This window comes from Magnolia sinica, chromosome 16, assembly GCF_029962835.1.
Source record: "Magnolia sinica isolate HGM2019 chromosome 16, MsV1, whole genome shotgun sequence".
Lineage (NCBI taxonomy): Eukaryota > Viridiplantae > Streptophyta > Magnoliopsida > Magnoliales > Magnoliaceae > Magnolia > Magnolia sinica.
The window spans coordinates 14,579,634-14,651,722 of record NC_080588.1 but is presented as its reverse complement, the minus strand read 5'-3'; the positions used below and the strand labels follow the sequence as shown (position 1 = coordinate 14,651,722).

Here is a 72,089-nt window from a genome sequence, read left to right as displayed (position 1 = left end):
AGGGTTTTTTTTTTCTCTATTTCTGCTTGGAATTTAGCTTCAGATCTTCTTTGATGGAATATTTTTCATTTTTCGATCTTGTTTTAGGTGGGATATATAAATCTTTACTGTTTTATTTGTTTTGACGGAAAAAAAAAAGATCATAGAATTAGCAAACTTTATAATGTGATTTCCAAGTTTAAGAAAATGTAGCGAGGATTTGAGTAATGTTTTAAATTTTCACTGCATTTGAATGATTTACTACTATTGTATTGTAGGTTTAGCTCCAACATTTTTATGCATTTACTGCCAAGAATCATCCAATCTTATAAGAGTTAGTGAGAGTTAACAACTACAATGCCTTCTGTTTATGGTTATTTAATGGTGAGCTGATCTGAGTAATCATTTGAGAAATGCAGGTTCGGGGTTGGACGTTCACAATATTTGCTAGATCATGAAATTTTGACGAGGTATGTTTGATTCCTTTGGCTATTGTTTGAATCTTTTGCTGAATTGGAAGATGTAGGTTTGGATTTGTGGAAAACATTTTTTTTTGTTTATTTTCTTTTTCTTTTTAAAATTTTCTTGGAACCCCTGGTTTGATGGAAAATAAAAACACAATTTTCAGAAGAAAAGAACTGATGAAAGAAAAGAAGTGTGATGTTTCTTTTGGATGACCTGCTCTTGTTAAAGGGTACAGAAAGACGTGTGGATTTTGGCATTGGTGTAGATTGGTGTGGGTTTTCACGAGCTTGGAGTGGGTTTCAATTCGTCTTCTAGAGCATGATGCCTGATAAATTTCTATTGCATTGCCAGGAAATGTCAAGTAAGTCTTATGGGATTATCATTTTGTTACCATTCAGTTGAATTGAGGATGTAAAGGACAGGCTGGCTCTTATATCTTTATCATATAGATTTTGCACTAGCTAAGTGAAACACCATAAACGGTTATGGGGATGATAGAAATGTCACTGGAATGGTATTCCATTTGTTTATGGTTTGTTTGTTTAAACTAATCCTTCGTTTAAAAAAAATGCTAACTATCCTGACCTAGACTAGTCATCACTAGCCATGTAGTATTTTTTTGATTGAAGTTATCCAATGGAACTTTTCTTTTGTTTGTTTGTTTGTTTGTTCTTTTTTTAAAAAAAATTAATTTTTTTATTTTTTATTTTTGTGATTTGCTGATGCGTCAAAATTGGGTTGACATGGGCGAATGTATTTCAAGCTTTGATTGTCCAATTCATAGGTCACCTCTTGATGGATCGTAGCCTAAATGTGGCAGTTGCCGGATTATCATATTTATCATTCACCCAACTCCTGGCTGTTCAATAAGGATCCACAAAACACCACTGATCGGATAGTTAAGAGGCATCTAAATTGCATGAATCGCAAGCCTTATCCAAGAAGCAAACTGATATTGGATGGTCCAGATGAATGAGCATGTTGTCTCATGAACATTAATGTAGTTCACCTGCATGGTGGATGTTAGAAAACCCCTTTCTTATACATACATCTTCTTGATTTGGATTTTCTAGTTCATACATACATGGGGTGAAGTAATTAAAATGAGAGTCCTTACATATTGATTATGTGAATTCTTCTCATGTTCTTTTACTTTTGCAGGTTGCCTGACATTTATGTGTGTTAATGTAGATTGTCAATTTGATGGGCTACCACACGGATTGTGGATGGCCAGAGCTCAGAAAGCAAGTTGATTGCCTGTCATGGTCATCCTTTTAGTGGCCTGAAAAATGAGAGCACTTGTGTATGGCAACCGAGACTATCAGCTTGGTGGCTACCACATGGATCATGGATGGCTGGACCTTAGAATGTAACTCAATCAGACTCATAGTCATCTGATTAGTTGCCTAAAAGGGAGATGGTTAGCTCAAATAATGAGCAGCAGTCTCCATTCAGCTGCAAAACTCGCGACAATTGGATGGTCAGAGATGTTTAGTCGCGGTAAAAATTCAGAGGAGAGTATGTTGAGTTTTCTCAGCCGTTGCTTTCGTCGATCCTAGGAGAGTCGTCGGTTGATTCAGAAACATCCGGCTGTAATTCCACTCTGTCAGTCTGTTTTTTGCTATTTTTACAATACACGAAGTGGTTGTTGAGGTCGAGCTCGCGTCTGGAATTTGGAGCGTATGATGGAATCGAAGACGAATACTCTGACGAATTTACGGTTAGATCTTCGATTTCCATAAAATTTCTTTATTTTTTTTAGTTGTTTTGTATTTATATTGTCTAAAATGATATTGTAATTTTTAGCTTTTGAGGTTCAAAAATGAAGAGCATGAAGAGAGCTACAAAAAGCTCAGGAACGGGGAGAGGAGACACGAGTATCGGCACGACTATGCCAAGGAATACGGCCTAACAATAGAGTATAGAGATGTCATGCTCTAGCAGTGGCTGCTGACGGTGAACTAGATAATCGAGGTGAGGGACTCTCGAATCACGTTTTCTTAACAATATTCTATGAGAATCTAAAAAATTGGCTGATATGCAACTGATATGCAACTCAGTGACTATCAATTGACAAATGGCAGATTGAATGTTTCATTGGATTTTCTTGACATAATGGCAGTTGCCGAAATGTAATTCGAATGCTTGCCTAATGGATATTTTCTTACCTAAATTGGTAGGTTCGATGTCATACGACACAATTTAATTGCAGTTGGATGTTTAGTTGGCATTCACGTAAATGTTACTTTCTATGATATTTCTATGTTTGTGCAAAAGGCTTTAGCCTCAGTTTTTAACCTTTTCAGCCACAGTTTTGAACTGAGGTTAAAGCCCCCTTTTCTTGTAGTGAATGATGATCAACACTGATTAGGCCTATTTTTGTGTAAATGATGTCGATTGTCCATATTAAAGGCCATTAATCAAATGGTTGGGTATTGGTCGAATTATGCGATCTTTTCCCACAAAAAATGAGTCAGACCTAATGAACAGACTAAATCAATGAATCGACCTATGTTAGTGTCCCCATAAGAATACTTTATAACTTGTTGTGCTAAGAAAGCATAAGAGCATCTCTTCATATTCTAAATGTAGTTTTCCTGATAGAAGTTACTTTCTAACATAGGCAATCGATAGGCTGGACTGATGGTTATTCAAGCATACCATATGGTAGGTGATCCAGACTCATTTGCAATTGAATTGTGCACTGAATCTGAGAATTAGATGTGGATTCTGCATTCTATCTGCTCTCATGGTACAAACTCTCCATTCTAAGAATTGGATGTGGATTCTGCACTGAATCTGAGACTAGAAACCCCTTAAACTCTGTGTGTGTGTGTGTGTATTAACATTGGTGTGATGAGTATTTACTAGTGATTGGGAACCAACCTGAGCCTTACTTTTTAGTTCACAGGCTGGTTGGCTAGTCCTGGACTCAGGTCTTCATTAATACCACCACATTTATGGGCACCTCAACATGCACCATACATATGGCCATTGTTTTTTTTTTCTCCTTCCCAGACTACTATTTCTTGGAGATCTAGGAAGTTTTTAGTAAAGGCGTGCATACTAGTGCTGCTATTACCAACTTACCCTCGAAATTTCAGTTTTGCCACACTGCACTTGTGGTACCAGGTACCCATATCCATATCTGTATTTTAGTACCACCATTGAGTAAATAATCACTCAAATTGAAAGGAGGATAGCTATAAGACTAGCATGATTTATGGGACACAGTTGGATCTTTTAACCATGTTCCGGGCATTCCCCGTCAGAGCTTTTCTAAGCTGACATGCATGTGCAAGTCAGCTAATGCATGCACCTCCATATATGCCAGCTCGGCACATAGGTAAAATATCCAAGCCCCACTCATCATGTGGATGCATAGATGCTACTAGTGAAAGATAAAGGTGGCCTGCTCAGTAGTTGTGCCATGATATTAGAAATAAGTGGATGTGTGAGAAAACTTCAGACAGGTCTTTCACAGCTATACATTCATTCAGTTGATTGTGGCTCGACTAGAGGATTGACCTAATTCTTGGGATACGGAATCTATAGTTTACCCTTCTGATGGATGGGTTGGATATTACACTTGTCTGCCATGCCAGCATGTGGTAGTATGTGCATTAGCTCACTTATACATGCATGTGAGCTTAGCAAACCTCTTTCCCTTCCTCAGCTGGGCTCTACCAAGAAGGTGCAAATTTCTAGCAGGCGGTGAATCTGCTTCTGAACATCATTAGATCATTTTCTGATGGTGATCTTTTCTCTATATAACGTGATGCACTGTATACCCTAGAAACTATCTAGAACTCGAGGCATTGCCACTAATCACTGGCATGTCCTACTTGTAGTTGACAAGCAAATGGAGATTTTCTTTTCATGATGGTCAACTCTACTTGTACATTTTTCAGGTCATAGATACTCGTGGTCAGTATCTATTCCACTTGGGAAGTGGGTACTTGTGCTACCGATGGTCCTCGTTGCGGAAATTGTCCAGATGTTTATTTTGGCCCTACAAACCATATGGTGAGACCATTCCTTTTGTGTCAATTTCATTCCTCTTTGATTTTTTATTAATTCATTAAGAATAAAAAAGAAAATGTTTATACATGATGCACTTCTTTCACATTGTCTTTCTTTCCCCCAATGGTCACTCCGATTTATGAATGCCATGACTATTTGTAGAATGATGGAATATACGAAGCTGTTGCAGGAAGTGACTTTGTCATTATTAGAGTTGCATTTCGAGACAACTCTTCAAAGTACTACATAAATGACCGTGGAAGTAATTTTACAGAGGTCACTAAGAAATTGAAAGGAAAAGGAGTGGACTTGGATAACAATCGGTTTTTGATTCTTCAGGTGAGTGATGGGCTGATGGCTGAAAAAGGCCTATTTACTTGGGAAAAAAATATCATACCATCAAAATATATCTTTTCTTTCAATTCTTTATCATTGAAATTTCAGGGTGAAGTCGAGAAAATTTCTCTAATGAAGTCAAAGATTTATATTTTTAGCATTATTGTAATTGTAATTGTATTTAATTGAATGAAGGATTGTAATTAAATGAATGAATGATTGTAATTGAATGAATGAATGATTGTAATTGATTGTAATGGAATGAATGAATGATTATGCAGGTGGTAATTGAATGAACAAATGATTATATATATATATATATATATTTTTTTTTTTTAATATACGAAATAGCTACGGATATTGACCGTAGCCAGTAATCTGACAGCTGTAGCCATTTTAAAATTTGGTATATTGCTACGGACTTTTAGCTATAAATAATATCCGTAGCTGTTTATGGTTATCGCTACAAGTATAATTGCTACGGATTATATCTGTAGCTGTTGTAAACTATAGCGACGGATTAAATCCGTAGCTATAGGTTCCAGACCTATTGTTACGGCACCTACGACTACGGTCGTGCCATGGACATGCTACGAACTAGAACTGTAGCCATAGGTCTATGGCTACGGATTTTATCCATAACCTTTGCCCATTTTTCTGGTAGTGATGATGTCCAATTATGTGGACCCCACCAGCAATTCAGTTGTTGTGTCAACGTCAACAAGTTCTGTGGGCCTGATCATGGGTATGTGTTATGTCACAACCGTCCAGTCCATTGGACATGGACCCCACCTTAATGAGATGTATCTATGGCCCATTTGGTGCGGCCCATTGATGTGGCCGACTGGATGTACATGAGACCCATTGATGCGGCCGACTTGATGTGTATGAGGCCCATTAGTGCGGCCTGTTGATGCGGCCTACTTTTTGTATTTGAAGCCCATTGTGATATGTGAGGCCCATGTGCAAGGCCCATTGTAATGTATTCCCGGCCCATTTGGTAAGGCCCAATGAGATGTATTTTTGGCCCACATGGCGTGGCCATTGTGATGTTTCTTTAGCCCACTTAATGAGGCCTATTATGATGTGCATTAGGCCCACGGGTTGTAGCCTGTGTGATGCATCTATGGCCCATGTGCAGGGCCCATCTGTTGTGTATATGCAGCCCACAAGTGAGACCCGATGTGATGTATTTATGGCCCATGTGCCGAGGCCCATTGTCATGTATATGTAGCCCATGAGTGAGGCCCGATGTGATGTATTTATGGCCCATGTGCCATGGCCCATTGTCAGGTATATGCAGCCCATGAGTGAGACCCGTAGTGATGTGTATTAGGTCCTTGTGTGATGTCATGGGCCCACTATATGTTTGGCATTATGTGGACCATTCCTTGGGAGCAATGTTGGTTAAATGGCCACATTGATGGTCGATGATGGTTAAACGTCTACATTGTGACCTTCCCTTAGGCCTTGTTCGGCCGATCATCAAGGCCGATTCCGATTGTCGAGGCCGAGTATTAAGGTCGATTCCGATTTGTTGAGGCCAATTAGATAGGTTGATTCTGATTGTCGAGGCCGATCGTGATTTGTAGAGGCTAATTGTTGATGAGGGTCGAATATTGCATATTAGACCCTAATCGAGGCTGATTCCGATTGCCAAGGCCGATTCTGATTGTCAAGGCCAAGTATTGAGGCCGATTCCGATTGCCAAGGCTGATTGTATAGGCCGATTCCAATTGTTGAGGCCGAGTATCGAGGTCGATTCTAATTTGTCGAGGTCAATTGTATAGGCTGATTTCGATTGTCGAGGCCAAGTATCGAGGCCGATTCTGATTGCCAAGGCCGATTCTGATTGTCGAGGCCAAGTATTGAGGCCGATTCCGATTGCCGAGGCTGATTATATAAGCCGATTCCAATTGTTGAGGCCGAGTATCGAGGTCGATTCTAATTTGTCGAGGTCAATTGTATAGGCTGATTTCGATTGTCGAGGCCAAGTATCGAGGCCGATTTCGATTTGTCGAGGCCAATTTCGATTATCGAGGCCAATGCCGATTTGTTAAGGCCAATTGTATAGGCCGATTCCGATTGTTGAGGCCGAGTATTGAGGCCGATTCCGATTGTCGAGGCTGATTGTATAGGCCGATTCCAATTTATCGAGGCCGATTGTATAGGCCGATTCCAATTGTCGAGGCCAAGTATCGAGGTTGATTCCAATTGTTGAGGCCTATTATATAGGCTGATTCTAATTGTCGAGGCCGAGTATCGAGACCAATTTCGATTTGTCGAGGCCAATTGTATAGGCTGATTCCGATTGTCGAGGCTTAGTCCAATTGACGAGGCCGATTCTTTTAGTCGAGGCTGATTCCGATTGACGATTTCGACTGTTGAGGCTGTGTCTGATTGACAAAGGCGATTTCATATGTCGAGGCTGATTTCGATTGTCGATTCCGATTGTCGAGGCCGAGTCCAATTAACGAGGCCGATTCCATTAGTCGAGGACGAGTCCGATTGACGAGGCCGATTCTGTTAGTTCAGGCTGATTCTATTAGTTGATTTCGATCATCGATTCCATATGTCAAGGCCGATTCTGATTGTCGAGGTTGATTCTGATTGTCAAGGCTGATTCCGAGTATCGAGGCCGATCCTGAGTATGTGACAGCATAGTATCATGAGACATGCCCATACGCATCATCTACATGTTTGATTATGAGATATGGTTGGGCATTGCATATGACAGGTTGTTTATGGGACTCCCTGATAGGCAGAGTTGCCCCACATGAGCGCACGGTATGCGTAGGATTGATGCATGATTGGACTATGTGACTCATGCATCTTACATTGCGTGTTGTGATTACTCTATGCCCTAGTAACATCAGGGTCGTAGCCTTCACAGGCATATTATAGATGGCCAGATGGGACACCAAAAATCTATTCTACATGCGGTGATATAGATATCTTTGGGTGAATATCCCTAAACCCTCTTGGTTCTAGAGGTTGCTCCAACGACTAGACCGAGTGGATGCATGAACGCATGGGGGCCGTATACCATTAGGCTGCGTCTTCCATTGTGTCGTGGTCGGTTGGAAGGGGGTGTGGCCTTACTTTCCCAAGAGGAGGGGGCAAAGCTAGGCTGCGTTTGACTAGCTCGAGGAATGAGTCCGCTATCGACGAGCCGGGCCCAATATTGGCAGGCGAATAATGAGGTCTCTTCCACTCACCTTGTTGGGCGCGATGGGGCGGCAATCTTGTTTGGAGTGTAATAGATCCCGGCGATGATTCCAAAGATGAACTGTACTAATATGTGGACTTATTGAGTAGGAGTTATATACTTATTCATTCATTCATTCACTATCCACTCGGGTTGGTGGTGCGCAACTATTTGTTATGTGTACCTTTGCAATTGTCAGGATTTCAGTTGGGGCGCGTGACTAACCTGAGATTAGGAGTTTACACATTGAGTCTGACTATCCAAATTTAGGTATGGGACTGGTTTGGATAGAAGTCCCTTGTGATGGACCCCATAGCCTGCGATACTACGTACTATCATCCCGACTTCACACTTTAGCATGGTCATTCCATTCGCACCGCATATTGTATTACATCTGTGGCATATGACATTTTGGGTTACTGTGTTTCTGCATTTATATAGTCTAGATATGGCTGACGGTATTTGTGAGCTTATCAAGAATTGTATATTGCATTGCATCCTCGGCATCTGATATTTGACTCTTTATGACTCCTCATTTGCATAGCTGATCTGTAATGCGTACTCTGATATTGTTTGACTCATGGACTTGTCAGTATTTCCACTGTACTTTGATATCATATAATTCATGATCTTAGCAGTATTTCCTATATTGTATGATTACGGAGTTGTGTTAAATACTTGGCACTTACCTTGTGCACACACTTTCACCACCCACTAATCTTTTTATAAGCTTATGCACGATAAATGCATGCAGGTAGTGTTCGGTTGCAGTAGGGTTGAGCATGGAGCGTGCAGCGGTCTTCTGGAACTTTGATTTTCGACATATGTATTTTCCTTTCAGCATTGTATTCAAATGTTTATATTAGTGGATATGTGATGATGATGTTGCCTTTATGATTTGGGTATACTTGTGGTTATGCTTATTATGAGTTAAATGTACATTGAAAAATCCTCCTTGCAGGATCTCAGGATCGAAATCTGGCATATGGGCGCTAGGACCCGAGAATGGAGTACTACGGAGGCTATAAGAACCAGATTCGGTGATCGGGATTCCTGTGAATCCGATTTTCAGATTTGGGGTGTGACATAGAGGGTGGTGAAAGTATGTGCAAATGGTAGAAATGCAAGTTTGCAATATCAAAGTAATGAGGAAATGCCGGTAAGTCCATGAATGTCATCAGCCGTACTAAGGCTATGCGATGCAAGACATGAGTGCTATCAGCCATATCAAGACCATGCGATGCAAGGAGTGAATGATGTCGGCCATACCAAGGCCATGCAATGCAAGATGTAACTCAAGCATACCACTCATCATTCGAATCCATATGTAAATGCAGTTCATAGCTAGAGCATCAAATATCAGTATAGTTCTCACTCTAAGTAAGCACCGGTGTCTAGTACACTCTACACCAGCTTGCTGCCCCTATCCGAGCGCATAACTGGGTGAGTGGAAGAGACCTCACTATTCGCCTGCCAATATTGGGCCCGGCTCATCGATAGCGGACCTATTCTTCAAGCTAGTCAAACTCAACCTAGAAATTGCCCCCTCACTCAGGCGGGTAAGTTCACACCCATTTTCAATCGACCACGACACAGTGGGAGATGCGGCTATTGGTATACAGCCCTCGCACGCTCATGCATCGACTCGGTCTAGACATTAGAGTCATCCACTAGTACATCGGGTTTAGGAATTTTCACCCAGGGACATGTATGGCGCCCCGATGCTAGAAACAGTGTTTTTGATATCCAATCCGGCCACCCACGATGTGTTTGTGAAGGCTACAGCCCTAATGTCGCTAGGGCACACCATAATCACAATCACACAAATGCAAATGTGCATGAGTCATGCAGTCCAATCATGCATCAATCCTGCGCATATTGTGCGCTCATGTGGGGTAACTCCGCCTATCAGGGAGTCCCAAAAACCACCTGCACTATGACATATGTAATGACCAATCACATCTCATAACAAATATACAGATGATGCGTATGGGTATGTATCATGATGCTATGCTATCACAAACTCATGATCGACAACGGTAGTCGGTATCGGCAATCTGCACTGATAATCATCATCGATAATCAACCTCAACGCAAGGCGGTGTTCATAGATGGACGGCTGATGATGTATCAGTTAAAATCAATGGGGCCCAAGCGTTTGGGTTAACCCACTAGAGAATGATGAGAATGGGCCTAACAAGGCCTAAGGGAAGGTCACAATGTGGACGTCCAACCATCATTGCCCATCAATGTAGACCTTTAACCAACATTGCTCCTAAGGAATGACGCTCATAGGGTCAGTCATATAATGGGCCCACGGCCTCATACAAGGGTCTAATATACATCATCATGGGCCTCGATTATGGGGCATATATGCATCACATTGAGCCTCACTCATGGGCCAATATATATAACATTGGGTCGTATCAAATGTGCCGAATTAAATGGGCCGAGTTGAATGGGCCGAGTCAAATGGGCTGAATCAAATAGGCTAAGTCGAATAGGCCGAGTTGAATGGGCCAATCAAATGGGCCAAGTCAAATGGGCCGATTCAAATGGGCTAAATCAAATGGGCCAAATTAAATGGGCTAAGTTGAATGGGCCGAGTTGAATGGGCCGATCGAATAGGCTGAGTTGATGGGCCGATCAAATGGGCCGAGTCAAATGAGCCAAATCAAATGGGCCGAATCAAATGGGCAGAGTTGAATGGGCCAAATCAAATAGGTTGTTTATCCATAGTTAGAGATCATTATAGAGCATAAAAAATGAATCATATCCAAAGGATCATCTGGACCATACCACTAATGGCAGTGGTGATAATGATTCCCACAGTTAAAAATTTAGAGGGCCCACCATAGCATTTATTTCCCATCCAGTCTGATCATAAGGTCACAAAGACCTGAACAGTGAGGAAAAACAAATATCACATTGGTCCAAAACTTCTGTAACCCAAAGGGGTGCAATGGTAGACGTTCAATTCCACTGTTTTCTACAGTGGGGTCTGCATGATACTAGATCTACCTTATTTTCAATCCCAAGCCTTGAGACAAGATCGCCAGATGAATGGACGGTTGGTTGGATCACATACATCAGGGGTGGGGTCCATGTGCATGTCCAATGAATAGACGGTCTAGACATTGCATAGGCATTAGATGGCCCCACATCCTTGCTGCTACACGTGCAACAGTCCCACGTGTGGGGTCCCACCATCCTTTGGTGTGGATGGTGTGGATAAAACACATACATCGGGCCTCATGGCACCATCCAGACCCACCTGGACGGTGCAGATCTTCTTATAATTTAAAGGTGGGTCCCACGTGGGAGTGGCCCACCAAAGCAATATTTTATAGTATATAATATTATATATTATATAGTTAAATATAATATAATTATATATATATACACATACACACACACACACACACCTTATATACACAAAGAGGAAGTGGCTGCTCACCGTCCAGATCCATCTGGACGGTGCAGATCACCTATGTTAAAGGTGGGTCCCACGTGGGAGGGTGGCCCATAATAATCATGCATATATATTAATATAATATTAAAGTATTATATATAATATATTAGATATTAACATCCAACCCAGCGTCCAACAGCAGGGGTGTTAGACGGTCTAGATTCATAATCCCATACTATCAAGGTGGGACCACGTGGTGGCCCACCGGATATTTATTATAATATATATCTTATATTATATATATATATATATATTATATATCATATATATTATATAAAATAAAAAAAAGGGGGGTTAGGTCTAGTGTGTGGGACTTCCCACTGTCCCAACAGTGGACGGTGTGGATCTTCACCTATAATATGGGGGGCCACACCGTCTGATGAACGAAGTAAATATAACACATATATTAGTGGGGTCCACTCCATCATAAGGGGGGGGAGGAGAGAGAGAGAGAGAGAGAGAGAGAGAGAGAGAGAGAGAGAGAGAAACGTGAAGGGGAGGGACCCGCCACTATTGGACCCTCCCTTATATAATGCATTCATCATGCGGGTCCCACAACAAGTGGGCCCTTAAATCAAGAATCAACGGTGGATCACCCACCTATTGGCCTCCTTCTTTAGCTCCTTGGACTCCTATGCTCCTTGCTTTCAACTTTGATGGAGGTTGATGGAGATTGGAAGGTTGAGATGGGAGATGAGAGAGTGGGAAAATGGGCCACACTTGGCTTTGGGAGAGCTTGGGGAGTTTGGACGTTGGAAGCTCTCTTGGGAGTTTAGAGATTAGTTAGAGAAAAAGAGAGAGAGAGAGAGGTGATGGATTGATAAGAGATGGAGTGATGGGTGATGGGTGATGGGTGGAGTGATGGAGTTGTAAGAAAGGAATGGGTGGAGAGAGAGAGAGAGAGAGAGAGTTGACTTTGGGAATGGGAAAGGGATGGATTGCTTGTACTTGTGGTATGATGTCTACTTGACTTTATTGATTAATTGATTAATTGATTGATTGATTGGATAGGTCGTAAAGATTCTCTCGCAATTCGCACGTGCGGCGTTTTCCTTGAAATGAATATGGGCCCACATCTTCTGGCTCGGGTATTGGATCGGCACGCGAGTCACGACATTGGAACCGCAGCGATGGTGCGGTCACTAAGGTTTAAGTTTCGGGTCAAGCCGACTTCGGTATGCATGACTCGGCTTAGGATCGTGCTCAAATGTCGAATACAGGTCAAGGGTTGTCGAAATTCGACCGGGAGGACCGTGGAAGCCTATGGAACGGTATGAACTAAGATACAGGTCTTACATCTCATCCCCAAATGTGACTGACCCACAATCAAAGTTTGAATAATCGTAAAAATGAGTTTGATCTCCAGTCATGTGTCTGAAGAATCCACTATCGAGATACCATTTAGAACTATTGCTAGCCTTAAGAGAGTATAAATCACTAGGCAATTGTTCTAACTATTTTTATGTTTGATAGTACTCAATAGTTTAGGAGTGTCAGTAATCAATTGGTTTTGGGAATTCGCAGTGTTATCTTTTGCACCCTCTAGTCTTACTTTAATGGCCATAACTTCACAACTTCAGTCAAGATCACTCTCTAGGTGGTTAAGCCCTTAAGAGAGACCCGCTCTGATACTAATTAAAATTTCGGTAACACCGCTATAGTAGAAGTCGGAATATGTCAAAGTGTCCTAGAGGGGGGTGAATAGGACTTTATATACTTTTCTTCAATAACTAAAAATCCTATTAATCCTAATCTTGATCTATCATGCACTTATCAAGATATACTCATTTAACTCTAATGACTTCCAAGCCAAATACAGGATCTAATCACAAGATTACTCAATATTCAAATAAGATGTAGTAATTTATTTATGATGGATGAACTATGTGATAGTGTGCGTGGGATGTGCTTCTTAGCAATTCTAAACATTCATGTTATCATGTTTTATATAATTATTCAAAGTAAGCATAAGAATTGAATACTCAAAGATCAATCCCAAAAATAGTCATTTATAGTGTTTCGGCTATGTGCTTACTCCACTCCCGGCGGATGCACTCAACCCTTGAGTGTACCAAATTTCATTAATGGAGGTTTTAAATCAGGTTTACCTCTAACTTTTATAACCTACACAAGGTCGACTCTAGGACCGACACAAGGAACCTAGACATGCCTACACAGGGCACAAGTTTATACCCTACACAAGAGCAAAGGTCAATACGAAGCACCTAGGTTTTATGCCCTACACAAGAGCAAAAGATCCACACAAGGAACCTCTGTTTTATGCCTTACACAAGACCTAAGGATCCATACAAGGAACCTGGGTTTAGACCAAACAGGTCAAGGATCCACACAAGGACCCTAGTTTAGGCCACAGAGGCTAAGGATCCACACAAGGACCCTAGTTTAGGCCACACAGGCCAAGGATCTATGTAAAGGACCTAAGTTTATGCCATACATAAGAGCAAGGGTCAACACACAGCACCCAAACGTACTCTCCCGTCGAAGGCCTCCTATGAGGGCTTGAAAGGGTGAGATGTACCTATGACCTAATCCTACAAACAAATGATCAACAGGGTCTCTGGACTCTAATGACCTACAGATAAGTAGATGAACCCCATTTTGTTTGTTGATGAAGATATACTCCCTTGATGACGGAGATTCTTCGGCTTCCTTGATCCGCAACACTGATGATGCTCCAATGCAAGGCAACGGGGATGGGTCAAGGTTTATTGGAATCCACTCTAATAAATGTTAATCATTAAGAAACGGAGTGATACCAAGGTTTTAAGCATTCAAGAGATCTCAGCTCAATTATTTGCCATTAAGATGGTAGCTGGATGATCCTTGAATAAGGAAGTTTATTCACCAATCCACTTTACAGAATATCAATGATGAGGGTGGATTGAAGAATGAACTCCCATGAGAAAAAGGGCCTAGGGTAGGTGATATGCAACTATTCTATCAAGGCTCTCTCTCTTTTTCTCTCTATCAGCAACCAAGAATAAACTCTTCTTATAAACGCAAAAAGTCTTAATGGAAATAAAATTGTCAGAGTTTGACTGAGTTCGATATCATCGAACCTGATTCGATGTCATCAAACATAGAATTTCGATGCCATTGGCTATCCGTTCGATGATATAAACTCAACTGAAAACTATTCTAAGAACTTTTGATCGAAGATCGATGTTATCGAACCTCCTTCGATGTCATCGATATTTGAACTTCGATGTCATTGAATCACTGTTCGATTCCTCGACATGACATTACTTAGAGGTTGCTAGACTTTTTAAAGAAGGCATCGATGACATCGAACCTGGTTCAAAGATATCAAAATTCAAATTCCGATGTCATCGAATCCCAGTTCGATTCCTCGATCTTTTTAGATGATATATTGTGAAAGCTCACTGGACACTTTTTGTCCTCTTTTCGATTTCATCCAGACATTCTCGATGTCATCAAAATTCAAATATCGATGTCACTAAGCCTATCTCGATTCCTCGAACATTTTCACAGATTTTCCTGTTAAGCTTGTTGGACACATTTAGTTTAGATTCGATCTCATCGAACCCATTTCGATATCATCAAATTTTGAATTTCGATGACATCCAAATTAGTTCGATTACTCGGGCAATATCAAAATATTTCCAAAAAGATTTTGCTGGATAATCCTCTAAGTCCTTCGATGATATTGACTAGCCTTCGATGTCATCAATTACTTACTTCGATGTCATCGAAGGTATATTCGATCTATCGAAAATTCTATCCAAATACTTTGTAGTTATTGGACATAAAATGCCTCAATTTAATGTCATCAAAGCCTGTTCGATGTCATCAACATTGAGAACTCGATGTCATCGACAGAAGCTTGATGTCATCGATCTGAGCCGAAAAACTTAGAGAATTTTATTGTTTAAGAATAAGTTTTCAGACTTTTTAACACCTATGTTGTTCTAAGGTTTTTAAGGGTTTATTTACCTAGGTGTTTTAGGACATGGGATGTGAGGCTTAATTTACCTTTGACGGCTCGGAAGACACATCTAGTTAAGGCAATGTTTGAACGATCTTCTTATGGGGCTCACTTGACTCATCAACTCAACCTACACGCTAATTGACAAACTAGGGCACTTTCAAACATTTTGTTTACAAGCCTCTGATACGTAGTACTAGCGTTCTTTAGCCCGAAGGGCATGGCCTTGTAGCAGTAGAGACCTTTATTAGTGACAAAGCTCGTCTTCTACTTGCCGTGAGGGTGCATTGCAATTTGATTGTAACCTGAATACGCGTCCATAAAGCTTAGGAGCTCGTGTCCAGCATACTATTGATGAGCTAGTCGATTCGAGGGAAGGAGAAACTGTCCTTAGGGCATGCTTTGTTCAGGTCGGTGTAATCCACACAGACCTGTTACTTCCCATTGGACTTCTTCACTAGGACAATGTTGGCTAGCTAGTCTGGATAGCATATCTCTTTCATAAAACCTACCTCGAGGAGTTTTCCGACCTCCTCTCCAATTATTATGTATTGCTCTGCTTCGAATGCTCTCCTCTTTTGCTTAACCGGCCTGTGGTTGGGATTGATGTTAAGTTTCTGTACCATCACTTATGGGTCGATGTCGGGTATTTTTTGTGTGACCAGGTGAATATATCAAAATGTCACCGAAGCAGAGTCATGATTTCATTTCACAGTGCCGGGGCTAGAGATGATCTGACCTGAACCATAAAAATGGGGTCGGACTCATCGAGGGGGACGAACATGAGGTCTTCCATCGGGCGTCCTCTTTCATCGGACTCTTCTCAGGGATCGAGGGAAGTAAGGTTCATCGCTTAATGCTTCCTTAATGCTAAGGAGTAGCATTGTTGAGCTTCCTATTGATCGCCTTTGACTAACCTAGTGTTGTGCTCAGTAAAGAACTTCATTGCCAGATGATACATTGATATGACTACCTTTAGGGTGTTGAGTGAGGATCGTCCAAGGATCACATTGTAGATAGAGGGGCAGTCGACTACTAAGAAATCTATCATTATTGTCGCTTGGTTCTTTCCTTCCCCAACAGTGACTAGGAGCGGGATTGATCCTTCTAAGAATACCTTGTCTCCTGCAAACCTGTGCAGAGGCATCTTGACAGGTCAGAGTCGATCTCTCCCGACCGACATCTTATCAAACGCTTCTGCGAAGAGGATATCTGTCGAGCTACTGGTGTCCACCAAAATTTGAAACACTTTGTGGTTGGTTATGGTCATAATCTCATCATGGGGGTGGCAGACATCTCTGACATCCTCCTCGGTAAAGGTTAGGTCATAAGGAGTCATTCTCTGCTCTTTTAAAGGCCTACTGGTGACATGTACTTAATGTTTTGAAACACTCTGGTTGATACTCCAAGCATGGGCCCTCGAAGCTCTGTTGGAATCACCTCCCCCTGCACATCTGCCAAAGATCGTGCGAATTTCTCCATTGGGCTCGTTGTTGATTGGTTGTTCATCCTTAGAGTTTATGCATTCTTCCCTCTTAGTGATGTTTTCACGCAAGTGTCGGCTTCGATTTCATCCTTTAGATTGAAGTAGTCGCTTATCGAATGATCGTGGTCATGATAGAAAGTACAATATTTTCTCTTATTTTGCTGGTCAACATCGACTTTCATCTTGTTCGGCCACTTCAAGATCCGCTTGTCCTGAACTTCCATGAAGACTTGTTTGGGCGTCGTATTAAGAGGGGTATACGAGTTGAACCTACTATTAGGTTGTTTTCTTGAGCGCTACCCTCTTGGGGGCTCATCATCTTTCTTCCGTTCATTGCTGTCGATTGGGGCGGGCTCTTTTTTAGGCCATTTTTCCTTAGACGAGCTCCCATTCCACTGAGCAGCCCTTTGCAAACTAGCTAGTTCCTCGGTGTTAGAGTATTCCTGGGCTCTGTTGAGGAGGTCGGCCATAATCGTAGGACGATTTTTATTGAGTAAGAAAATAAATCTTCCATCCTGCAGATCTCCCATTAATGCGGTTAGGGTGATCTCCTCTGAGTGTGCTTGCACTTGTAATGCCTTGAGCATAAAACATTTGATGTAATCTTTCAGTAGTTCTCCATCATCCTAGATAACATGGAGAAGGTGGGATGCTAGTTTGAGGCTCTGTTTCCCTTCGATGAAGTTGGCGATGAAAGCTTTGCCGAGTTACTCGAATGAACTGATCGATTGTGGCTTCAATTGTCGAAACCACATCCGAGCCAGCCCGGTCAGAGTTTTTGGGAATGCTCAGCATATAACTGCGGCTGGTGCGTAGTGCAGTTTTATCCATGCTTTGAACGACTATAGGTGTTCGGCGGGATCGGTAGTCCCTGAGTATGGGTTGATCTATGACATTCGAAACATTGGAGGGATATGCGCGATCATTATGTCAGCAGTAAAGGGAGGCTGGGTTTCTTCCAGCATTGCCTCTACTGGGGTAGGGTCATTCGGCTAATAGGTTTACCGCATGTCGCCTATTTGACCTCACAAATCTTTGATCTTGGCTTCCCATGGCCTCTCTCTGTCGACTACTACTTCGTTTGCCGCCCTAGAGGCCTTACCGCGCTTCTTTTTCTCCAACTCATGGTATAAGTCAATCTTCGCTAGAGCGGCGGTGCCAGAGGAAGGCATGGGCTTAGAGGCATTGTCCTGTCTACTTTGGGAGTGAGCAGGCGCCTCAGATGCGCTGTGAATCTCTAGGACCGTCCGTACTGAAGCCTGCTCAGCCCCCTGGGTCAGGCAAGGCTATAATTACTCCAGTAACCACTTCATAGAGCTCATGTTGTTGTTTAATGCCTCGATTTGGCGTTCAAAGGACATAAGTTGACCTCCACGACCGCAGGATCGTTGCTCTAGACCCGCGGGTACGGAATCAGCTTGCATCTGCGAAGAGGAACCTCCGTGGCTAGTTGACTGCTCCGGCCGTACTAAGTCGAGTGCGCCTGAGGAGGCCGAGGCTTTCTTCTTTCCTCTCACCATTACTGGATTGTGATGAAGTAAGAATGACTTTCAAATGTCGTTCCTATAGACAGTACCAAACTGTTGATGCAAAAATCTAGGTAGCCCTCCCTGGCTAGTGAACCTGTACAAAGAACGAACAAAGAAGACCCTGACTGGTGCCGAGGACCCTCCAATGCTAAAGTCAGGGATTTGGGTCTAGTTAGGTGTAAAAGGATTAGGGCTAGAGCTTGCACATACCTCTCCCCTCTAGGGATCTTCTTATTGATAAGTGGGAAGAGGCGGTGGCATAGAGGGAGATCGCCCCTATTTTAGCAGGATAGAATCCTAGTAGGATTCTGAGTTTATACGCAATGGAGATCCTTCTGGATCTTCGGTGAGGAGAACCGTGTTGGATATGTTTCCCGTGATCTTCGGTGTGAATCATCAGCTGACGCACAAAGGGCCATGGTGGGGCTTAGCCTAGTGTTGTGGTCGAGCTCGACTTGATGTTGAGGAGTTGAGCTCTTTAGTCAAGCTCTAGTCTGTTAAGGTCGGGCTCGGCCTATCGTTGGGGTCGGGCGTGGCCTATCCGCCGAGGTTGGGCACGACTTATCCAATGAGGCCGAGCTCAGCCTGAATCTGAGATGGTACTTTCTTCTTGGTCGGTCAAGAGGTAAGTGTTGGACTGTTGGGTCACACCTATTGCTGTTAGAGTGCTTGACCTGGCCTGTTGACGTAGGTCAGTGTATTTTACCCATAACAAATAACTTGATTTGTCTATTTGAAGATTCTACGAAGTTTTGTTAGAATCAAGCTTTAAGAATTTGGGCTTTATGTACACATTTTCAAGGTTTTTGAGTGTAAGTGGAGTGTGTTTAGATGTGTTCATATAATAGATCAAAAGTTTTCTATTGTAACACCCAAGAACTGCCAATAACCGAGTATTGAAAAGTTCGGGGGTGCTACACATGGTTATCATGATCTATGGCTTAGATCATCACTGTCCCATCCACATGGCTAGTGAATTAGGGTTCATATTAGTTTTTTAGGGCACATAGTATAACAACGTATTAATAGTCGAGCCATTAATAAAACAACCATAGAAAGTATCGCTTTCTAATTCTCTAATTTGATGATAAGTTGGACATATTACATGGGACAGAGTTTTTTTTAGAAAAGAAAAAAAAAAAAAAAAAAAAAAAAAAAAAAAAAACTTGCCTTATAAGTGGATACCACCAAATTCATATCCAATTGTGGTGAATGGAAAACCACTTTTAAAACCTATGATAACCTTAATGATTGGCTTGTCATGCCATTTAGATTGTCAAATGCACCAAGTACCTTCATGAGATTCATGAATAAAGTTTTGGGGCCCTTTATTAAAAAAAAATTGTGATTATGCATTCTGATGATATTTTTATATTTAGTTCTTCTAATCATGTGCATTAAGTATTATAAGCTTTGCGAAAGGAAGATCTTTATGTTAGTATTAAGAAGTGTGTAATTATGATCCACATTATAGTCTTTTTTATGCTATGTTGTCTCATCTCAAGGCATCCAGGTTGACAAAAATAAGATCAAAACAATCATGGAGTGGTTAGCTTCGAAATCGGTCACAGAAGTAAGTTGCTTCCATGGCTTAGCAACATTTTACCAACACTGTATTTAAAACTTTAGTTGCATTATTGCTCCCATGACCAATTAAATAAAAATTAAAGACTCCACTTGTACTTAAAAAGCTCAAGAGACTTTTAAGTTAATCAAAGCACATGTGATTACCTTGCCAAATTTTAATAGCATATGAGGTAGAATATGGTGCAATTATATAACTATTAGGATTGACTTAAGCTAAGTAGGATACCCAATAGCCTTCTTTAGTGAGAAACTTAAGGATGCTAAGAGATGTTACTTCACATATGGTGTTGAATTTTATACCATAATTCAAATCCTTCAATTTTTGCGTCACTACTTAATACATGAGGATTTATAATTTGGATTCCAATGTATTCCAAATACAAGCTCCTAAACAATCCCTTAGGATTAAAAATCCACAAAAGAAGCCCTTTTTTTCCTCTCTAAGAGATCAGTTGCAAAGTTCAAAAATTTTGAATCCTCTCCATGTCATCTCTCCTCTCCATAAAGTTACCTTTAAAAAAAAATGCAAGTTGTAAATTTAACATGCTAACCCAATTTCTAAATTCTAGATAAGTGAAAAGAGAGACTGCCAAATCAAATAATTAATTGATAGAACAAGAATCTAAGGATTGAAATACTTCAATTTGAATTTTTAAATTAAAATCCAAGTCAAGTGGCCAAAGCCGAAGGTTGGTCTATATCCAACATGTACACATGGCACACATAATGACTGGACCTACACCATTTTAGTTAGAGCTGGGCGCGGGATGACTCGACACACCTAACTCGACTCGTCCAACTCTTTCAGACCTGACTTGTCCCGAACTGAATGGGTGAGTTGGTTCGAACCGAGTAGGCTTCACGCACCTAATCTAAATTCAAACGGAGTCGAGTTCGAGTTACCTAGTAACTCGACCCAAAACTTGATCCACTCAGACTCGACTCGATCCGAAACAGAATTGACTCAGATTTGGGTATATATATAATTTTTTAAAAATCCTATTTTTTAAGTATATCTAACCTTATACGCTACACCTGACCCTGATCCGATCCCAAACCCTCTCTTCCCCTCCCTTATCCACCTCCTCTTCCAAGCCCAACAACCACCTACCACCATCACCACCCTCCCCTCTCTCTCTCTCTCTCTCTCTCTCTCTCTTCACCCCCTCCCTCCCTCCTCTTCCAAACCCGACAGCCACCCACCACCATCACTACCTTCCTCCTCTCTCTCTCTCTCTCTCTCTCTCTCTCTCTCTCCCTCCTCTTCCAAACCTGACAGCCACCCACCACCATCACTACCTTCCTCCTCTCTCTCTCTCTCTCTCTCTCTCTCTCTCTCTCTCTCTCTCTCTCTCTCTCTCCTCTGCACTCCCTCACTCCATCTCTCAGTTTGAATCAGTGCCAACTCAAACCGACTTGGTACTTTTGATCGAGTCAAACTCGGTTCGGATTAGCCTAGGCTAGACCCAGATTTGGATCGGTTCAGGCATGCTAGACTTGAAACTAAATCAAGTTTGGGTTAGGCCTTTTCAAAACTAGATCGATTCGGGTCAGCCCTAACTCTGTCTGACTCGACTCGATGTCTAGCTCTAATTTTAGTCTACAACAGAACATATGGACATGGGTTGGGTACTACACCCCATCTCTCAAAGCTTGGAACAGGTTGGGGCTCAAGGGGCCCACCGTGATTTATGGGTTTCTCCGTACCATCCATTCATATTTCCCTATCATTTCAGGATATAAGAAAAAAATGAGGTAGATCTAATGCTCAAGTGGACCACGCCACAAAAAGTAGCGGTGATAATGATGTCCACCATTGAAACCTTCCTAGGCCCACCGTGGTATTTATTTTCCATCCAACCTATTCATAAGGTAACATAGACTTGGTTGAAGGTAAAACACAAATATCAGCTTGATCCAAAACTTTCACAGCTCCCAAGAAGTTTTTAATGGTGAGCATTTAACCCCCACTGTGTGGTCCACTTGAGCCTTGGATCTGCTCATTTTTTGGCTCATATCCTAAAATGATATGGAAAATAGATGGATAGTGTAGCTAAATCCATACATCATAGCGGGCCTCTTGGAGCCCTAGTGTATTCCTAGCTCGGGACAAGCACCAAAATATACAGTGGACATGCAATATGAAGTCTTGGTAAGCTTTATCCAACTCAGTAAACTCAATTTGGCCCACCATTAAATGTATGTGGTTTATCCATGTTGTCCAGCTGTTTTTCTAGCTTATTCTAGGGGTTGAGCCCAAAATTAAAGTATATCTAAAGCTCAAGTGGACTACACTGCAAAAAACCATGAAAATAATGATTTCTATAGTTGAAGCCTTCCTAAGTATATAGTGATGTTTATTTGTTCATAAGATCACACGTGCCCCCAAGAATTTATAACCATTAGACTATCAATTCATACTAGTTCCTGTGGTGTAGTCCACTTGAGCTTTCCATATGCTTCATTTTTTGGGCTCAAGCCCTAAAATTATCCAATAAAATGGACAGACGGAGTGAATAAAATGCATAAATCATGGTGCCCCCACATAGTTTACTTAGCATGCATGCTTAGTGTATTGAGTTACTCATACGCAATTGGCTTCCCCATATGAATGGAACCTGATTGCCTCCTACCCAGCTTGGATGATAATCCATTCAAGCAGGCTCTATGGGGCCCATCATGATGTATGGGTTTTGTCCATGTTATCCATCCCTTTAATCAGATTATTTTAAGATATGAAGGAAAAAATGAGGCAAATCTAAAGCTTATGTAGACTACAAAGTATGGATTGAACTCTTATCATGAAAAACTTCTTGAGAGCCACACAAGTTTGAGATCCAACTAATATTTATGTTTTCCTTTCATTCAAGTTAATTTGACTTCATGAACAAGTCAGATTAGGAGGTCATATCATTACAACAAAACAGGGCATCGCCGAAGTTTGGGGGGATCCTTTGTCGATGCTAATTAAAATCGGGCGCCAGCAAAGGATCCCTATAAATACCAAAAAAAAAACCTAACCATTCATTTTTCAACTCTTTCCCTCTCTCTCAGCCCCCGATTCTCTCCCTCTCCTCGCCCCAACTCTCTCTCTCTCTCTCTCTCTCTCTCTCTCTCTCTCTCTCTCTCTCTCTCTGTAACTCCACAAGACCCATATTCCTGGCAATAGAACCACCTTCTGTTGTAACTCTAGCATCTATTCGCAGCGGCTCTCTCTCTCTCTCTCTCTCTCTCTCTCTCTCCTTCTACCAAGCAAGCACTCTCTCAATCAAGTGGCAAAGCAACCTCCATGGCACAATCATTCACGATCTCCCTCTCTCAGATCTCTCTCTTCCTCTCTGTCAATCTCGCGCTTAATTTCTCTCTTGAGATCGAGTATCTTCAATGTTGAAACCATAATTAGGATTTTACAATGTTGAATTCCTAATTAGGGATTTACAATGTTGAAACCCTAATTAGGGATTTACTATGTTAAATCCATAATTAGGGAATTACAATGTTGAAACCCTAACACCAAGTTGCCCATTGATAATTGGAATGGCCATACATCCGGATCATGCTAAAAATGTACACAAAAGATAATACCATTTTCTATTTCTCATTTTCCCTTTGATTGTTTCCTGAAACTGTCGTACAATTTCTTTGGCCCTGTTTGGCAATGATTTTGTATTGTTACTGTTAACTAAAATGAGTCCATACAAAAATCAGTGTTGGCTGCAATGAGATGAACTGATTCTTTGGTGTCTATGAAACAAGGCCTTTTCTATAAAAGGAAATTTTCTTTAATAAAAGTTTAGTTTTATTCTCGTAACATTAGTAGATAATCAAATAGATGTTGCATATATTCACACACTAATTTTTTTCTCTATGTGGGGTTCTACATATATTCACATGCTGATTTTTGGTAGTGTGGTCCACTTGAGCTTTTGCTCTACTTCATTTTGAGGTTCATGTCCTAAAATGAAGTAGCAAAACATATGGATGGCATGGATATAGAACACATGTACATACATCATGGTGGGCCCCACAGTGCCCACTACCGCTCCACCTAATATGTGTCGTATTATAGCAATATATGCTGGCAAACTATCAAATGAAATTCTTACAGTCTTTAGATTCATTTCTAGTTCTCGATGACATCATGAATTTTACCGGCAATAGGGTTCCCATCTATCGTACTGCAAATATGAATGGACTTTAATCATTTACACTTTCTAGATGGAAAAGACAACCCCAGTGAGTAGTGAAGAATTGACATACAAGTACAACTAGGCACCAAATGACTCAACTCGTCCGACTCGTTCAAACCCGACTCAATCCGAACCGATTGGGTGAGTCAGTCCGAACCGACTAGGCTTCTCCAAACTCAAACCAAGTCGAGTCCGAGTTACCCAGTAACTCGACCAGACTCGACAAGAAACTTGATCCGATTAGAATAAACTCGATCCGAAACCCGATTCGACTCGGATTCGAATATATATATATATATATATATATATATATATATATATGGGAAAAGGTACTATACGCTCGACTGTATTATACCTTCCATAAGGTCGAGTGCTGGCGTCATGTTATTCGTCGATGGTGAAAATTTTAAATAAACTGAGAAATTTTATAGGAAAACTGGATAAACAAAATCAGTGCAACTGGTTATTAAAATATCCCTCCACCTCTATCTCTGTCACGCTTATTTTATGCCAAAAACTTTGCACTAGAAACTTACGTGGGGCCTACCATGGTCTTTTTTTGAGAAATCCACCCTATCCATCCATTTTTCCATATCATTTTAGGATAAGAGGCCAAAAATGAGCCAAATTCGAGACTCAAGTGGGTTGAAAACATGAGGATTGAACGTCCACAGTTGAAATATTCATGGGGCCACAGAAGTTTTAAATTAGGATAATATTTTTGTTTTTAGTTCATCTTAGTAGGAATATTGTTATAAATGGTATGGATGCAATTGAAACATCACTTTCGACCCAAGGAGGTTTCAACGGTAGGAATTTCCCTACCCACTTTTTCCTTTAGTGCGGCCCATTTGAGTCTTGGATCTGGCTCATTTTTGTCCTTGTGTCCTAAAATGATCTCCAAAAACTGATGGACGAGGTGGATTTCTCACAAACACTATGGTTGGTCGTGACAAAAAATAGTGCAACCCTAACAACCCAGAGAATTTCTCAATGATAGAATTTCAATTCACATTGCGCAATCGCGGATTAGCTATTGACAGGTTGAGTAGCTGGACTTGCTACTGAAGTGATGTTACCAAGTTCTGTAGGCCCCACCATGATGTATATTTTGTATCTACACCTTCCATCCATTTGGAGAGATCATTTTGGGGCAATATCCAAAGAATGAGTTAAATCCAAAGCTCCAGTGGACCCCAGCACAGAAAACAGTGGGGACAGTGTTAAAAACTTCTAAAGGCGACAAAAGTTTTAGATCAAGCTGATATTTGTGTTTTCTCTTATTTCATGTCTTTTTTTAAAAAAAAAACTTTTGAATAGGTTGGATTTCAAATAAACATTATGGTGGGCCTTGGGATAGTTTCAATGGTGGGAATCACTCTCCCCACTATTTTCTATAGTGGAGTCCACTACAGATTTTTATCTTCCTGATTCTTAAACTCATGCCCTAAAATTATATCTCAAAATGGATGGACAGTGTGGATACAACACATACATCATATTGGGGCCCATAGAACATGGTGACATAACTTCGATAGCCGACTTGCTACTCAACCTATCAGTATCTAATCTGTGTACATCCACTTCCATATTAAAAAGGAACGTAGATTGCGTCTTACCCCCGCTTGGACGGTTATCCGTCCGGGCAAGGCTCTGTCGGGCCCAACATGATGTAAGTGTTTTATCCACTATGTTCAACGATTTTCTCATATCATTTTAATATATGAACCAAAAAATAAGCAGGTCCAAGGCTTACATGGACCACAAGGTGGGGATTGAACGTCCACCATTAAAAACTTCTTGCGAGCTGGAGAAGTTTCGGATCAAGTTGATATTTGTGTTTTCAATTCATCCAAGTCTACATGACCTTATGAATAGGTTGGATGGTAAAAAAACATAACGCTGGCACTTAAAAAGGTTTCAACAGTGAGTGTCATTATCAGTACAACCTCCTTTATTGTGGTCCACTGGAGTTTTGGACCTGCCTCATTTTTAGGATAATAGCTTAAAATGATCTGAATAAATCTTTTAACGGCATGGATAAAACACATACATCACAGTGGGCCCCATAGAGCCCTGCCTGCTTGGACGATGCAATATACATCCTATTAAAACTCATAACAGACTCCAACGCTAGCTACACACAGATTAGCTACAGGTTACATCACCAAGTTCTGTGAGATCCACCATGATGTATGTGTTATATCTATATTGTCCATTCATTTGGAGATATCAATTTAAGGCATGAGACAAAGAATGAGTCAGATCCAAAGCTAGAATGTAACCACCACAGAAAACAGTGGATAGAGTGACACCCACCATTAAAAATTTGTAAGGGGCACAAAAGTTTTCGATCAAGCTGAAATTTGTGTTTTCCCTTCTTTCATGTATGTGTTAACTTATGAATAAGTTAGATCTCAGATAAACATCATAATGGACCTTAAGAAGGTTTTAACAGCGGGAGCAAGGCTTTCGCAGAAAATACGCATGAGAGAGGTGGAGGGATATTTTAATAACTTGTTGCACTGGTTTTGTTTCTCCAATTTCCCTATAAAATCTCCCCATTTGTTTAAAATTTTCATCATTCGACAAATAACGTGCTACCAGCACTTGACCTTATAGAAGGTATAATACGGTCGAGCATATAGTACCTTTTCCCTATATATATATATATATATGTGTGGACGGTGTTGATAAGACCTACACGTAGTCTAAGCTGCTACACTAGCGGGGTTAAGATGCAGACATGGATTTCCTGGAAAGCCTTTCGCAGGAAGTTCCTGCATACATACATACATACATATATATATATATATGTATGTATGTCTGTATGTATGTATATGTATATATATATATATATGTATATATGTATATATATATATATATGTATATATATGTATGTGTGTATATATATATATATTTAAAAACCCTAATTTCTATCTCTAACCCTACCCAGCGCACCCAACCCCAACCCCGACCCAATCCCAAACTCTCTCTCTCCCTCCCTCATCCTCCTCCTCTTCCAAGGTCGGCAGTCACCCACCACCATCACCACCCTCCTCCTCTCTCTCTCTCTCCCCTCCACTCCCTCCCTCCCTCCTCTTCCAAGCCCAACAACCACCACCCACCACTCTCTCTCTCTCTCTCTCTCTCTCTCTCTCTCTCTCTCTCTCTCTCTCTCTCTCTCTCTCTCTCTCTCTCTCTCTCTCTCTCTCTCTCTCTCCCTCCTTCCTTCATCTCTCGATTCAATTTGGTGCCAACTCGACCCAACTCAGTACTTTTGACCGGGTCGGACTCGGTATAGATTAGTCCAGGCCAGACTCGGACTCGGATCGAGTTAAGCATGCTCGACTTGGTACCGAGTTAGGTTGAGTTCAAGTCAGACCTATTTCAAAACTAGATCAAGTCGGGTCAGTCGTAACTCGGTCTGACTCATGCCCCAGCTCTACATAAAAGTCCGTCAGGTTTCTCAGGTTGCTGAAGGCAACGGGTATTTCTCCTGTGAAGTTATTCGAATAATTAAGGCTGCACCAGTAATATATTGGATTATGTGAAAGAAAAATGTTAAAAAAATGTTTGTTTTCACTGTAGACATGTATGCTACTCACTACCAACTGATCATGATCAAACAATGGTGATGAGTGAGGCCCACACCTGCTAATGGGTGTGGACCCTGTAGGGCATTTCCACTCCTTGAAATGATCTTGGAGTCCTCTCAACACCACATTTTGACTGTCAACTAATAGTTTTAAATAGCATAAACAATACACAATTGGTTGATCCTCAGCCATTCTGTTCACCAATGTAACCTAACAATGGCTAGCATATGTTTGCACACTAATCACATTTTCTATTTACGTAGGAGGCAACCAGAACTAATTAAAAAATAAACATTTAAATTTTAGAGATTTTCAATTCAGGTCAGAAATCTCAGCAGCCCTCAAATGTAATAAAGATAAGGGCGCCACTATCTGCACCTACCCTGATTGATAATGGCAACCTTGTTTCAACCTAGTTAATACAACAATACAAATTTGTACTACTGTGTTACCAAAGGTAGAAACAAAAAGTGTCAATGGAAAATATCAATCAAGATGACTTAATATATGAATTCCCTGAAAGATAACCATGAAATGAGAATTAGATCATTATCGGGGAAAAAGAAAAAAGAAAAAAAAGACTGGCAGAACAAAGAATCTTATAATTGCTCTAAGGCCTGCAAATTACCAAGCTCTGGAGGAAAAGGTCCTTGTAGTTCGTTATTTTCGATACCCTGCATAACCCGAAATTGCATAAATAATAGTAGCTAAATGTAATCTCATCTGCATAATATAATGAAAGTTGTGAATTGCATACAGTTTCCTAATCTAGTTTGCATACCCAGTCATTTGGAGGTGAAGTCCACTTGACTAGATGGAACCTGGGCCCGTCCGGCATCGGTGGAATCTGTAGGGCTGATAACGGTTCGTTTATCTTTGCCTACACTATGGGGTATGGTGTGGGTTCCAACAACCAAGCTGAATTTAGAGCTATTTGGGACGGGCTAACCCATTGCCTTTCGCTGGGCCTATCTAAGATCGTGGTGGAATCTGATTCCAGATTGGTCGTGGATATCCTTAATCACTCTTCCAAGCCATCCTCGATTTGGAACAATTGGAGATCGAGAATCTTCAACTTGAAGCAGTTCGGGCAGCTGTCCTTCATTCACACCCTGCGCGAAGGCAATGGCCCTGTAGATGATCTAGCGCACATCGGGAGTGAGTCCCAAGTTTCGTCCTTCTTTCCCCTCTCCACCTCGCTCCTGCCTTCGATCAGTGGATTGTTCCTTGATAAGGTTGGCTTGGGCTTTTTGAGGGCCTCCTGGCCCGGGCTCACCACCACCACACACACCCCCCCCCCCCCCCCAAAGTTTTTATTTTCTATCATTTTTCCTTTTAGGTGGTGTTTAGTCCTTTGGTCATCGTATGATAGGCGAGGCGCCAGTGCCTTTTGTTGAGGCCTGCCTGAATGGCTGTACAGTTTAGTCCTTCTTGAATGATAGTGGGTGGTATCGTTCCCCTTTAAAAATAATAATAATAAAATAATTTAAAAAAAAAAAAATCTAGTTTGCATATAGTTTCCTAATCTAGTTTAGTCAAATGATTTTGTTGATCCTTGCTTCAAGTAGGGTGTTTACAAAACTTAACGTCAAAATTCACTTATATTAGCCTATGATTATATGTGATTATGTGGCGATATGAATATGTTTAGGGTTTAAAATTTTGTCCGTTTCTTTTCCTTTATGCAATGAAATGAGTCAGGAAATAAAAATGGAACCCAAATCAACTAGAAACGGACAAGTCAAAGTAAGTTATACAGATTTGGTCCCCAGGCAAGTGTACTACTAATATTTATATCCATGAATATGATCATAGGATGTTTTTCCATGAAACTGAGTTAGTTCACTATCGATTTTTATTTTTTTTAAAGAACTTACAAGTTGCAAAAGAACGATTGATTTGGTATTATAACGTTAAATCGATATATTTGCAACAAGAAATAACAAAAGGAAAGAAGAAGATTTTTTACATGTTTTCTTTCATATTTCCCAAATTCAGCCCTAGATCTTCGATTCTCCGAAAATGGCTTAAATCCCTTCTTTTTTTTTCAAAGATTGCACAAATCTAGTAGAAAATGGGTTAAAATAGTCACAAGAAGCAAAAATGTTAGAAGGAGAAAGAAAATGGGGGAAAAATGAAAAAAGAGGCCTCAAAAGGGGACTTAGATACACATAACCGCCTTGGGCCACTACACATGGTTATAACGGACTGTTATGGGCCTATTGTAGTATGAAAATTTTGACATGGGTTCTTGTGACCCCGTATTGCCTAACGGCTCGTGCCATTACCACTGCATAACCGTTTTTGCATATACCTTGTTGTAACTTGAATAGCTGGTAATTTTGTTATGCTGGTAGAACTCACGGAACTGCTATTAACGCCAATCCCCCCACCCCTGGTGTAAGGTTGGGGCATCATGCATTCATATTCTTTGGAAAATAAAATTTTGCCGCTTATAGTTTGTTTTGTGGTTTGAATGACTTTAAAACTGCAAGATTTCTATGAGGATCTATATGAGCTGAGCAAGTAGAGAGAGATTGAGAGCCTTAATATCTGCGTGGCTAACCACATGGTAATATACTTAGAATTGCAGTTCTTTAGTATCTGTTCAATTCAATTCTTTCTATAGCTGACAACTTCTTTTGGCAGGTGGGTAATGTATATTTCAGTTTACAGAGGAAGAACATGCTGCTAATGCTTTACTGCAATCTGAGTGGAAGGTTCTATGCTGGTTAGTCTTTTAACTTTTGTCCTTGAATGTTGTATTACTGTCAAATCTGATTTTCCTTGGGTTAGTACCTTTGCTTTCCACTTTACTGATAAAATCCCTTCTCTTATCCTCTAAAGTTTCTTTCAATTCTTATTTCTACTCTAATTATTTCTAACTGAAAATTGTGTTATGGTTGCTCTCCCGAATATAAAATGAAAATCGATTAATTAGAAGGTGTAAGAATTCTATAAGGTGGGCCTTATCAATCAACGGTCTGGATTGTCTTAAGTGTTGGACAGTGTAATTGCATGTACCAGTGGACCCCACTAAACTGTGATGCATCTAGAAAATTGTATAACGAGTGGTGTGCTACAACCTAGGATCTTCACAATCAATGGGATGAAGAGGACCTCATAGCCATTGATCCAACCATCAAACCATTGTCAATTGTACGTTGACAATTGGTTGGAATTTTTTCTAACCACCAATTTGCAATCCTCACAAGTCATCCAATCAGTGGATAGGATCCATGAGATGACTGGCCCAGATGTTGTACATTCATATCACCAATGTGCTACTAGAATACATGATAATTAACTTATACAGGCAAGATGACTTGCATTATTGGTGCCCATTATACTATAAGCAAGGAGAATAGTAATATCAATGTCCATCCAAATAGATAATAGGGCACTTGTTATTCTTTTATGATATGACAATTCTTAATTTGAAAAAAAAATTAAAAATTTCTAAAACTATTAAGAATTGATTTTATTTTTTTTTATTTTGATAATTTTGAAAAAACTGAGAATTTTAAATTTTTTTGATAAATTTCAACAAATTTATAATCTTGAAGAAATTTAGAATTAAAAAAGAAAATTAAGAATCTTGATTTTTTTTTTTTCCTTTTTGAGAAAACTGTTTTCTGTGGTGGGGTCTACTAGAGGTTTAGATCTGACTCATTCTTAGGATCATGCTCTAAAATGATCTCTTCAAATAGATGGACGGTGTGAATATAATACGTGCATCACGGTGGGGCCCGCAAAAGTTGGTGACGTCGCTACTCGACCTGTCAGTAGCTAATCCGCGGCTACCCCACCCTATATATCTGAAACCCCCAATTTCATTTCTCAGCTTCGATCGAATTCTACAGCTCTCTCTCTCACTTCGTGAAACTCCATCTCTGCTAGCTTTTCTCACTCGACCTCAATTCATCCCCACCGAATCATCTCTCTTCCTAATATCTTTACCTTCCGTTCGGAACATCTCTCTCGATCGAGGTAAGTATCGTTAAAATCGATGATCTGACGCTCCGAATCAAGGATATGGAGAAATCGGAGGCCGAATTGCAGATCTGTGTCGAGAAGCTGTGGCAGAATATTGAGGAGCGGGATGAGATGATCCGGTTCATGTCGAGAAGCTACGGCAGAACGCTGAGGAGCGGGATGAGATGATCCGGTTCATGTCGAGGAAGGCGGATGATGAGGAGGATGTGAAGGAAACAGAGATCCGTGGGCACGGATCCAAGAGCAGGGCCACGTTTGGTAGGAATGTGGAAGAAGGCTACGATTTAGGGGAGTATTGCATGGATTTTTTGAGGATTGGGAGAATTAGGGTTTCGCAGGGGTTAGATCCGGTCCCTGGGGCTTGTTTCATGGAGAGGATTATGGAATGGAATGCTGCTAAAGTGGACGGGATGACAGTTCTTTACAAGCAGAGGAATGACTTTGGGAGGGATTTCTTGCCATCAGCTTCTGTTGCTTGGATGGAACGGTCGAGTGAATGGCAGCAGGTTTGTGCTTCTTCTTCTTTCTCTTTCTCAGTTTCAGGAGCGTGTATAACACACACACACACACACACACACACACATACACACACACACACACAGATTCAAACTGAAATCAGAGAAGGGAAATCCTGTTGTAGAAACAATAGAGAAGAAGAAAACAGATTGTGTGGTCAGTTGAAGTAGCTCAAGATTCCAGATTTTGTATTTGCTATTACTGTTTCTTAGATCATATGGGGCTTGAAGACAATTAGAATATATGTGTAACAGTAGACTTAAGCCTAACTAGGATTTGACTTAGTAGATTCACTATTTTGAGTTATGGTATTTCATCCAATGATGTTATTATGCAAAATCTATAAAACGTGCGTGCCTTTTCCTATTTCACTGTTGTGACACCAATGGATGTACAAGACAAGGCTGTTATTACTGCTCTAACAGCAGAGTTTTCAGACTGTCTTAAAGCAAAAGAAGCCTGGGCCTAACACCTGATTAATGTGATGTAGAGAGAACCCTGAAGCCTGGTCTTAAAGCCTGACTAGTGTGATGTAGAGATAAAAGCCCGATTGGTATGACATAGAGAGAATGGCTTTATAGCCTTATAAAAGTTCATGAAGTCTCCTTAAAAGCAAAGAAGCCCAATCTTAAGGCCTATGCTCTTACTTAGATATATAATTTCCTAAACTCGCTCAACTTGCAATGAAGAAAGCATCTGAATTAGGCAAGTAAAGATTTTCTAGCAGTCACCATGTCATGGGAATATTGTAATACTGGCCTGTTATTAAAAATTTAGTTGCTTGCATTTTTTATACCACTTGGCCATAAATTTTTTTTTTTTTTTGTTGTTCATATATGTCTCTCCCTTTTCTTTACCAGGCCATCTAATGTAAACATTCAAGGACACACCAGCAATGTCATCATCATCTAGGTAGCATAGTACTTTATAGTACCATATTAGGTTGAGTGACACTACATATGCAATAGGTACCAAATTTTAGTTTCTATTTGGAATAGAAATCTGGAAAAAAAAAATATTTTAAATTAAAGGGCCCATTCAAACGTGGTATTATTCCATCCAAACAACATGTAGGTGAAATTTTATTTAGCTAAATTGCATCTGAATTGCAATTTAAGGTGTCCCACACCCTAAGAACTAACCTAGATGTCCGTATGCAGCTCTGTATCAAAATCCAATCATCTTTCTCGTCGCTGGTAAGGAAATAACATGGATGCTCCAAAGAACAGTCAGTAACCATATCACAGTTGTTGCCATCCAATCTCCTATTGTATTGGCATCGACGGGACATGAGATTGTTTTCTACTTTCTCAGCCTTTATCTCCTGTGCATAAGAATAAGATCTCTGGAATGATTGAGGCGTCTTCCCATGGTGGCCTCTAAATGAATAAGTCATACTTCCTTCACCTGAAATCTGCCATCGGTGCTTTTTCTTATTGAACATCCTGCATTCATTGCCTTCTTGCCTCTTGCAGTGAAAATCATCCAAATCATCAAGATAAACTATAATGCTCTCAAGCAACTGTATTGAACTAACTGGGTGTTATAGTGATATAGCCGCTTCGCCGGCTAGTTCCAATCCAGAACCAATCCGATCATACAGCCAGGAGTTGGGTCTGGGTTTTAGAACTGGTTCTAAGATCACCAAAAGAAGGTAAATGAAACAACAGATAACATAACATAGGCTATTTGGTTATATCTCAAACCAAACCAATCAAACTATCACCTACGAGAGTTTCATATAATCAGTCAATGAAAATCATTACTTTTAGTAAAGAGCAACTAAAACATGGATGTGGAAAATGATGCATCAAAGAAAATGATTCAAGACTAAAACATCATTGGATTCATTTGCTAGGACAGGTTATGCGGATGTCTTTCTTTCTTTCTTTATTTTTGGCAAGTGAAGAAAAGGAAAATTAATAAATAAAAAAAAAGGTATCAGTGCATTTTCAGTTAAACTGATACCTTTTTTTTTTTTTAATTTTCCTTTTCTTTAGATACTGAATTTGCTAAGGCATCTAGAAGACAACTGAAAAAGACAATCTACTCAGTGTTGTTCCATATGAATGTTCCCGTTGTTTGTGCCATCAATCAGGTAGGGCATTTCTTTCTTACTTAATTTTCTCTTATTAATTGAAGCGCTACATTTTTTAACTTACCATCCGATGTATTCAGATTTGAAGTCTCACACTTGATTCCACCAATGTGTCCTCTTTTCATGCAATCTTAGTGTCAATATTTCCCATGTCCTGATCAATTAGATTTCTTTTATAGTGAATGGCGGTAAACCCACACCCAGCAATAGGTGTGCCTTCCACTCGAAATAGGACTTTGCCCTCTCTGTATCTAACTTCGTAAGAAAATTGTGAATCTGTTTGCTTAAATTCATTTTTTTAACAATTTCTATATGTTCTACTTCCATTTGGTCGTAGTTGCTTCCAAGCCTGTTTGGTAGACGTCTAAAAATGAGTTCATCTCATTTTGGCTAATTACAGCTCTTAATAGAGATCTTGATTGTTGCTTATCAAGAATATCGTCTCTAGTACATGATTACAATTAACAAAAATGAAATGAACTCATTGTTAGGTGTTTGCCAAACAGGTCCTCTGGGCTCTTTCATCTTTAAGAAGACTAGAGTAACTTACAAGAGAAGAAACATTGATGGGTAGATAAACATTACAAGAGAAGAAAAGTGTTTCCTGGGTCTCCATGTTCCCTTTTCCTTTCTTTTTTACTTTCCTTTCTCAGTAGTCCAATAAGATTCAAACTGAAAAGTGTTTCCTGGGTTTCCATGATTTTTTTTATTTTTTTTTCTAATTCTTGTAGGGTGGAATATCAAATGGTGAAATGATAACCATGAGGATAGCTTTCAAGCCTACTTCTACAATTGCATTAACTTGGACTCCCTGATAGAACACTTGTACATTCAGCATGGATTGAAAAGGGAACACTATGTCAATCTGACAGCTAAATTTTTTTTATTTTTCTTATCGGACTTGTTATGCGACACTTGCAGAGGAAACAACATACAGTGACTAGAGACCGACATGAGACTGAACTCATTGCACGAGGACGCCATAATCCTTGTGTGGTCCCTCGAGGTTTGTTCAGAAACTTCTTTCACAGGGAAACTCCCCCCTGTCATTCAATCTGTCATTTGCTTTCTTGGTCTACATTTAACCTAATTAAAGATCATGGAAGAAGATTCATGTTAACAATTGCTTGCTGGTGTTACAGTTATGCCAATGGTGGAAGCCATGGTTGCTTTGGTTATTTTAGATCAACTGATGGTGCGGTATGCACAATGCCAGCTGCTACCCATCAACCCTTACCTCCAAGAACCTATGGAGGCACCAAAGCTTGAGGTTTGTTTTACCTGAAACATTGTCTAATTGTTACTACTTTAAGGTTTCAAATTTTCTTCAGGCAATGTGTGGTTGTAATTTCACTGTTATGTCTCAGCCTTCAGAGCTTTTCAGAGTGATATTTTTATCTCTTTTTTTTTTTTTTTTTTTTGAAGTCATGAAAACTTTGCAAGATTATGTGAAGTAAATTTTTATGCTTCTATTTAGGTTCTTCTGTGAATCAAATATGTATTTGCAAAATGGTCTTGCTTGTACATCTTGATCATTAACTCTGAGCTTTCTGCAGATTGTGGAGAAACTTCTAATTGTTGTTGTTGCAGATGCTGATGTTAGTGTTCGTCAGTCAGTCTTTCTATCTCTGCATGGAAATGGAGGTTTCGATGAATTTTTGGCACAGGCTGATAGTTTGAGTGTTATCTTTGTTGCTCTTAATGATGAGGTATGATTTTTGGCACAACCTGCCAATGGCTCTTCTATGAGCATTTGAACTGTTATCTTTATTTGAAAAATGTTTATGAACATAGGGGCATGTTCACTATCTTTTTTTTTTCATTTTTCCATGTCACAGGATTTTGATGTTCGAGAGTTTGCTATATTAGTTGCTGGCAAATTGTCTGAAAAGAATCTAGCATATGTTCTGCTTGCACTTCGTCGCCATCTCATACAATTGTTGATGCATCTTGAGCAAAGGTAATCTGAAAGATATCTACTTGCTAATAATATTATTGATTTATGGGGAAATGGATGCCTTTTTATTTGTTTCACATCATTATCTTTGAAATATTCAGATAACAACTTTTCTCTTGCTATTTAAGCAGTACAGATAGCAAATGCAAAGAAGAAAGTGATAAGCTCTTGGGCTGCCTAATTCGCAACCTAATGTTACATTAGATGAAATCGAAAATCAAAAGCAACCTTCATATAAGGAGGTTAGTTTTTTCTAATTGAATATTTAATACAGAAATGGCATTTTAGTGATGTCTCATTAGTAGGTTGCTGTCCTGCAGATGGGTAGCTATGATGCATTGATTATGCAGAAGTTTGCTGCCATGCAGCAATTGAAACGTGAGCTTGAAGCCATCTCTGCCATTGATTATCGGGGAATTATGTTATTCCTGGTGAAGAAGTTCTTGCGGGTCTGTATTGATTTAGTTTAATCGCTTCATTGAGGTTGAGTTTAAATGTTGTCAGTGGTTATCTTCCTTTGGCAGGAACGTTTGGAGGATCTAGCAGGTAAAGATGCCCAAGAGAAATCTGATGCTGCTATAGAAACCCTTTTACAAGAGCTTCCAGATGAAAGAAATGTCAATAAAAGACCGGATGATTCAAAACAGATACAGGAAAAGTCAAAGAAAAAGAAAAAGAGAGATTATAGAAGCGATAAGAATATAAATATTTGTGGAACCTAATGTTGTGTAATAGTTTGATTGAGTTTGTTTTGAAAACTTTAAGTAGACTGTTGTTAACTATTTTGTTGGTATTGTGGCTTTCATGATTGATTGTTTCATGAGTGGATTGAATGAATGGATTAGTAGTTTAAATAAATATTTGAAAAAATTAAACATTTTTAGCCTCAATTTGTAACCGAGGCTTGGATTTAGCCTCGGTTGTTGAGAACCAAGGCTGAAATTCCCGCGGCTAAAGGATTTAGCCTCGGTTGTTGAGAACCAAGGTTAAAAATAGATTTAGCTTCGGTTGGAAGCAATTGAGGCTAACATTTGGATTTAGTCTCAGTTGGAAACAATGGAGGCTAAAATTTTGATTTAGCCTCATTTCGTAAAAACCGAAGCTAAAAAGGTTCTTTTAGCCTCACTTGAAGAACCGAGGCTATAAAAGTCATTTTAGCCTCCGTTGCTAAAACTGAGGCTAAAGCCTTTAGCCACGGGGGTTTCAACCTCGGTTTGGATGACTGAGGCAAAACTGAGGCTAAAGGCTTTAGCCTCAGTTTTTAACCTTTTTAGCCACTGTTTTAAATTGAGGCTAAAGACCCCTTTTCTTGTAGTGCATTTTTGTACCACTATATGACCCAACAATCAACCATAACCCAACAAGCAATGTATTATGTTGATAAAAAAAATGCACAGGTGTCCACATCATCCAGTGGACTGAGAACATTGATAGAGGTCCACACATTCCTACAGACACATGGAATTCTAATATAAGAACTTCATATGGGGTTGGTTATATATATATATATATATATATATTAATTACCACTCAACAATAAAATAACATTCCTTTACTAAAATACAAAGTGGTGTGTCGGACACACCCAAGAGATGGGTCTTGAAAAGGTATAAGAGTCTTAAGACAATGTGGGATTCGTTGAATCAGATGAAGCATATTCCATGCAGCATCTCAAGTCCCAACTGTGAAAAAGATTTACTTCTACATGTGCATGGCCAATTTTGACTTGTGTCTTGACTTACATATCAAGCCCTGCATATTGAGACTTGAGAGAGAGACAGAGAGAGAGAGAGGAGTCATTAGGTACTCAGATACAGGCAAGGTACCGCCGAATGGAGAGAAGGAATGGAGGTTTCCTTATCTTTGTAGGCAACATCACCTACGATACCTCTAACGAAGACCTTCGCTGGATTTTCAGCAGATACGGCAGGATAGCATATGCCTACACGCCGTGGAACGAGAAACTACATTGTCATTGAGGATTCAGATTCATCAAATTCCTTTACGTAGCAAATGCATATGCGGCGATTGGAGTTCTCAATGGCAGGTGAATGGATGGGCGAATCCTTACAGTGGAGATTGTTAAACCCAAAAACCTCAACTCAAACCCTCCCCCTCTAAATCGGCCAACCAAAACCCCAGAAATCCATCTTCCAAGCCCTCTTATTCCATTCAATCAAACAGCTCCAGCTCGCCCAAATCCTACCCCTCTCATTCGACCATCCTACACCATAGCAAATCACAATAGACCGAACTAAATCCCCAACAATCAAGCAAACCCCAGCCTCCCAAATCCCACACCCTCAACCATTTAAAGAGGAGAAACCCCTCTTTCACCCAAAGACCCCTTGTTGACTTTTACCGCAAACCAAAACGAGATCCACCAGAAGATGAAGATGTTGGAGCTGGCCCTAGTGGGTCATGTGAAGGGCCAGAGGATTCCCATCATCCGCCTCATCCAGGCGTTATGAAAATCGAAACATGACTCCTCTCAAATCGACATCTCCAGAATCTCAACGGAGAGTTTTCTCTTCATTTTCAAGACCAGGTCGGATATCAATGCTTTCCTCTCCGACAGATCTTTACAAGCTGCTATGGGCATATCTACTGTGGAACCTTGGAGTCCAATAGTACCAGCTAGCAATGGCATCTGGATCTCTTTGTTCGGGATCCCTACACATACCTGGCTAGAGTCTGTCTTCATCGAGCTGGGGAATACCTTCGACAGAGTGGTGGAAGTTGCTGACTGCTCCCTTCAGGGTGTCGTCCAGATGGTAGCAAGGGTTAGAGTCATTCTTAACCAGGGAGGAACATTTACAGTACCAGGACATTGCTGGTTAACGGAGCAGAATTCCAGATCTGGGCGAAGCTGGAAGGCCATTCCGATGTCCCGGAAGATCCGATCCAAGACAGAGTACCTGCCATATCTACAATGGAATGGGTGGAAAGGACCTTCCATCAGCCAGTCTGACCACTGGACCCTCCAAATACATCCCCATAGGTCCATCTCCCTATCTCAAGTACAACTCTCTCATCCCATGTTTGTGTTTGAAATAATGCTGCTGAGAAGGAATCCAGTTTTCCTCACATTAGAGATGCATCTGCACCCCCGGCTCGTTCCACCATTGTACGCCCCTCCCCTGTTTGTGATAAATCCCAGACCCCTTCGGACCCTGCATCTAACCTCACCACAGTCCCAATTCTTAACCTCAGTGAACATTTTTCTCCACACAGAAGTGGAAATCAGGCCATAAATGCACCTTTATCCACCATTGTACGCCCCCCACCTGCATCCAACCTCCCCATAGCCCCAATTCCTAATTAGAGCCAGCACCTTTCTTCACATAGAGGTGGAAACCAGGCCACAAAAGCACATCCCGATCAGGCTTTCCCTATTCATGAGCCCCCTAACCCATCTCAGATCCTTCATTGTACCCCTTCTCCCATCAGGGGAGCTACCACTCTCACCAGGAACAGATGGGCCTTATCTGAAAGTCACAGTCCCCTAAGAGCTGATAATGCATTTGAGGAATCCTCCACTAATGAGGCCATGCAGGCCTGGAATTCCCTCCCTCTCAGAAATCTTCACAGATATATGGAAGAAGAAGATATCCATCTAGCTGTAGATCTATCTCCTTTTTTCCATAAAGCCCCTACCTCAAATCAACATCCACTCTGTTGTAGATCAAATCAACGACCCTCTCCCCCTGTCTCCTTGACAATTCGGGATAGAAGCCCTCTCGTAGCTGCTCAGTCCTCCTCGCCTCATATCCTTCAGTTGGCATTGATGAAGGGAGACCTAGCTCCCTCAAGCAGTGCCCCTCAATCAACCAAGTCCCAACAGATCAGCAATCAGAAGCCCTCAGGTGTAGGGTGGGAATCCACAGATAAATAGAAAAATGTTTCCATTAAACAATAAGGCAGAAGACCTCGAAAGCACATCCCTCAAATATTAGGTCTGGATGGTGGATGGAAAGGCAGACTCAGGCAGCTCAAGTGCCAAGAATTTGGGCCGGGAAAGTCTCTCCATGGATAGTTGGCTTATTTGGAACACTCGTGGGGTCGGCAACAATGCCACCATTTCCTCGCTTAAGCGACTCATCCATCAGTCCAAGCCATCTCTTGTAGCAATCCTCAAACCTATGCTCGGGGATGCGAAACGGGTTAGCACAGGGCTGAAACTTGGGTTTCATTTGTCCCTTTCTAATGCTAATGAAGGGGGGAAATTTTGGATCTTCCACAATTCCTCAGTTTCTATTAATCTCAGCCTCCAACCAACTTCTATTAGTCCTTATAAAGGTCCAGGGTCTCCCGGAGATGCTTCTTGCATCCTTTGTTTATGCAAAATGTTTCAAAATCCTCCATAGACCACTGTGGGACCAATTACTGGTCCTGGGAAATGGCTTCTCCATACCATGGTTAGTGGCAGGGGACTTCAATGCAATCCTCTATTCTTCAGAAAAAAGAGGGCCAGGGTCTTTTAACACTCAGAGTGCAACTAAATTTAATGAGGGGCTGAACAAAGCAAGCCTCAAGGATGCAAGCTTTGCAGGCAATAGCTACACATGGTGCAATAATCAGTAGGGGCTATCCAGAGCATGGGCCAGACTTAACAGGGCCTGCGGAAACAACGCGTGGATGTGCTCCTTCTCATCCTTCCAAGTTTCGCACCTTCCCAAAATTCACTCCGATCATGTCCCCCTTTTAATTTCTTTCTCCCAACAATCCAAAAGCAGCCCAAAATAATTCAGATTTTAGCGAGTGTGGTGCTTACATGACTCCTTCCTGGAGGTGGTGAGACAAGCTTGGCAATCAAACATGATAGGGGACCGCTGCTAGTTCTGGGTAGCAAACTGAAAAATTTTAAATCAGCACTTAAGAGCTGGAATAGAAACATGTTTGGGGACGTGTTCCAAAGCCTGAAACGGGCTGAAACCAACCTGGCAACTACTGAAATTTCTATGTAAGATAACAATGACGACGCCTCCATCCATGCTCTTCAACAGGCCAAAGACAGACTAGCCCATCTGGAGCTATGCGAGGAAATATTCTGGAAGCAAAAAATCGAGAAACCATTGGCTCAAAGAGGGAGACCGAAATTCCAAATTCTTCCATTCCTCTGTCTTGGACTGCGCCCTCATGGAGGATGGCACAATCCTATCGGATAATAGCTCCATCAAGAATGCAACGGTTACCTTCTTTACAGCCCTCATGGAGGCAACACCGTCCACTCCAGCTACTGATATCCTTGACGCCATCCCCACAACAATTTCAGCTGAGGATAATAGATGTCTTATTCTTGATCCTTCCATGGAAGAGGTCCATACGGCTGCCATGGCCATCCCAGCAGATAGCGCCCCTAGCCCGGACGGTTTCTTAGGAGCCTTCTTTCATCAGTACTAGGACATTGTGGGTCAGGACATCCTTGCAGCAGTTTGCTTGTTCTTTCACGGGAGCCCTCTTCTGAGGGCCTTCTCGGCGACCCTCTTATGCATAATCCCCAATTCCACCGCTCCTGAGAAATTCTCTGACTTTCATCCCATCAGCCTTTGTAATTGTATTTATAAAATTTTCTCTAAAGTCATTGCTAACAGATTGGGAACTATTCTCCCACATATCATTTCTGCTGAACAGGGAGCTTTTGTCAAAGGCCGATCCATAGCAGAGAACTGTGCTTTTATGCAAGAGATCTTTAGACATATTGACAAAAAGGTTAGAGGCGGAAACATACTAATCAAGCTTGACATGGAGAAAGCTTACGACAAGCTCGATTGGGAATTTCTGAAAGCTGTCCTTCGTAGATTTAGCTTCTGCGGTACCTGGATCCAGCTAGTTGAGAAATGTTAGAAAAATTCATGGTTCTTAATCCTCATCAATGGAGAGCCCACCGGCTTCTTCAAGTCCGCTCAGGGCCTCCGCCAAGGTGATCCCTACCTCCGGGCCTGTTTATCATAGCTGAAGAAGTGTTGGACAGGGGTTTTAGACAATTAATGGATTCAGGGAGCTGTCACCCATTTCAGACTCGCAGAGACTGCCCCGTCATCTTGCATTTGTTATACGCGGACGATACAGTTCTCCTTGCCAACAGCTCCTCCAGTTGTCTTAGGAAAATCACAAATTTCCTAGCCCTCTACCAGTCCACCTAAGACCAAAAGAACAATGCCCATAAGAGCATGTTTATCATGTCTTCAGGTCAATCGGTAGCCAGAATACGGACTACCCAACACATTCTAGGCTTCAATATGGGATCCACCCCCTTAACTTACTTGGGCATCCCGATCTTTAAAGAAAGAACACACAAAGTGTACTTTCAGCTGATCCTTGAAAGATTTTCTAAGAGAATTGCTGGTTGGAAGAGTCGGATCTTGTTGATCAATCACATCCTTTCCAGTATCCCAGTCCACTCTATTGCAACAGCGGATATCCCTTTAGGTTTTTTTGGTGAGCTTGACAAGGCCATGGCTGATTTCTTCTAGGGCTGGGAAGGTAGCCGAAAGCATTGCCATTGGGTTAGTTGGAAAACTATATCATGCCCGAAGAACGAAGGAGGGTTGGGCGTTAAAAACTTCAGAAGTATAACGAAAGCATTCAGGTCCAAGATGGCTTGGAGAGTGTTGTGCAGAAGATCTACCAGCTGTTGGACAGATTTCATGGAAAGAAAATACAGGATTGATGTGGTGCAGCTGGGACATTCCAGCACATCCCCTGTGGCGTCCCCTCTATGGAAAAAAAATCTACAGTCTATTCTCATTTATTGCTACCCACTCTCGATGGATCATTGGTAAAGGAGAATACAAATTTTGGACTGATGACTAGTCAGGCCTAGGCCCCCCACAGGAGTGGTCAACTTTAGCCCATGGGCGTATACAATCACAGGTGCATGATTGGCTGGGCTCGAGCGGTTGGCTGGACCACTCGCTGGCCCGCTAACATCTTCTTCAGGTGGTTATCGACCACATTGACGATGACGACATCTGCACATCACCCTTCAAGGATAAACAGATCTGGCTGGGAACAAGTAATGGAGAATTCAACATTTCTTCAGCTTGTCACTACTCTCGGTTGAGTGGTACGTCTATGCCATGGGCTAAATGGATCTGGCACAAAATTCTTCCACCTAAACTCTCCCTACTCTCCTGGAAAGTTATCAACAAATCCATTCCCATCAACGCTATAACATAGGCTAAAGGCATCTCCCTAGCATCTAAATGCTCTTAATGCGCAGTCCCACTCATTCCGCATATTGAAACCTTGGAACATGTCTTCTCGTTAGGGCTGCTGGCTGCTAAGGTTTAGGCGCACTTCGATGGTCTTTTTGGCATTCCCATTAGACAGCCTACCTCGGCTATTGGCAGGGCCTCTTCTTGGTGGGTTATGGCAGCCACAAGAGATCGTTTTTTCACCCTCATAGGCATCACTCCATCAATTATTTTCTGAGAGATATGGCTAGCCAAAAACGCAGCCTACATGGATGGGTTGGCAGTCTCGACTTTGAAGGTGATCTCCAAAGTGACCTGTTGGATCCACGTCCTAGCTCCCCTTCTCCCCCTCCAACCCTCAATCAAAAGATCATCTGCAAGGCCCTGGACAACCCGAGCCTCCCCAGGAATGCGGTAATTCCAAAACAAGCTAGAATGGTGAAATGGACTCAGCCTGCCGCGGGCTAGGTCAAAATGAATGTCGATGGGTCAGCCTTGAGCAACCTAGGGAGCTCGGGAGGAGGCGGTGTTGGTAGGAGCAGCGATGGAAATTTTTTATTTATTTTTTTCCTTAGGCTATGGTTTTGAATCAAATGGTAGGGCGGAAGCAAAAGCAATATGGGAAGGGTTGTCGCTTTGCAGAGACCTTAGATTCCTCCAAGGGGACCTTGTAAGCGACTCCAAGGTGGTTGTTAACTCTATTAACAAGCAGGAGGACATTTTTTGGACTCTATGGTATTGATGGACAAGAATCAAATCCCTCATAAATGGCATGGAAGTTTCAATCTTATATTCCCCCAGAGAAGCTAACGTGGTGGCCGATGGATTGGCCCGAAGAGGTAGTAGCCGCCAATCCCACTGTCTCTTCCAGTCTATATCCGATCTTCCAGACCTCATCAAAGGCCTCCTTTTCCTGGTCAAGCTAGGATTAGGCTACTTGTGTGAGTTGTAGTAGGCAGTGTGGCCTCGGGTTGATTTGTGGGCCTGCCTCTATTTTTTTGTGCTAGCAGGCCCTACCATACTCTGTACAGCTCCTTTTGAAATATATATGGATATAATCTTTCTTGAAAGAAAAAAAAAGTCATTGGGTACTCTTGAATAGTATGACAATTTCTGTGTATACCTCAATCCAAACCATTCAGATCGTGGGTCCATCTTTTGATCTCCCTTCTCTCCCACGGTTTCAATCCTAGCTGGAAATGGAGATACTGGTTAGCCAGGATCAAGAGTTTGTAGGACTCTGGCGCAGTTAAATTCCAGCGTGTATTTAGGGAAGGCAACGGCCCGGTGGACAGTTTGTCCAGGATGGGCAGCAACCTGCAATCCTCCACCATTTTCGTCCTTTTGAATGACCTCCTGAGAGAAGTGAAGGGGAGGATTTTTCTAGACAAGATGGGTTTGGGTGCTCTTAAAAGATGATCTCGCACCCTATGGTCTGTGTTAGTTAGGTTGTCATTTTTAGTTTCGTTCTCATGATAGGCTCTGGATAGATCGCCTGGCTATTGAGCCCGAATGTATAGCAGGTTGGGAGTGGTCCGTGGCCTTTTTGTTTGGGCCCTCCCGTTAGTTTGTAAATTTCTTATATCAATGAAATTTCAGTGGCATGAAAAAAAAGCATGCCACTTTTTCTGAAAAAAGAAGCCCCACATATTTAGAAAGAGAGAGAGAGAGATATGAGTTATTGGGTACTCTTTAATAGTATGACAATTTCCATGTGTACCTCAATCTAAACCATTCAGATCATAGGTCCATCTTTAGATGTGGGGTAGCTCCAAATTCAAGTATATGAGACAATCCTAACCTCTGAATGATGGGAATCTGTTTGTTGAATTTCGATGTGGACTATTTGTACCCCGTCTGTCCATTCAATTGCCAAAATGGGTTAATTGCGTGATTCTTAATTTTTCACCAGCTATATTGTGGCCGACTATGCGAGAGGTTTTGGATTCATGAGTTACATGTGTGCATGCTCAAGTGGTAGACTGAGTGAAAGATACCTCGTTTCAACACAGGTCTTGGTATCGATTCCCTAAGTGGGGGTGGCTACCAGTGATGTGCGAACTGACAATGGGGTGTACTAACAAGCTAACAAAAAAAAAAAAAACATGTGTGCATGCATATGGAGAGTCATGCTCTGTTAGAATATCCAGTATTTCATTCAGCCACTGGAGAAACTAATCAAAGAGAGTATTCCATTCAGCCACCAGAAGAAACTAATCAAAGAGAGACAAATTCTTCTTAAACTTCACTAAATCTTGTACTATGAAGAAACTGATCAAAGGTAGACATGAATGAGATCCGAGCTTCTCATCTGGGTTCAGTTCAAACCCGGGTTACATTGTTGAGAACTATGATTTCATTCATGTGTTAGTTATGTTGTGCATGGTAATTTTCTTTTTCTCCCACTTAGCAGTAGTTGATAAGTTTCCCCTTTCATTATAGGTACATAGATGATATGGAGCTTGATGATGCAGTCCACGACCAATTTGATGTTGAAAGAGGGGTATAGAATTCTCAAGTCCTGCTGGGATGTATCTAATCTTAATATGTATTTAACTCTTAGTCTCTGTCTATCTGATGACAATTTTTTGTGTATTGTAAGTTCGAATGGCAAATTTTTGGTCAAGCTAGAAGTGGACCACATGCATGAAGTAGCTCGATGAAAAGGAAACTAGTCTACATTAATTTCGTTTGACAGTAGGGTCAAGTTAGGAGTGGACCACATGGAGGATATTTATTCTTTTTTAATGTATTGAAGGCCATTTTCAACTTATTGTTGTGTGTGTGTGTGTATAATTTTTGTTTAATATTCAGTTTTAATTGTATTGTAACATTTTTTAGGTTTCAAATATTTTTAAAAAAAATATATAGGTTCCAATTGAATTTAAAAAAATAATTAATGGCCTGCGTTGCTGATTGCATGACTTTTAATCGGTGGCCTATTAAATCTCTATAACTATTTGAAAGACTTTTACCGGCGTTTGGACATACTTTTATTTGCGCTTTTCTGTGATTAATGAGACTAGGAACCGTGCTTTAGAATACTTTTACCGGCACTTGAACAGACTTTTGCTAGCGCTTTTTCAACTTTTTTATACGTTTTTTCAGTGATTACCGATGGCCGCTAGAGCCGTTGGTAAAAGAAGAATGGGCGCCGTAAAAGTCTACTCAATTATGGCGACCTCAATGCTGATAAAGGATAATACGCACCCCTTTTTCGACGCTTGTATGAGCGCCAGAAAAAGAATTGCCAGTGCTTTTTTCGACATTTACTGGTACTTTTGACCACTGGTAAAGGTCTTTTTCTTGTAGTGTATATATGGCAAATAAATATCACATCAGCTCCTAGGAAGGCTTCAGTGGTGCACGTGATTATTGTTGCGTGACCGCGGAAGCACACAGAGATGAATCAAGTGAAGTAATCCAATCACGTAAATCAAGCACAAAGAGAACACAACGATTTTAACATGGAAAAATTCCTACAGGAAAAAAACCACGGCATAAAAGTGACAGATAATCACTATGAAAGCAAAAGTACAAGAGCTTAAAGAATGCCTGATCCGAAAAACCTCGAATCAACCCCAAGTTACACCCTTGAAACCCTAGAAACGAATTGAAAAAGCTCTAAGATACCCTAGTTCTGATTATAACCATGGGAGGAATCCCAAACAAAATAGGAAACAAATTCCTGCAAATTCGCAATTCTGCATAACTCTGCAATACGCTCAATGACACCATCGATGGGACTTCGATGTCATCGATAGTCACTATCAATGGCATCGAACTTACTTCGATGTTATCGAAAAGACACCAAAACAGTCTAGAGACAAATTGTGAAAATTCGGAAATTTTTTATTGCACTTTGATGGGTCTTCATCAGCATTGAAACTTGGTTCGATGGCATTGAAAAAGTATTCGATGAGTCCAACAACCACGTGGAGAAAATTCGAAAAATTTTAATGGGATTGAGCAACTTTTTGATGCTATCAAACAGTATTCTCACATCAAATGGTCTCTCAATGGCATCGATGTATACGGTTTCTGAACATATTTTAAGACATGAAAACAATAATTATAACTTATGACTCTTGTGAAGTAGTTTACTTGAGCTTTGGATCTACCTTATTTTTGGGCTTTCCTAAAATAACAGGCAAATTAACATGGATGAACGGAGTAGATAAAACCCATTCGCTACGGTGGGCCCCACGGAACCCCTGGCAGGGGGGTTAACGTCCAGGTGGGGCAGGACGCAATCCACTTTCAATATGAATTGTCCATATCCCGTACACGTGTTCTACGTGGGAACACGTGCCGTGAGGCTTATTGTACATGACATGTGGGATGATTGCTCTTAGAAGTTGGAACACTTGCTTACCGAAAACCAGCAAGGGTCAATTTCAGTCGTCAAGGCTCCCAAAGCAGCAACAATCATCTGATCAAACGATGCTTTCGGTTGGGACCACCAGCTGTTGGCGTTAATACCCAAAACACAGGAGGCTGTTCATCTCATGCCTTGGGATTCCCGCCACTACTGTCTCTGCTACGTCTGAGAGAGAAATGGAAACAACCCTTTCTGCAGCTGCCAGAAACCCTCTCAGTGAAAGGAAAGGAAGGGTCTCTTCATTGATGCCATGTGCACGAGATATAAAGCAGAAAACAAGGCCTATCCTTGAAATGAAATTCCCACCTTTGTTTTTGGCCAAAAGAAAAAAGCATGTATGTGGGATTTTTCCTTCTTCTGTTTGTTTTGTTTTGTTTTTTTTTTTTTTTTTTTTTTAACAAAAGAAAATCTCTCTCTCTCTCTCTCTCTCTCTCGTTTTGCGGTTCGAGATGAAATGTTCACCTTTGTTTTGATTGAAGAAACGAAAAGAACAGGTAGTCGTTGAGGTTTTTCTTGCTTCAAGCACAATAAAATGGAGAAGTGATGCATGAAATACCAACCTTTGTTGAATTTTGTCTCATAACAAAAAAGAAAAACAAAACAACAAAAACCTTGGAGCTTAGTATTGCTCTCTCTCTCTCTCTCTCTCTCTCTCTCTCTCTCTCTCTCTCTCTCTCTCTCTCTCTCTCTCTCTCTCTCTTTCTTCTAAAGGAAAAAAAAAGGAATAGCATTGATTAAGATGGAATACCAACTCTTTTTTTTCTTCTCAAAAAGCCAAAAGGAAAGAGACATTTTAAAAGAAAAAGAGTGACCAATCCAAGATTTGGTCTTCTTCTTCTTATTTATTTATTTACTTATTGTTATTTTTTATTTTTTGCGAGTACTGATGGTTAGATATAGCTCAAGAAACCAAAAGTGAAGGGAGGTTTTTCTGGATCCAAGTACAGTTAGAATAGAGAAGTCACTCTTCCATGAAATACCCACGTTTGTTTTGGCTAAAAAAAGAAAGAAGGCGTTAGGATGAAATATCTAGTTGTTTTTTGCTCAAAAAGTAAAGGCAAACAAGTGGGGATTTTAGCTCTTCCTACTTTGAACACACAAGAAATGGAATGCTGATAACTGGATTAAATATCCACCCTTGGTTTAGCTTTGCAAAAAGAAAAAAGTAGTGGTGTTTTCCGAGGTTTCTCCTGCTTCAAAAACACAAATAATGGAGTGATGATTATTTTATCCAATACCCCTCTTTTTGTTTATTTTCTTCAACAAAACAACAAATTAGATGGTAGTCTTAGATTATTATTATTAAAAAAAAATTAATTTTTATTTTATTTTTTTTATTTTTTATTTTTTATTTTTTTATGGTAGTCTTAGAATTTTCTCTCATCAAAACATAAGAAGACGTGGATCATGATTCTTTGTGGTGTGGTGGAACTATTACCCAAGGACTTCTTCATAGATTCATGAGTAGTCCATTTTGTTATGTTCTTCAGATCCAAGCCATGGAGGGTTCAGGTTTTAGGGTTTTTCTTGACTCAAAATGTGGTTCATATCCATTTTGCTGTGCTGCTACTATTTCAACCACATTAATAATTTCAAGAAGACTCTATGTTTGCTTTTCTTCAAATAAAAAAATGAAAGGAAGCTGTAGAGTTTGGGCATATTGCCTTAAGCCAATATTAGCATACCCAAGAATCATACTTGTTTTTTATCCCCTTTAAGAACCAAGAAATAGAATCAATAATAACAATTAGACCCATGAATTATTTCTTTGATCGTACAGGAGTAAGATGAGATTATGAGTTTGTAGCAATGTTGGAATGCTCAACAAGGTTAAGGCAATATCACCAAAGAAACTCAAAATCTTTCCAAAAGAATTTTCCTTTTTCTTTGGTTTGGTTATGGTGATATTTTTTCCATACATCAAGAAAGAGATGGAAGTGATATGTTTGAATATGGTGATATGGTAATTTTATGATTTCTTTCATTCTTTTGCTATTTAATACGCACTTTGAGGTCCTTTGAAAAAAAAAATGCACTTTGAGGGAGGCCCTTGGTGCAAAACATTCAAGAAGAAGCTCAGCAGATTTCTTGGGTTTTTTTTTTTTCCATACGTAAAGAAAGAGATGGGAGTGATATGTTTTTAACAGGCTTCTTTTGTATATTTCTTTCTTCTTATCGCAGGCATTAGTAATGGTACAAAGCTCAAGAAGCCCAAGGCAATATCACCAAAGTTCCCAAATCTCTTACCATTGAAAGAATTATTCCTTTAATTTGGATATGAGTAAGATGGGAGTTTGTGATATCGTATTTAAGGGTTCTTTCTTTACTTTCATGGGTTGAGTGAAGACCACCCATGCACAAAAGTCCAAAGAAAGCTTTTGATGACTACCTTCACTTCTTGTAATTAAAGTGAGGAGATCTGCGGTAGATAGATGGTGGGTTTCTGAATGTTTATCTATTACACTTCTCTTTAACTAGAGTAGAGAAGATCATGTGTTTGTGGAGAGAGGGAGATGTAAGGTTGTTTGACATGCATCTGTTTGTGTAGAAAGAAATGGATTGATATTACAATCCAACGCAAAGAAGAAGAATTAGAGATCATTTGCATGTTAAAGAAATATAATATTCAATCCTAGTGGGTGCATTGCCTCAAAACAAAAAGATGTAGGACTGAAGGTAATAGAGCCCTTTACTGGTTTTTATTTTGATATTCCAATGTCTCTACAAGATTTAATTAGTAGACTGCAATTCTATCTGCCCAATGGGTACCCCAAAGTAGTGTGGTCCACTCTCTACCAACTGGGTGTTTTAAAGAAGCTAGGCTGGTCCCTTGCCCATCTGGCAGCCTCCAATGATTCAAGTAGCTATTGTACACATCCATTTCAGAAAGCTCCCGGGGTCTTGGCCACTACTTTGAAAGCCATATGAGCACCACATGTGTACACTTATCTTACTCCCTTTTTTTATTTTTTACCTTAAAATTAAACTATCATCCACAATTGGAAATCCACTCCCACATAACCTACTGTTTATGGATCACTCATGAAAATTGTAGATGAAATGATGCAAGTTCTTACCAAATTAAATCTTTCAGACCTAAAATCTAAATCTTTGCCTTCTGTCATTTTGGTAAAAGTTTTCAGTACAAGTGCAAATGTGGGCTCAGTTTAGCCATGGTAAAACCCTAGAAACACAAGTTTAACTATTAAAAAAAAAAAAAAAAATCATACTCCGCATTCCAACATTCTTGAATTCACTTATGCCTATAAATACATCCACATCGTGGTTTTTCTTGTAATCAAATCACTTATCAAGGATTAAATTTCTCATAAAATTATTAACTGTGATCTTAAGTCTGGTCCATTCGGATGAGGAATCTGCCCCAGATCCTCCTATTTAACTTATCGTGGATCCCATATTTGAGGAAATTATTAACAATCATCATAAGTAAAAATAGAGGGATCTAACTGATCGCGATAGGGGAAGAGCAGCCCAAGTCATTCAATGGGGCGATCGTAGCGAATCTGTGATGAAAGAGTGACGTGAATGGTGACTAGATGATTTATATGATAGGTGAAAATGCAGGCCACATGTTTGCAGATGCACCATACCTTTTTCTCTTTTCTTTCAACAAAGCATCATTCTTAGAATTCTCTAGCCTCTGATCTTTTCCAAAATTACATAGATTCTTCATCAAGTTTATTCTCTGTTGCGAAATCGACCTCAAAATTTGCACACAGCTGATTGACCTAGGTTGCAAATTTGGAGGGATGCATTGAATGGTGTCCAAGGATCGCAAACCCTTCAGTGTTGAACCGTCGAAGTCCCAAAATCTGATTTTCCTGAGACGTTTGCATCAAAATTCAGGTATGTGTCTTCAATATCTCTTGTTCTCACAGTGAGCAGATATTACAACGAGCTCTTACCCCCAAGAAAAAAAAAAGAATTTTTCATGAGTATGCTTCATTGATATATTTCATTTCTTGATTCTTTCCTTTTATTCATTCTTGGAAGATCGATTATTCCACGCTCCATGAATATGGATGGCTATACAGAGAACCGCACTTGAAAATGGTTGGATCTGAACTCAGAAGTTTCATTACAAATTCTTAGGGATAATTTATATATTGATAATGAATGAGCTTAATTTTTCTTTTTCCTTCTTTTTTGTCTAATAATTTTTTTATATATATTTCAAAGCTTTTTGAGAAGTTATTATATTTTGTTATTAAGAGGGCTACTAGAATTTTCTATTTCATTAAGAAAGAAAATCCCTCATTCCTAACTTCTTTTAGTTATATGAACATGGCATGTTATTCCCACATAATAAAAGAGTTTGATCTTTTATTTTCTGTGTATTGTGAAGCAGAAAATCACAAAAGGTTAAACAAAGTAGATTGTGCAGCTAATAGCATCCACAAAAATGGAAAACAAAGGAAATTAAATCTATGACCTAACCCAAAATTCACTCTTCCTTCCAGATGATTGCTTAAGTTTCAATGGTGAGAGATGATTAGAAGTTCAACAGAAAAGGATGTTGCAACTAAGCAAGAAGGAGGCATCGACGATGGCAAGAACCCTAAAGGACCATCTAGTTCAAGGCCATGGTCAGGGCTAAAGGATCCACGAATTGTACGGGTCTCACGATCTTTTGGAGGAAAAGACAGGCATAGTAAAGTTTGTACCATAAGAGGATTGAGAGATCGGCGTGTAAGGCTCTCTGTACCGACTGCAATACAATTGTATGACCTTCAAGACAGGCTTGGGCTAAATCAGCCTAGCAAAGTTGTGGATTGGCTGCTCAGCGCTGCTCAAGAGGACATCGATAAGCTTCCCCCACTCCAAATGCTTCCTGAGCATTTCATTCAATATCCACAACCGGTCATGGTTTCTCATGAAGTGAATCAGCTGCAAGCTCCCTCTATATCCCTTTCAGGTGCAAAACCAGACTTTGTAAGTAGTGGAGTTAACTTACTACCTGGTAGAGGAAACATGAAGAGCAGCATCAATGCGTTTGGGGAAGATCAAACAACATTTCCCAAGTGTAAAGAAGTCCGTAGCGAATTGACAGATGCAAAAAGCAATTGGATCAAGAAAGATGATCACGAAAAGCATGGTACAGCACATATGTTGCAGGCCCATACTTCTTTTCCTCGACCCAATTTGTCATCTCTCCCAAGCTTTCTACACAACTCCATGCCATACAATTCCTGCTACCATTGGGAGTTGCCAACGAACACATCTGCGCCCCATTTAATCGGCCATGGATGTTCATCTCAAACAGAAGAACCACATGACTGCAATTCTCTATCAATCCCGTCATCAGTCGCTCTAACGTCCGGATCTCAACTGTTACTGTATCCATCTGGGACGACTCCATCGATTTTTCCACCATGTGTTAGTGCCTCGGCTGACTGCAATCCTAAGCAAATCAACCACTTCCAAATGTTGAGCTCAGCTTCACAAAATCTCCTTTCAAATCCTATCACAACATCACTTTACTCAATCAGCCCTACCATGAGACCTTTCCAAGTGAACATAACTCCCATGTATCATCACTCTCAAAACAGCCATGAGAGTGATTCCAAAGCTTCTACTCTTGGATCAAATCCATCTCCTTTCATGTAAGAACACACACTTCAAGCAGCTGAATTGATGAGGAAAGCTTCAAAGAGCGTCATGGTTTGTTGCATTTTTTGATGCATGGAATGATAAATAAACCACCAATGAACATCTTCTGCAGTAGATCCAGCCGTAGATCAAGCGGCATTCTCTATACTAAATGATCAAGAGGATATTATTAATTAGTATCGCTGAGTTTCTCATTCTCTTAAGAACAACTCTTTTATTCATCTAATTACATGAGTCTTGTAACGAAGATATTGTTTGTTCATTAATAGATTTTCTTTGGGTATTATTGTCTTGCTATTCTGTTACAATCAAAGAAATTATTCATAGGTTATGAACTAATGATGGCTTTCTCCTAAATTTTAGAATAGGTTATCTACTAGTTAGGGATGATAATTAATCCTCCCTCTCTCTCTCTCTCTCTCTCTCTCTCTCTCTCTCTCTCTCTCTCTCTCTCTCTCTCTCTCTCTCTCTCTCTCCGTGCAAGCACATGTGCCAATATAGCATATGTATGCAAGATCCAAGCTTTCCATCATGTGAGACACAATGGTCTCTTCGCCATTCCTTTGTTTAGTACACTGCGGCCCACCTGAGGAGCGAAACGGCCTGATTTTTAGGCAGAAAGATCTAAACAGTTCTGCCCACCTGATGGAAAAGATAGGATCCCACGTTCCTGATTTCTGGAACATGTGCTTGCACGTAGTTAGGCAGGGCTCTTCATTCACACCAACATAAGATTGGAGGCTACCGAGCCCTACAGGCACCTTTAAACCCAGCACGTGCGCCAACTTGGCGAGCGTGTGTGACAATATGTGCTGTTGGCCCCAACGGCTTTTTTTGTTTTTTTTTCTGGCCCCACCGTTGAAGATGACCTTTCACTCATTAGGTATAGGAAACCTCGTAACGAGTAAACAATTTTAGAAAATCTTGGGAAGGACTCAGTTCAACATGCATGTGTGCCCCATCTTGTGACGGAACATGCGTGATTTTTCATGCACGTAGCATCTGGGGTAAACCAATCTCCACCATTGATTTTTTATGGCTGATTATCAAACTTTCCAAGTGGTTGGACATTTTTCGCATGGCTTGAGTGACTGCATCTTTAGCCCTGGAAGTGGAATGCCATGACCATGATGAGAGTGGATCACCAACATTGGTCTCAACTAAACTAAGTTCCTTGCAAAGAAAATCTCGTTTTTAATTACTATTTCCATCAATTATACCGTAGCTCCCTTTTAGGTATCAAAAGGATGTCAAAACAATGTTGAATTGGTATGGATGAAAAGGATACTGGGTTAGCTTTCCAAATCCAAGATCGCATCATCCGGGTACCTTTTTAATGAGGTGATTTCAGCCAGATTTCAAAGGTGTTGATTTCTACATTGTGAGCCCCGTATTCAGACACGAGTGCAGATGTGGAGAGTCTAGGGTGTTGAACGTATTTGGGTGGATCTTGTAAGAATTTTATAAGGTGGTGCAGACACCCCACCATAGGCTAATAAGTTGATTGAGTCTGAGCTGATGGATGGACAACCAAACTCCAATTATAAACCTTAATTCTAGAAACCTAAACCCTAGAAACCTCAGTCCTAAACCCTAAACTCAACCTAGTCAACCCAGTCAGCCTAACCATGAACCATAGGAACCTAACACCCTAGAGCCTTAAGTCAGCTCGATGAGTCAACTCACCCAGTCAATTCGCTGAGTTAATTCACCTGGTCAGCCTACCGAATCCTACAACCCAATCAACTCACCTATTTAAGCCCAAAACTAAGCCCAAACCCAAGCCTAAAATCAAGCCCAATTGGAGAAATGGATGAGAGTGGGAGAGAAAGCCCTTCTTATCCAAAGGACCCTTATCCTTAAACACTTATCCACCCCTCTACCAAGGGGAGTGAGAGTGAGAGAGAGAGCCCGGCCCTGGTCTAGCTTAACCTAGCCATAGTTCAAGATTCTTGAGCAGCCTAAGTTCAAATTTGAGCTACTCAATCTAGCCTTATGATACTACCGTTCATCCAACCGTTCAAGCTTGTATCAGTTTCACCAAACTTGATCATTAGCATCATGCAATATTCATTCCCTTTTAAACCCCCTTACTCCTAATCACATACATCATCATAGTGCATTTCATCATTTTCTCGCATTTAACTGGCGGGCATATGATCTGAGGCTTGCCGATATAATCGAATCCTTCCCAATAGAAACCTTAGTTAGTTAGCCATCATTTTAACATACATATTGCATTCCATCATTTTCTCGTATCTGACTGTAAGTGTATGCTCTAGGGCCTGCTGATATAATTGAAGCAAGTCCACCAGAAATCTTAGTTGGTTAGCCGTCGTTTTATCATAAGCATCAAACAGTATCAAGCATCCCATACATACATACTTTGTATCCTGCATCGATCGTTTCGAATGTATGCTTTGTGGCTTACCGATATAATTGGATCCTTCTCATCAGAAATTCGGATTGATCAATCATCATTGTCGTTGCATCACATTACATTTTCTACATATGGGAACTAACCTTATTCCTCATAAATTAATCAAATCTTGTGAAGTAAAGACTGTAAGTCTGTACGGGTAGAATGGGTGCCTAACACATTCCCTTTATATAATTGTGGTTCCTTACTTAAAATATTTAAGGAGAACCAGTATCTAAGAAAGACTCATTTAGGGTCATAATAGATCTCACGGCGCATATGGATTTAGATTTGCACCATATGGATGTAAAGATTGCATTTCTCAATGGATATCAAGATGAAAGCATATATAATATTAATACCTAAAGGTTTTATAGCCGATGACTTAGAACATATCGTGTGCAAATGCAAGATATCCGTATATGGGTTGAAACAGGCATCATAACAGTGATACCTAAAATTTCATGAAGTGATTTTTCCATACAATTTTGTAAAAAACATTACAAATAAGTGTATCTATGTAAAGATCGTTGAGATCAAGTTCATCACATTAGTTTTATATATTGATGGCATTCTGTTGAAAAGTAGTGACATTAGGATACAACACTAAGATATCCATGTCTCAAAGATTTGAGATGAAGGATCTTAATGACACCTTTTTTGTCATAGGCATTCAGATATGCTGAAACAGATTACATGAACTTCTCAACCTGTCACGGAAGGCCTTTATTGATACGGTACTTAAAAGTTATGATATACAAAATTGTACTCTTGGATAATCGCCTATTATAAAAGGTGATAAATTTGTTAAGTTATAGTGCCCTAAAAATGATTTGGAAAAGAATAGAGTATAAAAAAAATTTTCATACACATTAGTAATAGGGAGCATAATGTATACTCAAGTCTATACACAATCAGATATTGCCTTTATAGTTGTAATGTTGGGCAAGTACCTCTCTAATCTATTAATGTAACATTGGATAGCTACAAAGAAAGTATCGCACTACTACAAAGGATAAAGAACTTCAAACTCATATTTAGAAGGTCTAACCATTTTAATTTGGTGGGATACTCAGATGCAAACTATACTGGCTACGTTGATACTAAGAAATTCATGTCAAGCTACATCTTTATGATGGTTGGTGGGGTTGTCTTGGAAAAGCATGAAAAAGTCAACGACAACCTCATCTACCATGTAAGCTGAGTTTATTTCTTATCATGAAGTATAAAATTATGCACTACGGTTACAACATTCTTCTTAGGTTTCAGGGTATTGGAGCATATCCTGAAACTACAAAAATATTTTGTAATAACTCAGTTGTGGTTTCCTCTTAAGTAATAACAAGCACTCATCAAAGTTGAAGTATATTGACATTATGTATCTTGTTGTGAATGAAGGAGTTCAAAATCATCTTGTGTCAATGGATTTCATCTGCAGTAAGTAAATGACTGCGAATCCGCTCACTAAAGGACTTCCCATCATGGTATTTCATGAGCATGTGACATCCATAGGAGTTAATCTCTTAAATATATTCAGTTAGTTGGAGTTGGGCGTGATCTATTTGCATAGACATATATAGAAACCTCATTTATAAAGTTCTAATGATTATGATATAAAGTATGTTTCTGATTCTCCTTAAGTATACGGAAATTTATTTTGAATAACCGGAACTACAGTCTCGTCTCGTTGGAGACATTTGAAAGCTCCATTACCTCTTGAGGATAGTGACACATGATCATATTGCATGTGCAATTTTCATACCACACATTCCTATCCATGATCTATATCATTAAGGCTGGTGGTAATTGTGACTGTGCTTAGTCTTACTTTACCTAGATTAAATATTGTGATGGCTACTGCGATCCAATAATAGTAGTCTTGATGGACCAGATTGTGATAGTGTTGTCCATATTATCCAATAATTACATTGGTTAATCATTCATATGTTTTCTTTAAAATTAAAACATGTTTTCAAAATTAAACGTTAGACATTAATCAATGTGGCCCAAGTAAAAAAATGTAAGAATTCAATAAGATGGGGTCTAATTGATCAATGGTCTGGATTTTCCTAAGGGTTGGATATTGTGATCGGGCATACCGGTGGCCCCACTACAACTATGATCAGTCTCAGATTTGTGTAGGGATGGTGCGCTTAGACTGTGTAACACACATAATATTCCAGTAGACTAGGAAACCTAATGCATGTGGAGCCTTTTGAGGAAGAGTTTTGATGGGTTAAAACTCTTTCCTCTTGCAGTTACTTAAACAGACTTGGGTCCCCAAACCTACACATGTTAGAAGACTCTTCTTCACATCCTAGTGCTTCTCTAAAGGTATATGGTGTGGAAGATCTTGGCGATACATTCTATTGTAGCTTCCCAAATAGGTACGCTTTTATTTAACTTATTTTATCTTTATACTTGATGCATAGCACAATCCATTTCAATTCCATATAAGATAAAGTTTTAACAGACCCCACCTAGAGTTGTGCGTGTTAGAGTGGATATGGAACATCAAAATATCAATATAGTTTGCTACATTAACCTAGAGCCCTCTAATAGCTATAGTTCTGTTAAGACAGAATCTCTGTAACTATTTTGCTGTCTAGCATTCCATTGGTTGTTTAAAACCACTGTTAGGTTTTTATTGGTTGTTAGCAAAGTTTTGCAAGCTCATTACTTAAGGCTGCTTATAAGTCACATGTTATCCTAGAAATTAATAGTTTTGTTATAAATACTCTCTCAAGATATTAGTTAGGTTGGGATCATTACTTTTCTAAAGTTTATTATGAGAAGGGAAGAAAAGGGAAAGTTACTCCTTTATAAATTATCTTGGACGTATGCATCATCTTGCTGAGATAATCATGGAAAGCGCATATTCACTTGATTTTCCTCTATGGCTAGTGTTTTGTTCTTCATTGTTGCTTCCTTAAATGGCTACCCAATTGGGCTGATTGGGGACCTCATCAAAGTGGTATCTAATGCACCCCGACTTGGCATCTGTTATGGACAGATGTCTTAAATCTATCTATTGGTCTGTCGATGACATCGAAGCCATTCGTCGATGACATTAAAGGTTGCTCGATGTCATCGATAATTTTCAGAATTTTTCACCCCTGGTCGCTAGACAGTTTTAGTCCATTTTTTATGACATCAATGGACCTTCAATGACATCGAAGATTTTACGCAGATTTTCTGCAGAAACGTAAATTTTACGATTTTTGTTTCCTATTCCGATTCTACTTCTCTCTAAACTTATATAAAGGAGTGTATACGGGATTGGGAGGTATTCTAAGGCTTTCTAAAGGAGTTCCAAGGGTTCCTAAAAGGATTTTAGAGTTTTTAAAGGAAGTAGCAAGGGTGAGATTCAGGGTTGTTAGAATTGGGTAAGTCCTCTCTCTTTGTAATTTCTATTTTCATAGTAGAGATCTGTCGCTTTATGCCGTGGTTTTTTCCCGCGAGGGTTTTCCACGTTAAATCTGTGTTCTCTTGTGTGTGATTGGTGTCTTTAGATTACTATCCTAGATCTAGATCTGTGTGATTCCGCAGGCCAAAATCCCAACAGCACTACGCCAAAATCGTGAATTTACGACGGACCGAATCCGTCGTAAAACCAAATAAATGACGGATTTCGTCCATAGCTTGGGCCGTCACTGTTTACTAGGTCCTTTTTTATTTTCAGCAGATAAAATCCGTCGTTTAATCTGCGACGGATAAGGTCCATCGCACAATAGCGACGGATAAGATATGTCACAAAAAATAAAAAATCTGTCGCTAAATTTCTTAAAAACTATCGTCATGAAAATATTAGCGACGGATTTCTGAGGAGCGACGGACATCAAATCCGTCGTCGACTGTCAACGTGTTCAGAAATTAGTGACGGATTTGGTCTGTCGCTAAAATAATTGTGAATAAAAAAAATATCACCAGATTTTTTATTTTATTATTTTGAATCTTACACCTGATGGTCATTTAGAAAATAATTCACACAATTGTTTAATAAGAATCCTATTCAAAAAATTACGATGAATCTTGTTCCGCCATCCGCTATAGCAAGGAAAATGATAATTACAAACACAATATGCTATAGAACGTCTAAAGCCAGAGAAAATACCTATTGGATGAAAAAAATGATTAGGATGCATGAGTCTCGTGACTTCTTTCGAGTCAATTTGTTGAGCTTATGGCCTTGTTTTGGATAGACTCGACGAGTTGTAGAACTATGGCTGACAATTTGCCTATTGGATGCACCCTCTTTGACACGAGAACAGTCCCCTAAAATATGAACTCACGTTAAGTGATTGTGAAAACAATTAATTAACTAACTGAATTTCTGAGTGCATGAAGAAATCAAAAAGGGAAATATGATCTCATAATGTCACAGAGTTGGAGATTAGCATGTATGTGCCATTTTTCTACATCCAGCACCAAATTTATCCCAATTTGATTACATGTTATTTCTCCCACCAAAAACTTATTATAGCATTTTAACACCATTTTATCGCCATTAAAACTCATTCAGATGAAAGTTATAATAGATCCCAATGGCATCAAACAATTTATTTAAAAAACATGAAGTAATAACATCAGCAATTAAGTAACATGTAAGATATACTCACCATGGAAGAATTCAATTGTTCTTGTAACAAACCATTATGAGCCCTCAAGTTGCTTAGATTTCCATATTATATTCTTTTCCTTCTGCAACTTGGAAATGTTCTCGGCAGCCAACGCTGCATCCGATTGAAGATTGTTGTTGTATTGCTGCAAACTCAATGTTATATTCTTACAACCACTTGTTAACATCCTAAAGAGATGCTATCTACAGAATCCAACAATACCCAGTTGGGGATTTCAATTGAGATTCATCCAAAATGAAAATTGAAATAAAATGAAATAAACAAATTAATTAAACTAAACATTTGCATGCCGTATTGATTGGAGGTTAATGGCTCTTGATGGGCTTTTTCAAGCTCTTCTGACAAAGAAGCGTGCAACTTTTCAGAAGAAACTCTTGCCTCAATCTCTTTCCTATGAGAATTCAATCACTACCTTTCTAAATGCATAAAAGGAAAGACAAAAATATCAACAATACTTGATATAAAATATTCACAGATAACTGCGATTTTCTCAAATTCTCACCAATTTATGGGCTTTCCCTTTTGCAAGTTTCATCATGCAAAGAATCACATTTCCCCCAAAGTCCGTAATCATTTCAATTAAATCTTTTTCCTTTTGCTTCATTTTTGCTTCTAAGAAAATACAGACTTCAGGTTGCTATCTATGACATTGGCCGACTGAAGAAGAATGGACTGATATTTGACACTATTATTGGCTAAAGGCCTTTTTAAGTTGTCTAGGTAACGTTATAGTTCACCTACTCTATAACGCAAGACAAATCTTTGTCTAAATGCATAAAAGGAAAGACACAAATATCAATCACTTGTGAATCACATTTCTCCCAAAGTCCGTAATTATTTCAATTAATTCTTTTTCCTTTTGCTTCATTTTTGCCTCTAAGAAAATACATGATTTTGGGTTGTTATCTACTACATTGGCCGACTAAAGAAGAATAGACTAATATTTGACTCTAATATTGGCTAAAGGCCTTTTTAAGTTGTCTATGTAATGTTATAGTTCACCTACTCCATGAAAATGCATCCACACTACAAGAAGGGAAAATAAAAATAATAAAAAATTATGGCTGCACCGATACGGTCTAGTATAAACGGCTGCCTACGTACCCGATGTTCAAAAGATTGGGATCAAGCCACTACGTAGTTCTTAATATTTAAATCAGAACATTTTATGCATAAGCAAAGAAAAAATCAAAACAAATCATAATAGAAATATGTGTATCTTCTGTTACACATAAGAAGATGAAAAGCTGAAACAAATCACAACATATATCTCTATAGATTAGTCAAGCAAAACTACTAAATAATTCAAGATAAAGATTTAGTCAAATAATATCCAAAATAACCCCAAACACAATCCACATGTCCTGATTATTAGATTTTGATTATTAGAATGACGAAAATAACATTCAACCATATGAAATATTTTCTAATTGGGTTGCATGACCAACTCAAGAACATGGGTGCTAAAAAGTAATTTTTAAGGGGGAAAATCCAAGAAAGAAAGAAATAAAGAGATCCAAATGACAAAAAATAAATAAATAAATAAAATAAAAAATAAAAATAAAAAAATTGAAATTCACTTATTCTAAAACTCGATTGGATTAAGAGACAATAACCCAACAAAATTCCAAACGACAGAAACCAAAACAACGGAAATTTAATTTTAAAAAATACAGAGATAGAAACTTTCTTGACATGTTTCAAGATTCTCCTACATTTGAAGATCCATGGTTTGGTGATTGGACCTTTGATCTGATGGGTCAAACCATGGACTGGGGATGCCACAAGAATCTCCTACATTTGAAGATCCAAATGCTTCTATCAGTAGCCCAGAAATAAAGCAACGACCCACATTCAATAGAAAACAGGTTAAAATATTGAACAGTTTTGATCTTCCAACTTGGGAGATTTTTAAGGCATCCCCCATATAAAACACGCCTATCTGATTGAAAACTGGGATAGCCAAAATATGGGTCCCACATGTATGGGACTCCAGTGAATTGGCAAACTATATATGCACTAGCTGATGCTAAGGACCATGTAATTCTTCATCATTTTATGGGAAGCTAAGAGAACATCCCAGAAAAATTCATCACAATAGGCAAGTTTAAATTCCAGATATGGTAGGTAGGACTCTATCAGCTTCAGGAACAGAATTTCATGCATCACTACAGCTATTAGAACTCGCAGTTATTTTCTGACCTTGCTGATGGATCGATGAGAAAAATGAGTACAATGTAACTTCAGTGCCAAAAACAAATATGAGGCATCAATGGGATGATTTGAGAGAAGCCAAATAATATAATCAATTCTTGAAAGCTTGTAGTAAGTTACAGATTATGCATCTAAAAGGCATATAAATCACAAAAATAAACCATACAAGCTCATGGCAAATTGTAAATGACGACTTTCTTCTGCAACCATGTTCAGTCGATATCGGCTTGAGATAGAGTTGTCGATAGCATGATACTCAAGTGGAACCCACGACTGAAAAGCATTTCAAGCAACCAGTAAGAATCTATATTTTGTAAAGAGATGATAGTAATAAGAAGAACAAAATTCAGTAACCAACATCTGCTACAAAGAAATCTGCCATGTAGAATGCCTTCACTCCTGAAAAGCCCATGAGATGCAAATGTAATCAAGACCCATCTCTCATTTTCTGCAGGTAAGATATTCAAATGAAGAAAGATTGAATTGGAATGCTTTTGATGTTGAAATCTGCAGTGATAAACTGATAATTAAGAGGATGCTAGTTTAGTAGTTCATCCAACTACCCAAAGTTGTAGTCTCCGACTGTACATTGAGTACATGTTCATCCAGTGGGCTCATGTACTGCAGATGATCATAGCTAATTCATTTGCTGAAGATTAGACAGTGGGCCACACAACTGATAGATATTAGTTTATGATTCAAAAGATAATAATTAAAGCCAGCCAACAAAAGTCAATTTCTTGCAGTGACGTGTATTACCCAATAGATGATAGATTGCAAAGGATTCATTCTTCTCTGATCAATGCTATCCAAATGAGATGCAACAGTTTCCTATAAGTGAGAAAGAAATTCATCAACTCAAAAAATAAAACAAACTGTTTTTAAAATCCAGTGACTGATTCAAATTGAGAATCTTCACAAACATGAAAGTGAAAATGACTAAAAGCTACTATAAATATGATTGTCATGAACATAAATCTAAAACTCACTAAGTCGACTCAATTGAATTCCCACATTGGTGCCGCATTGTAGTGTACAGGATGGAGATGATGGGAACCAAAGGAGGATAAATACTCTTGACTCAGAGATCATGTTAGTTGTGAACAAGCAAAAAGTTTGTCAAAGAAAGAACCATCATTAACAGGCAGTATCGTCAACCTTGGGAACAAGAAAAATCCACAGACCTAATCAATGGAAGAATCGATCATGCACTGTCAACCATTTTCAAGAGGATGATTGAAATTAACTCAAGTTAAGAGAATATATTTTTTAAAAATAAAGATAAATGACCTATTCACTCTCTCTATGGAGAGGCATTTTTATTTATGGTTTAACTAATTACAATCTTCCACATGAGTGCATCCAATGAAGATAAACCTTGAATTAAGCGTCAAATATGAAAAGATTTCAAATACCAACAACCATGATAATTAAATCCTAATTGTAACAACTGATAGAAATAGACCTAAAATAAGCAAAGAAGTTGCAATTAGAGGATTTTCGAAATCATATTAGTTTTGTAAAGTACCCACATAATCAGCCGTATCTCACTCAAATGGCATAAGAGTTGCATGATATTAGAATCTTTAGAAAGCTAACTCAATAAGCTTTCAGATGGAACCAATTTCATATTTTTTTGACATATTTCATATCCCAAAAGTAGTCTACTAGTTATTGAAAGGGTTTTGGACATCTAGTTGGACCATAGCACCATTTTCTGATGTCTGGCCTGGTGGGGCTGAAATTTGATTACAACACATGTGGGATCATTGTCCACCTCATGAGTTTTTTTTTTTTTTTTTTTAACAGAGACAAATTTCATTGAAGGTATGAACAGAGAAGAACAGATCAACATTTCAGGTGGGCACCACAAAAAGGTCGGGCCCTACCTATCATATAGCCTAAATATGAAGCAAAAAAGAGCGGAGAGAAAAACTGCAGCCATCCTGTAGTGAACAGGGCATAATTGAACCCCAACAATGATGAAAAAGGAAAGCTCAGCCAGACTGGAAGCTGGGCTAAACGAAAGAGGCAGAAGCTCAACAAAAAAACTGAGGGGAGCAAGGGACAAAAGCTGGCAAAAAAAAAAAACCACTGATAGAGCTCGGGGCAAACTGCAAAGCACACAGATCTAACCACTGAGAGGACCAATCCGAACTGCCCCTAGGCCTAGCCTGTCAAGGAAAAGGCAACCTCTAACATGCCTCGGGAGGAGCGATGAGCGACGAAAGAGCGAAGAAACCTGGGACTCACTGCCCATACGAGCCATACCATCTGCAAGACCATTACCTTCTCGATAAATATGATAGAAAAGAATTTGAGCAGAAGATCTCCATCTTAGAATTCTGTCTATCCAATAAACCCATTTCCATGAGGGGCACACGGTACCGTTGAGGAAATCAACCACCAGTTTAGAGTCAGACTCTACCATAATTTGGGAGAAGCCTAATCTAAAACAATGGGCAATCCCATCATGGACCGCACGGAGTTCCGCATATGTGTTGGAAGCTAGCCCATAGCCAGCTGAAAAGGCAAAAATAAAGTCACCATTATCACCCCTACAAACACCACCACCCCCATCCGGCCCTGGGTTACCCCTTGCTGAGCCATCAGTGTTGAGCTTGGTCCATCCCCTGCGAGGTTTCTCCCACCTGGCGATTGTAGGGAGAGAGCGAGGGCGGGGAGAGACAGAAATCCCCAGAAAAGAGCAAGAAAAGCTAGAAGGAGGCGGGTACAATAGGTCAGGGGCGCGCTTAACTAGCGAGGAAATCTCACACCTCACCTTGAACACAATCTCAGCCACCTTCATAGGCTTGCCATCATATTTAGCTGAGTTCCTAGACTTCCAGATCTCTCACAAAATTAAAGAGGGGGAAATCCTAAGAAGCGGGGAAAGATGCCATTGCAGTCTTACTGGGTTCCACCATAGATCGAGGGTGTCTAGGATAGACAAATTGGCGACAAAAGGAATGCCGAAAGCCTGCCCAAAAATTTTCCAATATGTCTGAAGCTGTCTCACTGCTAAAGAAAAGATGATGCAAGGATTCAGATTTGTGGCCACTAGATGCAATGTCATCGTAGCAAATGCACTTAGAGGCCAAAGATACACCTCGCCCCTGAACGTCTACATCAGTTGGAATCGCCCTATGCAAGATTCTCCAGACGAATAGAGAGACTTTGGGAGGCATTTTCTCATGCCAGACCCATCTTGACCAGGCCCTACGCGGGAGGGCTGCCCTACTGAGCTGCCACGCTAACTTAACCGAGAACACACCTGACGCAGTGAAAGGCCAGATACAGCAATCTGCTCTTTCCGATAGGCAGAAGCCTCCCTGAAAGATAAAGTCTATAACATGCCAAGGGAGAAAGGAGAAGAGAGACGTAGGCGGGAGAGGCCCGTTCCGCCCAAGCACCTGGTTAACTGGGGTGGCAAGCAGAGATGCAGGGATATGAGATGTGGAATGATTGATAAGTGGGCCCATACCTGTCCAATTGTCTGACAAGAAGCTGCAGGATCCGCTACCGATTTGCCAACACACATTACCATCCAGAATAGGCAGCAATGCATGAATCTGCTTCCAAAGGGGAGAGGCGAACGAAGGCGGGCTGATAGAACCAGCCACAGACTGAAGCAACTTGTATTTCGCCTCAATGTAATTTGTCCACAGGCTATTACCTTCCTTGTACTTGGCAGCCCAGCCCAGCTTCAGCCAGAGAGCCTTCATGAATTCCGACAATTTCCTAACACTCAATCCGCCTTCAGCTTTAGGCAAACCTACCGACTGCCAACCCTTCCAATGGAGCTTCTTCTTACCCTCATACCAACCCCAAAGAAAGTTAGCAAAATGGCGCTCCAACGACTTTAAGACACTCGAAGGGACAAGAGTTGCAGTTATGGAGTGAACTGGAATACCCCCGAGAACATGCTTGACCAGCACTAGCCTACCAGCCTGAGAAAGGAAACGCACTTGCCAACCACCAATCCGGCTCTCAATCTTGTGGATAAGAGGGAGAAATGCACTCAATTTCAATCTACCTAAAGCCAACAGCACGCCCAAATAAGAGAGACTTGAAGAGCACTGCGAGATGCCAAGCAATCGTTCGATTCTTCTGGCCCTGATTGGAGGAAGTTTGGCCGAGCAGATAAGCATGCTTTTGTGAAAATTTATTTTTTGACCTAAAGCTCTTTGATAAGATTCCATGAAAAGCTTAATCGCGCGAAGAGAAGCAATGCTTCCGTTGATGAAAATGAGGGTGTCATCCGCATATAAGAGATGAGAGATGATCGGATACCCCCTTCTAAGCTTGAACGGAGCACATTTACCTTGATCGATCAGGCCTTTAATCCCTCTACTAAGAACCTCAGCTACTAGAATAAACAGACTTGGAGAAAGAGGGTCACCCTACCGAATACCTCTTAAAGATTTGAAAAAATCAGTGGCTTCACCGTTGATGAGAATCAAAAACCAAGCATTACTCCAACAATTTTCAGCCATCTTGACCCAGGAATCGCTAAAACCAAACTTCAAAAGCACTAGCTTCAAGAAATTCCAATCTAGCCTATCATATGCTTTCTCCATGTCGAGCTTTATCACTACATTCCCTCCATGAACTTTCCTGTTTAGCTCTCTAACCACTTCCTGGGTCAGTGCGATGCTCTTAGCCATCGATCTGCCCTTAACAAAGGCTCCTTGCTCCAGGGAGATAATCAAAGGAAGCACGGAATTCAGCCTCGCCGCGATGATGGAGGATATGATTTTGTATATGCAGTTACATAGGCTAATAGGCTTAAAATCTGAAAAGGATGATGGGGTAGATTTTTTTGGAATAAGACAGATAAAGGATGCTGACATGGCCCTGGGAAAAATGCCACCCTAAAAAATGTGCGTGGCCGCTTTGTGAAGGTCGCTTCCAACTATCTCCCAATAGGAGGAGAAAAAACTATCTACATAGCCATCAGGCCCAGGGGCAGCATCTTTGGGGATGTTCTTCACCGCCGAATGGACTTCGAGGAGCGAGGGGAGGGCCATCAGAGTAGCATTCATCTCCTGAGACACCAAGGAAGGAATTGGAGCCAAAATAGACTCGTCAATCTGCACGTTTTCAGCTGCTAACAGGTTCTCAAAATAGCTGCAAGCAGCCTCTTTTATATCAGCTTACTCTTCCAACCTGCGGCCTGAGTCGAGCTTGATAAGTCTGATTGCTGCCCTTCTCTGTTTCTCCTTGACTGAAGCATGGAAAAGCTTGTTGTTTCTATCACCCTCCTCTAGCCAATTGATTCTTACTTTCTACTTCCAAAAGATCTCCTCCAACATCTCTACCCTCTTGAGATTTTTAGTAGCCACCGCAAGTTAGAGCTGGGTTGTCCCGACAGAATTAGAGTCCGGCTGTAAATTTTGCAGCTGGTCCTCTAAGGCCGAAACATTGCGCTCAGCTTCTTAAAGTTGCTGGAAAATATTCCCAAAGCTTTCTTTATTCCAAGTCTTAAGGGCCCTCTTAACATTTTTCAGCTTCATAATTAGGTTGAACGTGGGGTGTGAGGAGGCAGGTAAATCCCACGCTTCTTTCACTACCCGCGAGAAATCTGCATGATGGGTCCACATCCACTGAAATCTAAAAGGCTTTGGGCCCAAAGGAACGCTACAGGGAAGGGCCAACAATAGAGGGGCATGATCAGAATTTAATCGGGGGAGGTGCTTCACATAAAAGGAAGGAAATGTTGATGGCCAAGAACCATTAATGAGGACCCTATCAAGCCTCGTCCATACTCTAGAGGATCCGACTTGATTGTTGCACCATGTGAATCTTGGACCCATAAAACCTGCATCCATCAGGCTGGCATCATTAATCGCATCAACAAACTCTTGGGAACTAGGGCTGGCTTGTTGTCTTCGACTCCTTCTCTCTGACATATCTGACACAGTATTGAAATCTCCACTCACTGCCCACAGACCCTGCAAAGACCTGGACAATACCGATATTTCCTACCATAAAATTCTTCTACAATTTCTGTCACAGCTAGCGTACACAAAGGTGAGATATATAGGGGATGGAAGATGCTGAGAAATAACTGCAACTGACAGGGACTGAGATGACATAAGAATTACATTAACAGAAATTTCATTATGACAGAACAACCAAATCTTACCACCTGATTCAACATTGGAGAAAGAGGAGTGAAAACCGAGTTTTAGACCAGTTCTGACTCTCTTGTCCTTGCCAAGCATAGGTTCCAAGAAGGCAACGATCTAAGGCTTGTAGGTTTTGATCAGTCTTTTTGCCGTTCTGATAGAATTTTGATTTCCAATACCCCGAATATTCCATACAAGAATGCTATCCATCAACAATTCTCCCCAGAAACTTTAGCCGTTGTTTCAGTGTTCTCAGCCTGGGTGTAGCTGTGTCCTTGGAGCCGCTGATTAATGGTTGTTGTTGTGATGGGCTGGCAACTGACACTGATGTTGCATCCTTTGCTGAGAAGATAGGCTGGGCAGGGGACTGACAAGGGGGAAATGGGATCACCGGCGAATCATCTCCCTGACGAGAATTGATATCCTCGACCGAGCTCACGAACCTGGCCCTATTGAAATATGGAGACAAATCCACCATTAATTCGGAGCTGCGATCGCACGAGTTCAACTCTCCCTGAGATGGAATGTGAACAGGCTGCTGAGGGAGGAGGTTGTTGCTCGAAGAAAGGAGGTTGAAGAGCTCCTTGGGGGGTCTTTGGAGTGTTGATGGTGAGAGATATGGAGAAATTTCCATTCCATGGAAAGTAGAAGAAGAGGGGAAGTCACCAGTGGATCTGGATTTGGAGAGCTTCTTGCCTGCTATGATAATGTTAGGCTGGTGCTCCGGGTGGTTGAGCTGCTTCCTACCAAAAATTGATGAATGGGGAGAGTGTGGTGGATGCTCCTGGTCGCTACTGTTGCTAACCGCACCTTCTGAAATTCTTGTGTGGGTCTGAAGAGGGCTGATGATCTTAGCCGAGCCTGTGAGTTTCTGGGCTGGGCTAGGTGACCGAGCTGCAATATCTACCCTGTCTGAATGTTTCAGCAACAAGGCGTTGTCTGGGACACTGATGTAAACGTCCTGTCTAGTGTTCTGAGGGCCAGCATCACTGTTTGGGATTGCTAGTGTCATCTCACAAACACCTGATGTGGAGCAATTTAGAAGCGTGTGCTCCAACTGAAAACAAGTTTCCACCCGTTCTCTAGTGGAACCAGGTTGATCAGATGGTTTGCCAGATGGAGATCTGGTAGTTGGGATAGTCCTGGAAGAAGAGGGCTTTTCCAACTCCGCCTGAACCGGGAACGATCTGTCACCGACTCTAAGCTCAATGATGCGTTGAAGATCTACATCCGAGTGTAGAATAACTTTGATCCTGGCGAAGGCTTGAAAAATACCATACCTACTAATAGTATCTAATTGAACAATTCTTCCAAAAGCTCGCCCAAGATCAAGTAGAACGGATTCAAACCAGGCATGGGAGGGAACGCCATAGAGCCTGATCCAAATCCCCACCTCCCCGCAGGCCGACTCCAGAGTCCAAGGTGTCACTGACGGAAGGCCATCTTGACGTGCAGCTATGTTTCTTCTATGAATTTTGAAATTTCTGATTTGGATTTGAAGGTGATGAGGAACGAATTAACAGATATCCTAGAGATGTCAATGGCAGAGGCATTAAATTTAGAGTCTCTTATAGCATCTAGCAGCCTGATAATGGACATATTTGGGTCTGCCGCTAGTCCAATCAAAGCTAACTTGAGTTCATTCAATTTGAAATTCACCGGATCCGGATCAGCAACTATCGAAATTGCAATCCTGGGGTGTGTCCGGTCAGTTGGGTCCTGCTTCCCGGCCAAGATAGCTGCAGCGAAGGATGTTGTTTCTGCAATAAGGGCCTCCTGTCTGCTAGGGCGAGGAACAAACACCTTGTGGGCGAAGTTGCTGGCCACGGATTTTTTCTGCTTTGCCTTCCTAACTGCAATGATTCTACCATCCACTCTATGGCCGTGCAGAGTATCCATGGCATTCTTCGCCTCTTGTTCATAGTAAAAACGGACAAACGCATAACCTTTTGGCCTGGAAGAATCTGGGAAAACTGGAGAGTAAACATCATACAGTTTTCTAAATCTGCAAAATATCTTCCACAGATCTTCAGATGAACAATCATAGGGAATGTTCCCCACAAACAAGCTGAAACCCTCTGATGGGTTGGCCTTCCTCGCCCATTTAGGGCTGCCTGATCTTCTAGCCGATCTTCCTTTCCGCTGTTTAGAGCTAGCTACCGAGCCCCTTCTAGATGGGGCCCTCTCCCTACGCCGTGGACTGTGCCCTACCATCTTTGGCAATGAATCTCCATCCCTGACCTCATGAGTAACTATGTTTTTGGATTTGATGAGTTCAACTAGTCCAGAAACCTATAATGATCCAGACCATTGAATATGCCGTTGGGTGTATTTGGGGTGGGACTCATGGGGCCCAAAACTAGCTAGTGATAGGTACGACGCTTGAAATCGTGGCAACAGCCCACTTTAAAAAAATTTAAATAAAAAAAAAAAAAAAGGGTACGACGCTTGAGGTCAAATGCGATGAAACTCATGTGAACCAAAACAAAATTGGCACTTGGACTGTTTGATCACAAATCACACTGAAACCAAGGATGGAGAAGATTTTGGCCCCAACATGCACTATATTAGTATCAAAGCATGAGTTCTTGCTGGCAAATGATACAATACCATCAGGAGCCAAGATGAGGTGATGCAGGTAGAGTATAGGAAGATCTAGTATAGAATTGATCCAGTAGACGAGGAGAACATATAGATGTTACGAAGGCAAGTAAAAGAATTAATTGGTGCTTGGGCAACTGGAGCCTCCACAGCATGATGATGAGACGAGATGTAAGTTTGAGGATGGACGACCTCAAAGACTGCATTTTCAACTTTAAGGAAGTGTCAAGCTTGTATCGCCCCCTGACTACCTCATTCCAAATGGACCAACAGACTTCTGAATTCAAGCCGAACCATTGGTCTTAACTATCAAAATGGTCAGTTTCCATGAGCTTTTGGTGCACTTTGTCCCATGGCAGGCAGGTGACGGATCATCCAAATGTATCCTTTTTTTGGTGGGCCTGCAATTGCAATGCTTGTTTTGTGCTCCTATAATATTTGTGCGGTATTATAGAAGAAATACAC

At 40.4% G+C, this 72,089-nt stretch overlaps 3 protein-coding genes across 4 annotated transcripts; all 3 read left to right on the top strand.

Moving 5' to 3' along the window:
• The first annotated feature begins 31,546 nt into the window (after window positions 1-31,546).
• On the top strand, window positions 31,547-37,216 carry LOC131229436 (uncharacterized). Of its 2 annotated transcripts, XM_058225398.1 has the most exons (9): window positions 32,202-32,343; window positions 34,354-34,451; window positions 35,183-35,248; window positions 35,373-35,457; window positions 35,594-35,721; window positions 36,008-36,160; window positions 36,290-36,411; window positions 36,540-36,650; window positions 36,729-37,216. In XM_058225398.1, the coding sequence occupies exons 1-8, from the start codon at window positions 32,334-32,336 to the stop codon at window positions 36,610-36,612; spliced, it is 735 nt and encodes a 244-aa protein (XP_058081381.1). In that variant the 5' UTR covers window positions 32,202-32,333; the 3' UTR covers window positions 36,613-36,650; window positions 36,729-37,216. The 2 variants fall into 2 exon arrangements, with proteins under 2 accessions (XP_058081380.1, XP_058081381.1); XM_058225397.1 differs by lacking the exon at window positions 34,354-34,451 and having other exon boundaries at window positions 31,547-32,343.
• A 4,331-nt stretch (window positions 37,217-41,547) lies between these two features.
• LOC131228766 (uncharacterized) lies at window positions 41,548-42,255 on the top strand. Its single transcript, XM_058224632.1, has 2 exons — window positions 41,548-41,804; window positions 42,003-42,255. Exons 1-2 carry the CDS (start codon window positions 41,548-41,550, stop codon window positions 42,253-42,255), a joined length of 510 nt encoding a protein of 169 aa, XP_058080615.1.
• A 7,588-nt stretch (window positions 42,256-49,843) lies between these two features.
• Window positions 49,844-53,906, top strand: LOC131229405 (transcription factor TCP5-like). Its single transcript, XM_058225353.1, has 2 exons — window positions 49,844-51,855; window positions 52,470-53,906. The coding sequence occupies exon 2, from the start codon at window positions 52,498-52,500 to the stop codon at window positions 53,614-53,616; it is 1,119 nt and encodes a 372-aa protein (XP_058081336.1). The 5' UTR covers window positions 49,844-51,855; window positions 52,470-52,497; the 3' UTR covers window positions 53,617-53,906.
• The last annotated feature ends 18,183 nt before the right edge of the window (window positions 53,907-72,089 follow it).

Coding starts and splice junctions, on each gene's coding strand:
- LOC131229405 (XM_058225353.1), top strand. CDS start 52,498: ATGATTAGAAGTTCAACAGAAAAGGATGTTGCAACTAAGCAAGAAGGA.
- LOC131228766 (XM_058224632.1), top strand. CDS start 41,548: ATGGAGGATGGCACAATCCTATCGGATAATAGCTCCATCAAGAATGCA. Junction 41,805..42,002: donor TTAGGAGCCTTCTTTCATCA/GTACTAGGACAT, acceptor CATTGCTAACAG/ATTGGGAACTATTCTCCCAC.
- LOC131229436 (XM_058225397.1), top strand. CDS start 32,002: ATGATCCGGTTCATGTCGAGGAAGGCGGATGATGAGGAGGATGTGAAG. Junction 35,249..35,372: donor AGCCTACTTCTACAATTGCA/TTAACTTGGACT, acceptor CGACACTTGCAG/AGGAAACAACATACAGTGAC. Junction 36,412..36,539: donor TTGATGCATCTTGAGCAAAG/GTAATCTGAAAG, acceptor CTATTTAAGCAG/TACAGATAGCAAATGCAAAG.